Here is a 72089-nt window from a genome sequence, read left to right on the forward strand (position 1 = left end):
CTGCCATCACCCTGTATGGCGGTCAAGAAAAGGACATCCCTCTTGTCCTTGATCACCAGCAGGTGGTCGCTACATTGGGCTCTGGTCTCACCCCTTCTGAGCAGCTGCCCAATTAAGGTCTTTGGGAGGTCTCTCTGATTTTTGCGGTACCTCGCACTGAGAGGGACACTGATATAAAAGGAATCCACAAACAGGTGATAACCTTTATCCAGCAGTGGGTGCACCAAATCCCACACAATTTTCCCACTCACGCCCAGAACAGGGGGGGCTTTCAGGGGGTTCAATCCAGGAGTCCTTCCCTACGTAAACTCTAAACTTGTGAGTGCACCCTGAGGTACTCTCACAGTTTATACAGCTTGATTCCGTACCTGGCCCTCTTACTGCGCAGGTACTACCGGAATCCAAGCCGCCCCTTAAAAGCGATTAAGGACTCATCCACGCATATGTCCCTTTGGGGCACATAAACTTCAGCAAACTTGTTGAAGTGCTCGATGACCGACCGAACTTTGAAAAGACTATCAAAGTTCGGGTCATCGCGTGCAGGACACCTTGCATTATCGTTGTAATGCAAGAACTTGTGGATGGCCTCAAAAAGTCTCCGGGTTATGACAATTCGGAACACTGGAGTGTTATACAAAACATCAACACTCCAGTATTGCCGAACTTCTGGCTTCTTCAAGATCCCCATATGAAGCACCAGGCCCCAAAACTTCATAATTTCTACTGCGTCTACAGGAGACCAGTTAGAAAATGCTGAAGAAGTGTTTTGTTCCAAAAATTGATGAGCATACATTAGTTTGGCCCACCATGAGGTTTACAAAATCCTCAGAGAAAAAGACTTTGAAAAAGTCTCTTTCTGTGAGGCTGGTGGTGTCAAACTTGATTCCTGATTCTGCTACAAAATCAGAAATCAATGGCTCATAATTTTCAGGGGGCGAGGTCCATACGGGGTCAGTAGTGGGGGGGCGCTGGTTCATCTTCTCTTCTGGGGCGACTGCATGGCGGTCCAGCAGCACCTGAGCAGGAGGAAGACGACGAGGAGTCGGAAAAATAAAGAAATGTGGGATCCTCTCCCTCGATACAAAATTTCAACATAGAATTTAAAGCATACCCTTCAATTCAGGTAACTTAGGATGTCCTGTGTATACATGAGGAATAAAACAATTTGCGGCCATTGACTTGTATTTTTTTTTTTTTTTTTTTTCAAGGTTCTCCCTCTGTATGCTCGCCCTATAATTTTCTAGTTCTTACCGAGCTTTGAGCTAGTGAGTAGACACCACCCACTAGAAGGTTTGCCCTACACAGCACAACACAAAGAAATTGATTTCTGCTCCTCTTACTCTGAATGGAGCACAGACAATAGCAGCATGTTGGACATTATACAGCAGTACTGATCAATGTAGCTGTGAATCCAACACTGGAGTGAGAAATTATTTGCTAGAAAAGATGCAGCACAGATGTTTCTCCCGCTGTGTCACTACCCGTCTCTGCTCGTCACCTCTCCATAGTGTTGAATAGGCTCTGTAATCTGAAAAAAGCGCAAATTTACCTTGTCTACCAGCACAATAAGTTTTCAGAGTTGATGATGGGTGGAGAAAGAAGCAGATTTCTCTGCTAAGTTACAGTTGATTTTCAGTTTGTGGGTGCAATAGACAACACATAAGGCTACGTTCCCACGATGAATTTTTGGGGAGTTTTTTTATGCAGCTTTTTTTTTTTTTTTAAATGCAAGTAACCTATTTAACTTAAGGGACTCAGTAATGCTGTAGCAACAAAAAGTCACCAAAAGCTCATTGTGGGAACGTAGCCTAAAAAAGGAGCAGGGGTGAAGAGAAAAAACAAAAACAAACATGCACTAGTCTATAAGGGTAGGCAGCATCCGAATCCAGCCCCTGTGCAGATTAGCAGCGGCGTGTGCCTATCTTGGAAAGTTCAACACTCGTCTATCGCAAACTTTGTTGAAACAACAGTGACCATTTAATGCTATTTGAAATCCCACAAAGATGTGACAGACATTTCCATCAATACGTTCTATGCATTTGGATAAGTGGAGATTTCTTCATGGTTTATCATCTATGGCTCTAACTATACATGTTAATCAGCGATGGCTAGCTGTTTAAATGCCAATTACATTTACTAATTGTGCAACAATTTATCAAGTTTGTAAAGCATAAAATGTTTCTCATTTGCTAATCGATGCTTGAAAACTAGTAAAACATGACAAATGTTAACTGTACTTTTCTTTTTTCAATGATCAACAGTACAAGAGAAGATAAGAAACATCTTTAAGTAAAATACCTCCTTCCCCATATGAGGGGAAAAACAAAAAAACACCCCTCCAGCATATTTTTTTTATTGCAGCACCAGAGTGATGCTACCAATCCAAGTTCTCTGACTCTAGTCTCATACTTACCAGCTGCCATCTTCAGCTGTTCCCAGTGCCGCTCTGGTCAGTTTCCAGCAGTTTGTGACCTGCTAGCCCACTCCAGTGTTTGCTGGGCAATCCAGAAGTCAAAACTCAATGTAAGTCTATGTGAGCCAGAACAAGGCTTTCATAGACTTACAATGAGAGCTTACGACAGTTATCTTTGACTTTTGCTCAGTCAGAAGTTGCAGTCACAAGATGGCGGCGTGGGACCAGAGCAGTTCCAGGAAGAGCTGGAGATGGCAGCTGAGAAATATAATACTAGGGGCAAGGAACCGATTAGTAGCACCACGCTGGAGTGGGGCTTTAAGGCTAGACGGCAACATGTCACGCAACACATTACAACTTTGGATGTGATGATTTCCTATGGTGTATCATTGCAACCGGAAACTCAAGTCGCGATGGTTTTCCAAAAGCTATTGGATTTTATGTCGCTGGTTGTAAGTCACAAGCAACACTTCACTGAATTCAATGCAAATCGTTCCAGACTTATCTGCAATTTGGCTGTTTCATCTACAGCAAAATCACAGATCTAAAGTAGGCGTCTGACAGCAAGTCGCACAAATGTTTCTGCCACACAACTTTTCAGAAAATTGCTGTTGTGAGACACATGTTGCCATGTAACCTAGTTAAAGGACACTGCTGGATACCCAGATGAAATGTCAATATTGTAGAGCAGATACAAGATTCAAAGAGCAGCATCAGCAAGGTTTCCTTTTCTTCCTCGCTCTCTCCATATCAAAATACTACTGATGCATCTATGGCTCTTTAAGACTGACTAGGGTTCCTCCTGCACCTGGACACTTAGCAGATGCAACTGCAACCCTCTTCCTTCCCTGTGTGTGGGGCACATGCAATTATACATAAGGCAGGCCCTTGTTATTCCCAGTAGTGCAGAGCCTCCTCATCCAAAGCATATAACACAAGGCACCATCCTGTTTATTTTCTTCTCCAGACACGGTCTCCTTGCACTGTTTATTCTCAAAAATCTGTCTACAGTGTCTATAAAAGCCTATAGAAAGGAAGGGGAAAGAAGCAGGAAAGACACAAAAGCACCAGGAGAAACTGCTGATGCTTCTAATGGGGAGAAGAACTGCAAAAGATACAGGATACCACTTGTTTAATGGCCAGAAAGTGTTATTCCACATACACACAAGAAATCTTGTTTTGAAAGTGAATTGAATGTGCAGTTACACCTTAAAAGGGCTTATTCAGTGCCTCTTGCTTCTGAATTGGAAGATGAGAGGTGCTAATGACACGGGGTCTGTTGGCTGCTTGCTATAGCTCAAGCACCGCAGACAGGTATCTGCTCTATCTAAACTGCATTGGTCAGACAGAACGACGAAAACTGATCTGCGTTCTTCTGCGAGTGTGAATCCAGCCTTTGTATGGGCCACGACACATGCTCTGGTCACAGGTTTCCTAACCTGAACTTGACAGCCTCGTGTATGGCTCTGAAGCTGTTGTGTTTGGGTTAGGAGACACTGACACAAGAATGTATGAAGCAGCCTTATTGATTGACATTTTCTCTTCAGAAACCTTACTCAATTTTCTCAGCATTCTTAAATGAAGAACAGTGTCCATCCAAATTAACTCTACATTTACTTGTATGCATTTTTTTTTTGACACAGACAATGGGGAAGAGCCTCCACAGATGCAAGAATCAAGACTGTTTCGAGACTTGTTCTTGTAGGCCACATTCACATATTCAGTCAAAACCAGCCAGGAGTGGAACAATCAGAGGAAAAGTATAATAGAAACACGTCACCACTTCTGTATTTATCACCCGCTCCTGGTTTTGGCTTACACATACTGAGGTAAAATACATATCTAAACATAACATATGAGGGCCCCCCCACAAAAAAAGGCACCATGCTCCTGTTCCCCCAACACTCTGCTCTTTGCGCGTAGTGATGTCAGAGCATCTGAAGTCGCAAATACTGAATGGTGGAAGAAGGAGCTGGCGGCTGCCTCCTTTCACCATTGTATTCACCGCTACCTGCATCCTGATGGTGCAGATAGCAGTGAAATTGGAACACCGGGTTAGGGAAGGCAGCTGCATGGTGCGGCTCATGGGCCATACTGGAACATCCACAGGGCCAGATGTGGCCCGCAAAACACACTTTGCCCAGGTCTGGCCTATACCATAAATTCTGGATATGTCAGGTTCACACCTCTTAGGCCCTTACTTAATAGAAGAACAGGGGCCCATTGCCAAGGTCTACAAAGATGGTGGAAGCTTCAATAAAAAAAAACAAAGGCATGCTAACCACACATGAATGGAGGAAGCTGTGCACAAGTCTCTGACACTTAGGAAACAGACATGGCCCACGAGCGAAATGTGGCTATTAGTTGGAAGCTTAGCCAGCCACTAGAAGGCAGTGCTTTTAAATGTGTAACCTACTCATTCTAACCCTAGAGGTGACTACGTAAAGTTTGGTTTTATCTTGACACTTTTATTTGTAACTGCTGAATGAGACAACTAAACTAAAGCATAAAAATCTACCAAATAAATATACTGTACATCTGGCTCAAGCAAAGTTTTTTTTATTAAGAAATAAAAAAAGGCTGGTAAACATTAAAGTGACAACTTTGGCATATACTAATTCCAATATCTCAGCGAGTGGTAACTTTACTTTTTAGGGCCATATCAAAACCAGTTACCATTTTGTAATGCCAATAGGAAGTGCATTGTACGTCTTCGTAACCATTCTTTCTGTATTTTTCAGTAACCATGCAAACTACAGACGCAAGTCAAACTTCACTGCTGTGGAAGACATGAGCGATACGGATGCTAATTTTAGGAAATGGAACACAAAAGTTAAAATAATGGCTTTAATTTCAGTTAATGGCCAAGTAATAAAGAAGGTTTGGTTTATCATTAACCCTTGTGTGTCTCTGGACCAGCGCGGAGGATCAGCCCGGCTGCTTATGTCCTCTCATAATTTTAGGAAATGGAACACAAAAGTTAAAATAATGGCTTTAATTTCAGTTAAAGAATACAGTACGGGAAAATGTGCTTTAATTAAATATACATCAAACCAGTGATGCTGGCAAAGTCAAGGGAGGTTTTTTTTCTTCAATATTGAAAATGGCTATACAATTATGGACATAATTTTAAAAGAATATCCCTTTAAAACAAGTAAAAAAAAAAATCTTCACAGTGGTTTGTATAAACAATGAAACTTCTAGCAGTGACATTCCTCGTCTCACCAGCCATTGAGTGCCCTCTTTAAGTACTAAAGTAGTAAACGAGCATTTACAGTTAATATGAATTGTACAAAGCTACATGATTTAAAGATAAAGACCTGGAGTGTACAGTAACACTGGCATAAAGGAAACAATATTAGGAGCAAAACAGTATGTGCTTTTAGGCTATGTGCCCACGATGCAGAAAATTTCAGCAGCATTTCTGCATCTCCCTGGCAGAAAAAAAGCATGCAGATTGTGCATGCGTTTTTCCTGCCAAATACATGCGGATTTGAAGCGTTATACACATGCGTTTCTGCCTGCGGATTGACAAGCGCTTTCCAGGCGATTTTAGCATCACTTGGAAAGTGCTTGTGACAACTAGGTCACGCTATATAAATCCATGCAAACAGCATGGATTTATATAGCGTGACCCGAGAGAATGGTTAAAAATAAAAAAATAAACCTTGATACTTACCCTCCGATGGCCCAGCGTGTGTAGCTGCACGCGTTCCTGGCTGTCAGCTGATCGCGGGACACTGCACTGAAGGGCCTGCGGTCACATGACTGTGACGTCACCGCAGGTCCTTCAGTCCTACCCGCAAGCAGAGGGAAGGAGACCGGGGGCCGTCGGAAGGTGAATATAATCTTTTTTATTTTATTTTATTTATTTTTTTTTACAGGCACAATGGTACCCAGGTCTGGATGAGAGTCTCCTCTCCTCCAGAACTGGGTACCATCCGCACATTGAACCGCATATAATCCGTGAGTACAAATGTACTGACACGGATTATATGCGTCTCAATGCAAGTCAATGGTGGCGATTACGCCGCGCTTCCGCAAAATTAATGGACATGCTGCGGATTTTTGAGAGCAGCATAAACGCTGCGGAAAAATCCGCAGCATGGGCATAGAACTTGCGGAATCCCCTTGTAGACCATGGGGGGCGGATTACCTAGCGTTTAACAAGCGCTTATGCTGCGGAAATTCCGCAGCATATACGCTTGAAAAAAAAGCTACGTGGGCACTTAGCCTTAGACGGAAAAAGGAAAGAAAAATAGTGAGCGTAGTAGCAAATACAATTCAATAAAAAGGAAGCAGAACAAAAAAAAAGTAGAGAAAAGGAGCCACCAACATCTAGATGGATGGAGCGGACCAGTACACATTACACAATTTAAAATAAAAAAGTGATATACTATAATACAAGTCCAAGAAGAGAAGGACACTCATTTTATTTCTTTGCCTGCTTCGTTATTACGCCTCGAGGTGGTGTAACTGGTCTGCTTGCATTGTTCTTCTTTTTCTCTGCAGGTTTAAGAATCTGACAAAATATAAGAAATAAATATGATTGCACACCAAGTACCTAAACCAGTTCCACACATCACATCTTGAGAATATATTAAAAGGGGTGAATCTTGACTATTATACAAGTGACGGAGGTGCTGTGTCCTGGAAGCAGCCGAAAACTTCTGGCTGCCGCTAACAGCTGATTTGGAGGATAGCTGACGGCCTAAGGTTAGGCCATCAATAAAAAAAAAGAAGAAAAAAAGTAGAGGCCAAAACCTTTAAATGTCTAGCTGTAAACTATTGCATATACATCCTGTTCATTGGTCAGTATACATTTAGGCTATGTGCCCACGAAACAAATGTTCTGGATTTTTCCTGAGCGTTTCTGCATCTCCCTGGCAGAAAAAACGCGTGTGGATTTTACATGCTTTTTTCCCTGCCAGGTAGAAGCGTTTGTGTAGCGTTTTTGCATGCGGGTTGTCAAGCGCTTTTCCAAGCAATTTTAGCATCACTTGGAAAAGTAAAAAAAAATAAAATAAAAAAGAATAAAAACGTAAAAAAAAAAACGTTATATTCACCTTCCAATGGCCCCCGGTCTCCTCGGCGGCTCGCGGTGCTCTAAAAAGGACCTTCCATGACGTAATTTAGTCATGTGACAGGTTACGCGACTGCCAACGTCAGCGGTCGCGTGACCTGTCACATGACTAAATGACGTCATGGAAGGTCCTTTTACACCACCGCGAGCAGCCGAAGAGCCAGCAGCGCCGCTGGGAGCAGACAGGGGGCCATCAGAAGGTAAGTGTATGGTTTTTTTTTTTTAATTTTATTCTTTTTTAACTACAGGTACTATGGTACCCGGGTCTGGAGGAGAGTCTCCTCTTCTCCAGACCCGGGTACCATCGGCGCATTGAATCACATAACATCCGAATGCACACTTGTATGCATGCGGATGTTATGCGGCTCAATGATAGTCTATAAGCAAAATTAATGGACATGCTGCATATTTTTCCGCAGTGATAATCCGCAGCGGAAATTTCCGCAGCATGTGCACGGCACATGTGGGTCATTGGGGACCATTGGAGACCTATTAACAAGTGTTTTTTAAGCGTTTCCACGGCGGAAATTACACTGCGGAAATGCTTAAAAAAAAAGCATAGTGGGCACGCAGCCTTACTGTAAGCAACCAGGGCTGTGGAGTCTGTGTCCATTTTGGTGGAGTTGGAATAAAATGGACCGACAGACTCCTAAAATATATAATAAATTGGTACAGTAGTACAATGAAGGATGTGCTGTAAATGTTTTCATAAGAATTTGGGAAAGTTATGAAATGTCCTATAAATGTCTTTTCTATTCCTGATCTAAGGATCTCGGCTTTTAGTTGAGATGAATCTGTGCTGCACTTTATGTATGTACACGCTCAGTAGTGAGGCAAGGCTGTGGAGTCAGTCAGGGAAATTGAGGAGTTTGGCTTACTGACTCCACAGCCCTGTATGCAACTCCGCAATACTCATATGCACTTAGGCAGCTTTCATACTACATCCAGGAGATCAGCCCCAAATTTAATCTAAAGCAGGAATAGATTGTAGCACAAAAGGAGAAGGGAACCATTTAATATTCGCTACATACTAAAATCCCCCACAATCTAGACTTGTGAAATATCATTTTCTATGAAAGCAGTCAGATTTTTGTGTGTCAAATATATATCTATCCCAGAATGTTAGGTCCATATTCTGAGATGCTGTTGTGATTTTGTCAAAAATTATATTGTGCAGACTTGGTTTCATTTTGAATACTCATTTTTGGATGTAAAAAAGGTACTCTTTAAAGAGACATGACTTCTGTGTTTGTATATGTAAAGGTGGCCATAGAGATTAATAAATGTACACTGTCATTTTTCCAGATGACGATGGACCAATATCAGTCTACTAAAATCACTACACTAACAAGGCTTTGGAACAATCTCTGGTTATCAGAATTTTGTAGGTTGGAAGGTTTCTGCCAAGGAAAACAAGCAAAAGTAAATTTTGCTTCCAAAAGATGTACAGCGCATGGGTTAGCCAATTTTGAGGGATAAAACAAGGATATAGGTTGCTTAAAATGTACAGTTGCAACATATGACAGATTAAAGCCCTACTATACATCAACATATAGTCATTACCATAATTGAAAAGGTTTATCATGAGGTTAAAAAACATCTACACGTTTTCTTCAACTTTATTCCCTTTCCTATTTTATATCAAAGCAGTATTGACTCCATTAGTTAAGAAAATAAGGGTCACAAAAAAACAAACAAAACATACACGAGACAGCCTGCAAAATTAAATAGCTGTGAGGCTGATGGCTTATCTCGCATGTATTACATCAGATGGATCGTACTCCATTTTACACAGAATTGCCTAGGGAGTGACTATTTGTACAAGATGTCAGTGAGCAGGTAGACAACTCACATTAGCACTAGTTGTAGCAAACAGCTGTGAAAAGCATGCAGCCTGATGGTGGGGATGGACGTGGTAGTGGGCCAATAAATGTAGGCTGGAGATAGGATGATGCTGCCAATAAAAGGGGTGCTTGAAGCAAAAGTGTGGTGTGAGTGCTTGATCTGAATACAGAATGGGGTAAAGTGGGACCCCCTGGATATAAGTACCCTGACTAAGTGAGTGACGCACAAGGTTCTGTAGCGGAAGCTTTGGCTGTCATTATACTAGTAATGATATGGTGTGTCTTTCGACCATCTATCAGACTTGACTGACACACTCAAGGTAAGGAAAATTGGGGCCTGTCCTAGGGTAAAGAAATAGTGAAGTAACATTTTAGACTGGATAAGGTACATGACCTCATTTTAACTGTGACTTTATTTGTATAAGGCCATGTTTGATCTTCCTAGAAATAACAATATAAAATATCCCTCCCCTACCCAATCAGACTACCATACTTCAGACCTTATACTTGTTGAGGCAATAAAAACACCCGTAAAAGAAGTCCCCAAAGTAAATGTCGGATTAGCACTGGTGTAATGCTGTAGAAGAACGCCAGCTTACACTAGTGTAATGTACAGGCATGCTAGTGGCTCTCTGCTCTGGTTAGTACGAGGAATTCAAATGGCTTAAATCAGCCCCATTACAGAATCACAAAGATTTGCTGATGTGAGGAAAGAGTAACTCGTTTCTTTTGTTAAATAGGGATCTTATTGCCTCAGAAATGTCTAAGTGAAAGCACCATGTTCTATGGCAAGTCATTCAATGATGTCCAGGGTGTAAGTTTGCAGGCAATGGTGGAAGGAGGAAATGTTATAGTCGCACTGCTCAATCCTCAGGACAGGGCACAGAACTGAGCAGTCACACCTGTTCTCCACTTTGAAACAGTGGGCTTTTTTGGAAGAACAGAGGTAACGCTCAGTGCTGCCCAGATGATGGGACGGGAGAAGCACAACCATAACATTTTCTTTATTGACTGCTGCCAGCAAAATGAACTCTGGACAACACTGAAAAAGCATATGCCGTGCCTTTGCATTTCTGAGACAAGTCCTCTTCAAAACACTAATTGTGATGTTAAAGTTATACTGCCTAAGAGGGTCTTCTCAGATAGCAGCTTGACCATGCACAAGCTCTGAGGCACATTACTGTCCTATTAAATGTACATCACAAGAAGGTGCATGGAGACTGTTCAGCGTGAATGCTATGATTCAGCATAACATTAGTAACAAGTCTCTTCCATGTAAGGTATTGCGTGGGTATAGAATCTAGCCCAGATTAAGGCAGCTCACAGGAATCTGTTCACATACCTGGAAGGAGCACATTAAAGTTTCATCTACACTCATCATTGCTCCAGCATTGTCAAACTCGCCACAATAGTTTGGGGCAGAGAAAAGTGTTACCAATTGTCTTTTCGCAAAAAACTCATATCCATCTTCAACAACCTGCAGATAAAAATACATAAATTTAAAAGTGAACATAATTAAAAATACAGTAAATTTCGAGAAAATAATTTAATAAAGGGAACACTAAACTAGACATAAGGAAACACACTTCTCTCTGCTTCAAGAACATGCAGAAAATCGTGAAAACTGACAAGATTTTCACCATTTTCTTGAAACAGATTGCACAGTACTGATTAGGTGGTAACTAACAGTAAGGAGTTTTGGCTTTCTGGGCACTAAGGCCTTCACACAACTCTTCTAATTTTGGTATTTGAACAGATCATTTCATTAACAATCAGTCTGGCAACATGAAGCATTTCACAAGCTTTCAAAATCAAGTTCATTTTTCAATCAACAGCAAAGTCCTACCCTGGTAATAGATATGTAGGAAATGATTGAACTCCGGGTCTTTTAGACAACAGCACATTTTACCTCGTCTTCATCACAAACACAACATGCTATTAATTATACATGGGAACAAGAGAAGGCTTCTGCAAATTTGTTAGGATTATACAATCATTACATACTTGATGGGCTCGACAAATGAGATCCAAATCATGTTTGTGAAGAAATTTTGCCACAACTTCTGCTCCGAATGTAAAGGATACCCCTCTGTCATTTTCACCCCAACCTAAAACATCTTTATCAGGATCAGACCAAAGCAAGTCGCATAATAGACCCTGATCAGGAACATCGGTGGGGCGCATAATTCTCCTAATTTGCTCCATTGATTGAAGGTCTGGAGATAAACCTGTTCAAAGAGGAATTTGTTAGACACTTCAGACCAGCATAATTTCTGTCAGCACAGCAGATTAAACATGGACAGCAGATAGATTGCAGCGTACACTAGTCCCAAGCATTGTGCAAACTAGAGTGCTTTTTTCCAACTGAACGGAATGGCACACAGCATATACACCCGTCCGCACATGAATCTAAGATATACTTACCTTGTAATGTCTTCACATCCGGTTCCGTCCAGATCGCAGAATTCTAAGAGGTGGAAGTTCGTCGACCGCCATATTGGGACACCCAAGTGATGGGCGTCTCAATATAGAAACAGCTGGTGGTACCACTAGCAGAACACCGTCGCGAACACACCGCCGCCGGGATCAGCCGAATGATTCACCGCCATCTTTGTACAGGAGGACCGCATGCGCAGTTTTAATGTGACCGCTGCTATCTGCCTGCACAAAGATGGCGGCTGTCTGATTTACTGCGCCTGCGCAAATTCCGCGCTTAACACAGGGGGGGGGGGGGTGAGTGAACATAGGAAAGAGGACACACAGGGGGGAGACAGCTCAAACGAGATGAGAGAAGAAGACAGCACAGGGGTGGAGGGAGAGAACAGACAAGGGGGAGAGCACATGGGGCACACAGGTCAAAGAGGAGATCACATGAGAGAAGACAGCAGATGGGGGGGGGGGGGGGGGAAGCACACAGAGGGGAGACAGCTAAAACGGGACAGCACATGGGGGAGAACACAGCGCAGGAAGGAGAGAGACAGCAGACAAGGGGGATAGCACATGGGGTAGACAGGTCAAAGAAGAGAGCACAGGCGGGAGAAGTCAGCACATGGGGGAAAGAGAGTGGATAGGTGGGTGAACACATGGGTGGGTGGGGGTGCGGAGAGAGAGATTCTCAACGCTGCAAAGCCTGTCTCCACCATGACATTACCGCCCTCCCGTTGCGATAGCATCGGGCCTCCATCTAGTACAGTCATATTTGCACTAAATGGATATAACTGTCCAAAGCATTCACATTTGTGTGAACCCAGCCTAAGATCTCACTCAGACCTCAGACACTCCAAAGACATACTGGTTGGGAACTTGGATCGTGAGCCCCAATGGGGACAGCGATAACTATCTGTAAAATGATGTGGAATATGATGGAGCTATGCAAAATCAACATAAATAAATGTCTGTGCTCTTCGATATTTTCATGGACCCTCAGATTTGTATGGATAATTTTGATCCATGAATCAAAACAAATAAATAACAAAAAACTTTCCTCCGTTTTTTTGAAGACACCATTTGCAAACGCAAAAAAAAACAAAACACACCCCATAGACCATAGACATATGAACAGCTCCACAGATTACAATGGGTTTTGTGAAAATTACAGATGGAACACAAACATGAAAGACGGGCATCTGAATGAGGCCTAAAGCAGCATATAGTGTTTCAAAGTCACACACATTTTTCAGTGACTTGAAGTCGGTTTGGGGTTATTTTAGGTCAATACACATGTACACTGCTCAAAAAAATAAAGGAAACACTCAAATAACACATCCTAGATCTGAATGAATGAAATATTCTCATTGAATACTTTGTTCTGTACAAAGTTGAATGTGCTGACAACAAAATCATCAATGGAAAACAAATTTATTAACCAATGGAGGCCTGGATTTGGAGTCACCCCCAAAATTAAAGTGGAAAAACACACTACAGGCTGATCCAACTTTGATGTAATGTCCTTAAAATAAGTCAGAATGAGGCTCAGTATTGTGTATGGCCTCCACGTGCCTGTATGACCTCCCTACAACGCCTGGGCATGCTCCTGATGAGGTGGAGGATGGTCTCCTGTGGGATCTCCTCCCAGACTTGGACTAAAGCATTCGCCAACTCCTGGACAGTCTGTGGTGCAACGTGACGTTGGTGGATGGAGATAGACATGATGTCCCAGATGTGCTTAATCGGATTCAGGTCTGGGGAACGGGCGGGCCAGTCCATAGCTTCAATGCCTTCATCTTGCAAGAACTGCTGACACTCCAGCCACATGAGGTCTGGCATTGTCCTGCATTAGGAGGAACTCCGGGCCAACCGCACCAGCATATGGTCTCACAAGGGGTCTGAAGATCTCATCTCGGTACCTAATGGCAGTCAGGCTACCTCTGGCGAGCACATGGAGGGCTGTGCGGCCCTCCAAAGAAATGCCACCCCACACCATTACTAACCCACTGCCAAACCGGTCATGCTGAAAGATGTTGCAGGCAGCAGATCGCTCTCCAGGGCGTCTCCAGACTCTGTCACGTCTTTAACATGAGCTCAGTGTGAACCTGCTTTCATCTGTGAAGAGCACAGGGCGCCAGTGGCGACTTTGCCAATCCTGGTGTTCTGTGGCAAATGCCCAACGTCCTGCACGGTGTTGGGCTGTGAGCACAACCACCATCTGTGGACGTCGGGCCCTCATACCACCCTCATGGAGCCGGTTTCTAACAGTTTGTGCAGACACATGCACATTTGTGGCCTGCTGGAGGTCATTTTGCAGGGCTCTGGCAGTGCTCCTCCTGTTCCTCCTTGCAAAGGTGAAGGTAGCGGTCCTGCTGCTGGGTTGTTGCCCTCCTACGGCCCCCTTTACGTCTCCTGGTATACTGGCCTGTCTCCTGGTAGCGCCTGCAGCCTCTGGACACTACGCTGACAGACACAGCAAACCTTCTTGCCACAGCTTGCATTGATGTGCCATCCTAGATGAGCTGTACTACCTGAGCAACTTCTGTGGGTTGTAGAGTCCGTCTCATGCTACCACGAGTGTAAAAGCACAACCAACATTCAAAAGGGACCAAAACATCAGCCAGAAAGCATTGGTACTGAGATGTGGTCTGTGGTCCCCACCTGCAGAACCACTCCTTTATTGAGTGTGACTTGATAATTGCCAATCATTTCCATCTATTGTCTATTCCATTTGCACAAGAGCATGTGAAATTGATTGTCAATCAGTGTTGCTTCCTAAGTGGACAGTTTGATTTCACAGAAGTTTTATTTACTTTGAGTTATATTCTGTTGTTTAAGTGTTCCCTTTATTTTTTTGAGCAGTGTATTTTTGCCATGCAGTAACCAGCCATTCAGTACACTCCTGTTCATGTGAACCCCAGCCTTAGGGTGCTTTCACACTGCGTTCAGGCACCCTTTCAGTGGTTCAGTCATGGCTCCAATCCGTCTGAGTGTCCACCTCCAGCAGGCGTACATGTCCAAAAATGATGCACATCAGAGCACACGTTTGCTCTGTGGGCACCATTATAGTTTATGGTCTCGTCGGCGCATATGCCAAATCCTGTTTTGTGGAGGATTTGGACATAAGCCCAGATGGGCCACTGAACAGGGCACCTGAATGCAGTGTGAAAGCACCTTTAGTCTCATACAGGTTTGTGAGGGCACATATTTTACACCTCAATACTAAAAAGGAAACATTCAGGATGCTCTGAATCATACGATTGGGCCTTGTATAATGTGTAACAGTTTGTACTTCGCTCTATACAAAGCAGAGGATAGGTTACATTATACATTTGTCAAACAAGTTTAAAGAGGTATTCCTATGCTGGGTATTTAATAGTCTCAGATAGCCATCACATTTTCCATATACAGTACTGTGCAAACTGTTTAGGCAGGTGTGGAAAAACGCTGCAGAGTAAGAATGCTTTCAAAAATACAAGTGTTAGGGTATGTGCACACGATGCAGAAATGAAGCAGAAAATTTCTGCATCATTTCTGCATCTCCCTGGCAGAAAAAACGCAGGCAGATTGTGCATGCGTTTTTCCTGCGGAATACATGCGGATTCACATGCGTTTCCGCATGTGGATTGACAAGCGCTTTCCAGGCGATTTTAGCATCACTTGGAAAAGTGCTTGACAACTAGGTCACACTATATAAATCCATGCAAACAGCATGGATTTATATAGTGTGAGAAGAGAGTGTATATACTTACCTCCGATGGGCCGCACTGTCCTGCTCAATCCATTCTCCCTCGCCGGCAACTTTGAATTGAAAGACCTGCCGACGTCAGCGTCACGTGACCCGTCACATGACTCTGACATCAGCGCAGGTCCTACAACTCACTGCAAGTGCCAGGAACCAAGCAGGAGAGCTGCGCGGGCATGTATGTATGTACATTATATATATATATATATATATATATATATATATATATATATATATATATATATATATATATATATATATATATATATATATATATATATTTTTTTTTTTTAAATTCATTTTATTCTTTTTTTACAGCTTTTTTAATGGTACCTGGGTGTGGATGAGACTCTCCTCTCCTCCACACCCGGGTACCATCCGCACATTAGAACGCGCCAATAACGCAAGTACAAATGCAGTCTTGCGGAATTGGCGCGTTCTAATGCAAGTCAATGGCGGCGAAAACGCCGCGTTTACGCAAAATTAATTGAAATGCTGCGGATTTTTGAGCGCAGCGTTTACGCTGCGGAAAAATCCGCATCATGGGCATAGCTCATGCGGATTTCAATTGGGGATCATTGCTGCCCTTCTACCATGCGTTTTTAATGCGTTTCCGCGGCGTTTACGCAGCTGCAAAAACGCTGCAGAAACGCATTAAATACGCATCGTGTGAACTCAGCCTTAGTTTATTTTTTATCAATTACCAAAATGCACAGTGAGTGAACAAAATAAATCTAAATTGAATCAATATTTGGTGTGAACATTATTTGTCTTCAAATCTGCGTCAATTCTTCCAGTGAGGCCATGTGCCCACGATGCAGAAAATTTCTGCAGCGTTTCTGCATGGTTTTAGCAGTCAAAAATGCTTGCGGATTTTACACGCTTTTTTTGCAGCGTTTTTACATGCAGATTTGACTTGCGTTTTTCAAGTCCATTGGAACCTCAAATCCACATGCAGAAACGCACAAATAATGGACATGCTGCGGATTTTTCCGCTGTGGAAAAATCTGCAGCATGGGCACAGAACATGTAGATTTTCATTGGGGATTATGGGGCACGGATTACCAAGCGTTTTTAAAGCGTTTCTGCTGCAGAAATTCCGCATCAAAAACGCTTGAAAAACGCATAGTGGGCACACAGCCTTACATTGACATAGTTTTTCTCTGAATTTAGCAGAGAAGTTGTTCCAAACATTTTGGAGAACTAACCACATATCTGTGGATGTAGGATTGTGCAAATTCAGAATAAATTTTGAGGCAAACGCCTACCAAATATCTATCATGCAATTCTAAGTATCTGCCTGTAATTCTCAGTACTGAAGACACTACACTGTGTGCCGAATTATTAGGCAAATGAGTATTTTGATCACATGATACTTTTTATACATGTTGTCCTACTCCAAGCTGCATAGGCTTGAGAGCCAACTCCCAATTAAGTAAATCTGGTGATGTGCCTCTCTGTAATGAGGAGGGGTGTTGACTAATGACATCAACACCCTATATAAGGTGTGCTTAATTATTAGGCAACTTCCTTTCCTTTGGCAAAATGGGTCAGAAGAGAGATTTGACTGGCTCTGAAAAGTCCAAAATTGTGAGATGTCTTGCAGAGGGATGCAGCAGTCTTGAAATTTCCAAACTTTTGAAGCATGATCAATCAAGCGTTTCATGGCAAATAGCCAAAAGGGGTGCAAGAAGCGTGCTGGCCAAAAAAGACCGAAAATAACTGCCCATGAATTGAGGAAAATCAAGCGTGAAGCTGCCAAGATGCCATTTGCCACCAGTTTTACCATATTTCATATCTGCAACTTTACTGGCGTATCAAAAAGCACAAGGTGTGCGATACTCAGGGACATGGGCAAGGTAAGGAAGGCTGAAAAACGACCACCTTTGAACAAGAAACATAAGATAAAACATCAAGAATGGGTCAAGAAATATATTAAGACTGGTTTTCAAAGGTTTTATGGACTGATGAAATGAGAGTGACTCTTGATGGGCCAGATGGATGGGCCAGAGGCTGGATCAGTAAAGGGCAGAGAGCTCCACTCCGAGTCAGACGCCAGCAAGATGGAGGTGGGGTACTAGTATGGGTTGGTATCATCAAAGATGAACTTGTGGGACCTTTTCGGGTTGAGGACGGAGTGAAGCTCAACTCCCAAACCTACTGCCAGTTTCTAGAAGACAACTTCTTCAAGCAGTGGTACAGGAAGAAGTCGGTATCGTTCAAGAAAAAACATGATTTTCATGCAGGACAATGCTCCATCACATGCATCCAACTACTCCATAGCGTGGCTGGCCAGTAAAGGTCTAAAAGAAGAAAAAATAATGACATGGCCCCCTTGTTCACCTGATCTGAACCCCATAGAGAACCTGTGGTCCATCATAAAATGTGAGATCTACAGGGAGGGAAAACAGTACACCTCTCGGAACAGTGTCTGGGAGGCTGTGGTGGCTGCTGCACGCAATGTTGATCGAAAACAGATCAAGCAACTGACAGAATCTATGGATGGAAGGCTGTTGAGTGTCATCATAAAGAAAGGTGGCTATATTCATCACTAATTTTTTTGGTTTTGGTTTTTGCATGTCAGAAATGTTTATTTCTAAATTTTGTGCACTGATAATGGTTTACCTAGTGAAAATAAACAAGTGAGATGGGATTATATTTGGTTTTTATTAAGCTGCCTAATAATTCTGCACAGTAATAGTTACCTGCACAAACAGATATCCTCCTAAAATAGCCAAATCTAAAAAACAAACAAAAAAAAAAACACTCCAACTTCCAAAAATATTAAGCTTGGATAGTTATGAGTCTTTTGGGTTGATTGAGAATATAGTTGTTCATCAATAATAAAAATAATTCTCTAAAATACAACTTGCCTAATAATTCTGCACACAGTGTATTAATCTTAGCCAAATCCCAACTCCACTTGCTAAAATGTAGTCCAAAACTTGCAAGGATCTTCCACCATGATTCACTGTTTCCGGCAGACACTCATTGCTGTACAGCTCTGCAGCCGTTCAGCAAACAAACTGACTTTGTTACAAGTCAAAATATGAAATTTTTGCTGTAAGTCCAGAGCATCTGATGCAATTTTTTCCATCTCAGTTACTGTGTTTTAGTTTAAAGTTGAGTCACTTGAACTCGTTGCGTGTCAAGGTATGGATTTTTGGCCACAATTTTTCCATGAAGACCACTTCTGGCCAGACTGCTCCGAACAGTAGATGGGTGTAGCTAGGTCCTGCTGTTTGCGACTAGTTCTGAGCTGATGGCTCGGTTGAACATCTCCATATTTTGAACAGAAGTAAGAGTGATGTGTCTCATCTGCTGCACTACGTTTCCCTGGCCGACCACTGCGTTCATGGTCCTCCTCAATGTTGCTAATTTCTTTGTCCCCTCAATGCTCAGAAACACAGGCAGACATGATCCATCATGCAATGCCATCAAGGAGGATCTAATTGACTTTACATTTATTCTGCAGCAGGACAATCATCCAAAACATACAGCCAATGTCATTAAGAGCCATCTTCAGCGCAAAGAACAAGGAGCCCCGGAACTGACGAAATGGTCCCCACAGAGCCCTGATCTCAACATAGAGTCTGTATAAGTTAACAAAGAGAGAAGGATTTGTGCACGCCTACATCCACTTTAGATTTGTGGTTAGTTCTTCAATATGTTTTTAACAACCTCCCTGCAGAGTTGCTACAAAAACTGTGTGCACGTATACCTAGAAGAAATGATGCTTTTCTGAAGGCAATAGTTGGTGATAGCAAATATTGTTATGATTTAGATTTCTCTTAGGTCATTCACTTTACAGTTTGATAAAAATACACTATTAGACCCTTCTAATTTTGAAGGCACTTTGCAGCATTTTTTGACACCTGCCTAAAACTTTTGTACAGTAAATTATATTACACATTTGTATAGTCTTGTCCGTAAAAGTTGGATCAAAATTATAAAATTGTTTCTCATACTGTAAATGTCGTAAAAGGGAAGAAAAAAAAATAAAAATGCTAATGTTTTTTTAATTTTTTTTTTGCAAGTAAAAAATAAAAGCTCTAGGTCTCTGAAACCAGTGACCGACTCAATTTTTCTTTTAAAGACACTAACAGCAAAACAAAATAACAAATTAACCTATAAATGTATGGAATCACTTTAATCGTGCTGGAGAACAACATTTCCAGGTCATTTTTACAGTACAATTAACGCCGTAATAATAAAACTCAAAAATCAGTGAAGGAATTGTTTGTTTTTTTTCCTCTCTACCAATTCACCACATTTTAACCCCCCACCCTCATTTTCCTGTATAATAAAAATGGATTGCTTTTCAAAACTGTACCTAGTTCTGCAAAAAGCGAGCCATTATACATGCATGTTGGCAGAAAATGAAAGTTACTTGTCTTTGAAAAATTGGATGACAAAAACGCAAAAATGAAAATTAGCCTAGTCCTTAAAGGGGTATAACTGTAGTGTTTTTTTAATAATGTAAATTGTTGTAAATGTCCACGTGTACAGTGCTCAGCTATATTGGTAAGTCCCACAAACTATGAATGAAGCTCCAATGCACATATTGTAGACAAGGGACCCTTATTCTTAAAATTGGTGGGGTTATTACTCCCGGTGATCATAGTTTTATCCTCTATCCTGTAAGTGATATACTACAAGGAAACCATAAGGCAAGTATTATAAGCACATAAGGGCCTCTTATATAGAAGAGTTCAGACTTCATGTGCTGTTACACAGACTTAGAAACATGTATATGGCAAAGCAATGTGTACACTAAGGTTTTTGTTTTTTTTAAAACTTACCTCCATGACAGCAAAAAATCTTCTCATCAACTATTGCTGCTATTGGCAAGCAATTGAAGCAGTCTGTAAAGGTTTTCCATAACTTAATATTATACCTTCGTTTACCTAAAAAGAAAATGGACAAAATTGATATATTCATATAAGACCATTTGTATAAACATGATTTACTACCACACAATCTTATACTGGCGCAGCCTAAGCCAAACACACTAATTCAGCCATCTGTTCTTCAGGCAGGGAAGAGATCCAGACTTCAACCAAGCTAATGGCACCAAATCTCTATTACATTAATATTATAATCATGTCTACTGTATAGCGGCATTAAATGCCACAAACATCAAAAATATACTTACATTCATCATAAAATCCATAGATTCTGTTAATGCTGGCACACTCATGATTGCCTCGAAGGAGGAAGAAGTTTTCTGGATATTTTATTTTATATGCCAAAAGGAGACAAATAGTTTCCAAGGACTGTTTCCCTCGATCCACGTAGTCACCAAGAAATAGATAATTGCTTTCAGGAGGAAATCCACCATATTCAAATAGTCGAAGCAAATCATAGTATTGCCCATGTATATCACCTGCAAAAACAAATTTGTATAAATAAACACAAGCCTATCACTCTGTGTGGAGAAAAAGCAGAAACAGGAAAGCCAGGAAGTGGAGGCATTTACATTTTTTTGGGCACTTTATATAGTTTTCTATCACTGTAGACATATATGTTAGTCAAACAGAAGTGTAAATGGTGCCTGTCTACTTTAAACGCTTCCCGCAAAAGGACGTAGTTGTGCATCCAGATTGCAAGTAATTCACCGCACTCAGACATAATTACGTCACAGGGTGTTCGTGCCATCCACAGTGGGAGCTGGCAGTTATATACAGCCGAGTTCCTGCTGCATGTGCTGGGACTGGAGCTAGAGTCTATGCTGGCACTGTAGGGATAGCAGCCTGTGAAGAGTGTGACTGCTGAACAGTGTCTGCTATATCTCAGCCTGTCAGATACCACAAGATGCATGGGGGGGGCTAATAGGCTGAAAAATGCACAGAAGAGAAGTGCAGTGTATTATCAAAGTATCGCATGTTCCAATCCCCTTGTGATTAAAAAAAACACAACTAGAATTGCTATTTTTGATCACTTTGCCTAAAATAAATGGCAAGTATCAGAATGCATTAAAAATGAATTTATTTTTTTTATAAAATCAAAGTAGGAGTAGCTTCTCCCCCCCCCCCTCAAAGAGCATATTAGTGGGATCTGAAAGTCGCATGTAGCACATGATTGACCTATGAAAACTACAGCTTCTAAACACAAAAAAACAAGCCCTCACCCAGCTGCGTTCACTGAAGAATGTAGAACTTATAGCGCTGAGAAGATGGAGACACAAAAGCAAAATTTTTCTCTAACAGTATTTATTGCATAGAAATACATTTGTTACCACTAACACAACCGCAATAACATACAGAGTAAAGGTACAATGCATAAAAAAAGGGGAAGAATTGTTGCTATGTTTATATTCCTCCTTATAAAGAATTTGATAAGTTACATGTCTCCCAAAACAACGTCGCTGACAAATACTAGTTAAGAGGAAAAAGAAACCCCCAAACACTACGGCTCTAGGAGCAGGACAACAAAAGAAGGAAAAAAAAAAAAAAAGGAAATGATCTGTTTGCATCTTGTGGCGTTGCCAGCAATTAACAATGAGTCGGCTCAGCTTTATATAATCTATTAAACATAGAGGGGGAGCATCTCCATATTACTGCCTATGGAATTAGAATGGGATGTCATAGAAGCTCCTGTAGATGTAATGTGCAGGTGCCCAAATGCCTTTGCCCATATTGTGTTTAGTGTTGCTCAAATGTTTGACTAGCAGTGTTTCTCCTCACCCTCTGAGTCATCAGCTAATTTGCATAATGTGTGTGACAAAAGCAGGTAATACCGGGGAAGTAATGTATTTGTATAGAATTATGTAATTATCTCTATATAACCTAAATCAAACAGACATGTATATTAATATACATAAAAGTGCTTCTGAATTATGGGCAAAAAAAATTCCTAAATAGTGATTAAAGGGAACCTGTCATCAGAAAAAAAAAATGCTATTACCAGTAGATAGGGGGTTAATCTGCAGGTTAATAGCGTTAACCTGCCGGTGCCCTCATTTAGCCAAACGCTGTGGGGAGAAAATTAAATTTATACATCCCCCCACCCCGGCAGCGTTTTGGTATCAGTCACAGGGGCAGAGCTGGCGCTGGTTCAGTTATAGCTCTGTATAGGCGGCTGTAACTGTGCCCCCAGCCCTGACTGACACTCCCTCTGCATTGGTGCCAGCTGTCAGTCAAGGCTGGGACCACGGTTAGAGAGGCCACTCTGTATACTCAGAACAGTGACTGAACCCACGCCGGCGGCGCCCCTGTGACTACAACCAGGACGCTGCCAGGGGAATAAGGCTGTGTGCCCACGATGCGTTATTGGTGCGTATTTGCAGTGCGTAAACGCTCCAAAAACGCATTGCATACCTTATCCCATGACATTCTGCAAGTTCTGTGCACATGGTCAGGATTTTTTCTGCGTAGATTTTATTCGCAGAAAATATAAAGGACATGACCAATTCTTGTGCGTTTCTGCATGCGTATTTGCCTATACAATGTACTGGAAAAACGCATGGCAAATACGCATGCAAATACGCGTCAAAAACGCATGCATTTTTCTGCCAAGGAGATGCAGAAATGCTCAGGAAAATTTCTGCATCGTGGGCACTAAGCCTAAGGGTAATTTTCTCCCCAGTGTTCGGCTAAGTGCAGGCACCGGACAGGTTAGTAACACTGTTAACCTGCAGATTAACCCCATATCAGCAGGTTAATAGCGTTTTATCTGGTGACAGGCTCTCTTAACTAAAAACCGAGAGATCCGCTGGAAACATACTCTGTAAAATGAAACATGTACTCACCACAGATTTTAAGAGGTGCTTCGAGTTCAAGCAAAATTGGTTGACTGAGGAAGATTTCACGAGACTTCAAGCACAACCCTCTAATTTCATTTTCTTGGAGCTGCACATTTTTTCCAGGCTTTGATCCTCTTACTAAAAATAAATAAAAATTTATTGAGACAGCACTTAGTATGCTAAAGAAGGTAACTCAAATCGATCTATGCATGCAATACCTTGCAGGATTGGTTGTAGTTTTTAATACTGTTTTGGGGGAACATAGTTTCTTGGGAAGTTATCTAGCATTGCCTAATCTTTATGTAAAAATCAATTTTTGTTGTCTGACTTAATGCACAGCCAAACAACTGGACCAACCTGCACATTAGGTAAATTAGTCAATATGGAAGGTTTTACACCACTTTTCACCTCTGTAGGACCTATATAAATCAGACTAAAAATGTCTGACTGGTATCCACAAACATAAAATGAACAGAAAAATAACCTTATCAAGTCATAAGTATCAAGATAGACTTGGTTGACGCCGGTCTTGGTGAGGAGATGGGCTGAAGTCAGACGCTCCTGCTTCATGAAGAGGTGTACGCCTCTTCATGAATCCGAAGCGTCGGGTAAGTACCTTTCCAAAACTTTAATCTTTGCTGGAGCACGATTTGCCATGCCCCAGCTCTGCACGCCATGTGTGAGTTGAGTGGAAATGTCATGAGAAGCTAGTTGCGCTTTTTATGCCAGAATACTGGCATAAAATTTTTGATGAATTGAATAAGGCCCATACTAATTAGATATGCCTTACAAAAGGAATCTGTCACCACATTTGACCTATAAACTATTAACATGGGCATACAGGATGTAGACTGCTGAAAAAAGTCCTACTTGTAAGCCTCATATCAGATGTCTTGTTGAGAAATCATTTTTTATCACTTTATCTAAACGGCCTCTTCAATACTATGGGGAGGATGCTGCCTGGAGGATAACTCAGCCTCCAGAGCTTATTATACATGAAGGGGAGTTACCAGTGTGATGTGTAATGGCCGTTCTCTACTCTCCTGATCTCACTGCAGAGCTGTGTGTGACTATAACTGACACCTGCAGGTTCCTCTCCGCACCAGCTTCATCTCACAGGCAGACAGGGCTGCAATATTCTTACAGCACAGCAGAGCTCGGAGACAAGCAAAAAATGTGTTTGCAAGACAACGAATTTCAGTTCACCTGTTCTGTGTTAGGCTGTGTGCCCACAATGCGTTTAAGCGTTTTTACAGCGGCAATTCCGCTGCAGAAACGCTTAAAAAACGCTTGTAGAAGGTCTGCCATGTTCCCCAATGATAATCCGCATGTGCTGTGCACATGCTGCGGAAATTTCCGCTGCAGATTATCATTGCGGAAAAAAATGCAGCACTACCAATTATTTCGCGGAAGTGCTGCGTTTTCGCCGCCATTGACTTGCATTGGAACGCATGGAATCCGCATCACTGCATCTGTTCATGCGGAATCCACGCGTTTCAATGTGCGGAAGGTACTCGGGTCTGGAGGAAAGGAGACTCTCCTCCGGACCCGGGTACCATAAAACTAGTAATAAAAAGCATAAAATAAAAAATAAATATTATATTTACCTTCTGATGGCCCGCTGAGCGCTTTTCTTCGCTTGCCGGCAGATCGCGGTGGACTGAAGGACCTGCGCTGACGTCATTTAGTCATGTGACGGCAGGTCCTTCAGTGTACAGCGAGCTGCCGGCAAGCCGAGACGCATCGAATCAAGACTACGGGGGCCATCAGAAGGCAAGTATAGATTTATTTTTTTACCATTCTTTCGGTCAAACGATATAAATCCATGCCGTTTTGCATGGATTTATATAGTGTGACCAAGTTGTAAAGCACTTTCCAAGTGATGCTAAAATCGCTTGGAAAGAACTTGTCAACCCGCTTGCGGAAATGCATGTGAAGAACGCGCAACATCCACTTGTCCCTGGCAGGAAAAACGCATTTACAATCCGCATGCGTTTTTTCTGCCAGGGAGATGCAGAAACGCTCAGGAAAAAATCTCACACTAGTAACTTCCCCTTTTATTTAAAGTAATCCATCTGCAGCAGAGTTATCTTTGAGCAGTGTCCTCCCCATAGCCTGGAAGAGGTCATTTACATAAAGTCATAAAAGACGATTTTTCAACAAGGCATCTGATATGAGGCATACAGGTATCACTCTTTTCAGAAGTCATAGTTCAGATAGGTCAAATGTGGTGACAGATTCCCTTTAAGCTTCTAAGCACACAGAGGAGAAAAATATACAAGGATAAATATAACTAAGGAAGTATCCTAGAAATTACTATTTTTTATTTAATAAGTTCCTTATAATGGGGGATCAGAAGTTCAGCAAAGAAGGGAGGGGCCTTGTGACACCTTGCAATAATCAGTAATCCGAAGTCAGAATGTGCAAGTAACAAATGTCACATGGGGCTTCAATGGGACAAGAGAAATCTATATATACACTACCGTTCAAAAGTTTGGGGTCACCCAGACAATTTTGTGTTTTCCATGAACACTCATACTTTTATTTATCAAATGAGTTGCAAAATGAATCGAAAGTATAGTCCAGACATTGACAAGGTTAGAAATAATGATTTTTATTAGAAAGAATAATTTTCTCCTTCACACTTTGCTTTGGTCACAGAATGCTCCCTTTGCAGCAATTCCAGCATTGCAGATCTTTGGCATTCTAGCTGTTAATTTGCTGAGGTAATCTTGAGAAATTCCCCCCCCATGCTTCCTGAAGCCCCTCCACAAGCTGGATTGGCTTGATGGGCACTTTTTGCGTACCATACGGTCAAGCTGCTCCCACAACAGCTCAATGGGGTTGAGATCTGGTGACTGCGCTGGCCACTCCATTACACATAGAATACCAGCTGCCTGCTTCTTCCCTAAATAGTTCATGCATAATTTGGAGGTGTGCTTTGGGTCATTGTCCTGTTGTAGGATGAATTTGGCTCCAATCAAGTGCTGTCCACAGGGTATGGCATGGCGTTGCAAAATGGAGTGACAGCCTTCCTTATTCAAAATCCCATTTACCTTGTACAAATCTCCCACTTTACCAGCACCAACGCAACCCCAGACCATCACATTACCTCCAACATGCTTGACAGATGGCGTCAGGCACTCTTCCAGCATCTTTTCAGTTGTTCTGCGTCTCACAAATGTTCTTCTGTGTGATCCAAACACCTCAAACTTTGATTAGTCTGTCCATAAAACTTTTTTTCCAATCTTCCTCTGTCCAATGTCTGTGTTCTTTTTCCCATATTAATCTTTTCCTTTTATTAGCCAGTCTCAGATATGGCTTTTTCTTTGCCACTTTGCCCTGAAGGCCAGCATCCCGGAGTCGCCTCTTCACTGTAGACGTTGACACTGGCGTTTTGCGTGTTCTATTTAATGAAGCTGTCAGTTGAGGAGCTGTGAGGCGTCGATTTCTCAAACTAGAGACTCCAATGTACTTGTCGCTCAGTTGTGCAGCGGGGCCTCCCACTTCTCTTTCTACTCTGGTTTGAGCCTGTTTGTGCTCTCCTCTGAAGGGAGTAGTACACACCGTTGTAGGAAATCTTCAGTTTCTTGGCAATTTCTCGCATGGAATAGCCTTCATTTCTAAGAACAAGAATAGACTGTCGAGTTTCACATGAAAGTTCTCTTTTTCTGGCCATTTTGAGAGTTTCATAGAACAAACAAATGTAATGCTCCAGATTCTCAACTAGCTCAAAAGGAAGGTCAATTTTATAGCTTCTCAAATCAGCCAAACCGTTTTCAGCTGAGCTAACATACTTGTGCAAGGGTTTTCTAAACATCCATTAGCCTTCTTACACAGCAAACACAATGTACCATTAAAACACTGGAGTGGTGGTTGTTGGAAATGGGCCACTATACACTTATGTAGATATTGCAAAAAAACAAGACGTTTGCAGCTAGAATAGTCATTTACTACATTAACAATGTATAGAGTGTATTTCTGATTGATTTAATGTTGGCTTCATTGAAAAAAAATGTGCTTTTCTTTCAAAAATAATGAAATTTCTAAATGACCCCAAACTTTTGAACGGTAGTGTATGTTGGTTATACACAAGTTATATACCATGACATGCCGGATCAGAATATATGTCAATTGTACACAGGCAAGGCCTTGATCTATCTCACTGTAAGTAGATACACAGATCCATACGAGTCAGTCTTCTGTATTACTATTACGCTTTATTCACACATCAGTATTTGTATGTCAAAACAGGGAGCGTCTCCAAAAAACAGAAGTTGTCAGTTTTTAATTATAGTTTTTATCTGCAAGTTCCAGCTCGGGCATACAAACACTGATGCAAAATACTGACGTGTGAATAACCCCTCTCATAGGATAGGCCTCTACTATGTCAAAGCTGTACAAATCCTTAAAAAAAACTTAATATACCCTACTAATCTAGGTCCCTGCCTTGCTGCAATAGTTGGTAACCTAAGATTTATTTACTATGCTTGCTTATATAGCACCATCATATTCCACAGCACTTTGCAGACATCATTATCAATGATGTCTCACAATCTAAATTCCGTATCAGTAAGTCTTTGGAGTGTGGGAGGAAACCCACGCAAACGCAGGGAGAACATACATACTCCTTGCAGATGTAAGGTAAACTTAAAATGGTGCCCTGCTCACTGTCAGCTGGCCCTAATATGCCCCTACTGGCCCTTCAAAGATAAATTCCACATGTATATTGCGGACCTCTTACCACAGGTCCAACATATGACTAGCCTGAATGACCGAAGCCAGTGTCCATACTGAGTCAGGGTATCCCTAATCACAGTATAAATATTCAGATTTGTACACTTATCTTGACTAGCCTGAATGACAGGAGTCAGCTCTTATACCGAGTCAAGGCATTCCTAGCTACAGTATACACATTATAGAACAATTCTGAGACAGGAGAATGCGCAGTACAAGTCAGCAGTCAGTCACTGAAGAAGTACTCCTTATCAGTTCTTGATGATAGTACAGACAGCAGCATAGAACGCTGTCTTCCCTCAAATAAAGATGCAGATTTGCTTTATGAGGAGTTTGAGAGTTCCTCGGTCTTCGCACACATAACCCATTATTCTTCTTAGTGTGGCTTTGCTCTTTGTGTTTAGAGTAGGGCTCGTAAGCATGAGGACCCTTGTCACAGGTTACAAGCTTACGCATTTTGGCCAAAATATCGACTAATACCTCATATAATTAATATACATACACATATCTATCTATCTATCTATCTATATTTTTGCACTTTTTTAATTCTAGGGTCCAGCCAGGCCCATCAGTGCAGGCATTGTAAACTGGGGTGTCTGTTCCCATGGGGTGCACTTAGATGGTGCCGGGCAGCCCGCCTAGTCTAATAGTATGGGCGTAACAAATAGGCTGTAAACCGGATACTGTGCAATACCCTAGTGTGAACAGCACCCTATACAAGCCTTTTTGTGTGCAATTCAAATACTAAGCCGTCATCCCCTCCATGAAATGGTAGGTTGTGAGTAGTTTTCTCATCAGTATTTTGCACCCGTGTAGCCGCCATCTTTATGTGGGTTTGCTGCACCCCTGGTAGTGCATTTAGTTCTGAAGATCTGGACAGGTAAACACTGCTGCCCTTTTTTTTTCCTTTCTTTGTTGCTGTGTTTTTTCTTGAATTTTTGGGCGAATTTTAATTCTTCTCAGTGTGGCTTTGCTTTTTGTGATTATAACCCATTTATTACATCCAAAAAAAAAAATCTGCAATTGCTCGATCAGAGCAGGAGATGTCCGCTATTGGACGAGCCATATTGTTATCAGGTTGTAATAGAAAAATGAATTGTATTTGAAAAGTTAATTGTTTTTCTAAAATCTTTTAAAACAGAAAGTGTTTACTATGATGGAAAATCCCCTTTAACTTTCCCATTGCAGCCAACAGGAAAAAGATCTGCAGCAAATCAGCAAAACTTTGACATTTTGTCAAAAAGGATTATAGATTCATTTTTTTACAATATCCTTTCACGGTTTTTGTGTATGTACCTTACAGGTGCCCACTTTGCGTTTTTCAAGAGTTTTTGCAGTTGAATTTCCGCAGCGAAAACGCTTAAAAAACGCTTGGTAATACGTGCCCCATGGTCCACTATGATGTGCTGTGCACATGCTGCGGAAATTTCAGCTGCGGATTATCATTGCGAAAAAATCTGCAGCATGTCCATTAATTTTGCAGACACGCATCGTAATTGCCGTCATTGACTTGCATTGAATCACTTAATATCCACATGACTACATGTGCACATGTGGATATTAAGCGATTCAATGTGCGGATGGTACCCGAGTCTGGAAAAAAGGAGACTCTCATCCAGACCCAGGTACCATAGTACCTGTAAAAAAAAAAATAAAAAAAAAAAGAATTTAAAATAAAAAAAATATACATTATACTCATCTTCTGATGTCCCCCGGTCTCCTGTACGATGCGTCCTGGCTCCCAGGCGGCTCGCGATGGTAGAAAAGGACTTTCCATGACGTTATTTAGTCATGTGACAGGTCACGTGACCGCCGACGTCATGGAATAATAATAATAATCTTTATTTTTATATAGCGCTAACATATTCCGCAGCGCTTTACATACATTATCGTCGCTGTCCCCATCGGGGCTCACAATCTAAATTCCCTATCAGTATGTCTTTGGAGTGTGGGAGGAAACCGGAGAACCCGGAGGAAACCCACGCAAACACAGGGAGAACATACAAACTCCTTGCAGATGTGGTCCTTGGTGGGATTTGAACCCAGGACCACAGCGCTGCAAGGCTGCAGTGCTAACCACTGAGCCACCGTGCCGCCCAGGAATGTCCTTTTACACCACCGCGAGCCGCCGGGGAGCCAGGACGCATCGTACAGGAGCCCGGAGGACATCGGAAGGTGAGTATAATGTTGTTTTGTTTACCATTTTTATTCTTTTTTTTAACTATTAACTTGGTCACACTATATAAATCCATGCCTGTTGCATGGATTTATATAGTGTGACCAAGTTGTCAAGCACTTTTCCAAGTGATGCTAAAAGCGCTTGATAACCCGCATGCAAAAACGCTTCACAAACGCTTCTACCTAGCAGGAAAACCGCATGTAAAATCCGCATGCGTTTTTCCTGCCAGGGAGAAGCGGAAAAAAAATATGCAGCATTTCTGCATCATGGGCACTTAGCCTTATAGTCTGAAGTTACTTTTACAAACATACCATTTCTGCTTTGTCCTTCTACAGGGGAGTACTGGATGAGTTGTATACAATATAGGTGATTTACAGCATTCCTGGGTCGTTGCGCTCCCGCTGGGCAGTGTGCATCGCTGTATTTGACACCTTATCAACGACCTCGTTAGCGATTCAGAACTGAGACACGTAGGCGTGCATAAATTGGACTTTTCCGCGCCCCTCGTCCCCGAGTGGTGGTCGCTACAGCGTTCTCATTTTACGCCGTGCATAAAGAAGGGAACAGAATAGCAATTCAATCCTTAGTTTCTGACCTCGTGCTGGATTGCAGATCTTAGCAGAATTCTCCGGGCTGTTGATATCAGTTCATTCGACTGAGTCCTGATTTTGCGGATCGTTGTAGCGTTCTCCGGCTGTGACTGGCCGTACATCTGGTCTTGTTCCTGACTGCGTGGGGCGCGGAAAAGTAATTTTATGCATGCCTTTGTGACACAGTACAGTCCCTATCAAGGTGTGGATCGTTGAAATAGCTGCTGTGTGAAAGCGTCCCAACGACCGCCGAGATCGTTAGTTAGATCGCTGGGGTGGCCGAAATCGTTGGGAAGTTCTGCATGTTTGACAGCTCCCCATCGATCATGAAACGACTCTCCAGCGATCCCAAAACCGTGACGTAATAACGATCTAGCTAGCGATCTCGTTATGTGTGACGGGGCCCTAAGAGAGCTCTTATCTGTCTCTTATCAGGTCACAGTCAGCTGCAGCTCCTTCTTTCTTCCAGCAGCAAAGAGGCAGGGGAAGAAGTACCAGGAACAATTGCTGCCATGCCTTGGAGTGAGATGAGTGCCTGCATGAGCGTTCTATTTATCTCACATGGCTGTCAGTGGTGAGAGACTGTGGATGGAGGGTCCGGAGGGATACTCTAGGATGCAGCATTTGCTTGTGTCCTGCTCTCAGACTGTGCGGTTACAAAAGCTTAATGTAGTGGAGTTAGAAAGAGGCTCTGCTTTGTCAAAACACCTTTCATTGTTCTGCCCCACTACTTTAATAGGTAAGCCTGCTTTTCTATAGAACAATAATAATAATAATCTTTTTATTTATATAGCGCCAACATATTCCGCAGCGCTTTACAATTCAGACAATTTACGGACATTATCGGCACTGTCCCCATTGTGGCTCACAATCTACATTCCCTATAGTATGTCTTTGGAGTGTGGGAGGAAACCCACGCAAACACGGGGAGAACATACAAACTCCTTGCAGATGTTGTCCTTGGTGGGATTTGAACCCAGGACCCCAGCGCTGCAATGGTAACCACTGAGCCACCGTGCTGCCCTGACAATGGGAAACCCCATTACTGTCATTATTATATTATTGTTATTATACAGGCAAGCTACATAACAGAAGAACAAAGGAGGCTTATATTAAAGTACACATACTCAATCCCCTCATTAATATCAATATACAATCTTAACTTGGTCAGCCACAGATATGCCTACAACAGGGTCATCTATAGACCTCAGCCCCCATTACAGTACAGCATCCACAGATACTCCCATAATAGTGCATCATCCATACATCCTCCCTATGACACAGCATCACAGGCATGTATGTTTGTTTCTGAAATGCATTGGCGTTTCAGAGAAAGACATTCTCTTTAAAAGTATCTGTCACCACTTTAGAGTTATCAGACCTCTACTATGGCTATACAGGGTATAGAAAAATAAATCTATACATACCTGTATGGCCCATAGTAGAGGTCTGATTGCAGACAAAAGCGCTTTAATCAATCCTATTTTGTACAGGATTAGCGTCCGGGGGACGCCAAGCCATCCCCGCCTATGTGCTTATTATTCCTCAAAATTCCCGCCTTAATTATCATATTCCCCCCTCTCTTGCATGTCACAGGGCAATGAGTAACTGCAAAAAAAAAGCAGCAAGAAAAAAACATTGCAATCAGTTTTTGCAGCGTTTTTTGTGATTTTCCCCAAGTTTAAACCAAAATGTCTTGGTAAGAATCAGCTTTTAATTTGCATAAACAAAGCAGCAAAAAAAAAAAAAAAACAAACAAAAAAAAAAAACACACAGCGAAAGCGCAACGCGTCGACAAAAACTAAGGTACGTGCACACCACGAGTATTTGCAGCACACTTTTCTGCAGATAAAAAAAAAGCGCTGGCAAGAAAAATACTGCATAAAATATGTACATTTCTCCTCCCCAATTCTTTTATAATGATATAAATCGCAGTAAAAACACTAGAGTTGACTTGCTGCAGATTTGAAGCAATGCTTTGATGGTTAAAATCCACAAGAAAAATAAGCAGCATGTGCATGAGATTTCAGAAATCTGTCATTTTGCTGGTACTGTAAAACATGCATTTTTCCCCACAGTAAAAACACTGTGTATAAACAAGCCCTAAGGGCTCGTCAATACTACGTTTTTATTTCCAGGAAGCAAACCTGCAGTTTTTTTTCAAGAGGAAGATACTTCTGGGAAATAATAATAATAATAATAATAATAAAAAAAAGCTGTTTTCTGAACTGAAGCATCCACCTCTAGAAAAACTTGCCGGGCTTCCTTTTCTGGAAAAGATATTGTGTGTGAGCACATTTTTAATAGTTCCATGAGAGCTTTTTCAAAGTTCTTAGTCACCAGCATATTTTCTTTACCGTTTTCTAGACGTTTTTTCTAACACTATTCAACAATGAAGAAACTACAAGCAGGATTTCCAAGCAAAAAGAAAAAAAAGGGGGCAAAAATGCTCAAAGCAAAAAAAAAAAAAAAAACAATGTCTTAAGAGCCTTCCCTTTGACTTGTACTGTAAGGCTGTGTGCCCACGATGCGTTTTTCAAGCGTTTCCGCAGCGGCAAAAACGCTGCAGAAACGCTTAAAAAACGCATGGTAGAAGGCTTGCCATGTTCCCCAATGATAATCCGCATGTGCTGTGCACATGCTGCGGAAATTTCCACTGCGGATTATCATTTCAGAAAAAAACGCAGCACTACCAGTTATTTTGCGGAACTGCTGCGTTTTCGCCGCCATTGACTTGCATTAGACCGCATGGATTACGCATCACTGCATATGTAGATGAGCAATCCACGCGTTCCAATGTGCAGATGGTACCCAGGTCTAGAGGAGACTCTCCTCCGGACACGGGTACCATAGAAAACTGTAAAAAAATAAAAAAAATGAATAAAATAAAAAATAAATATATATACTTACCTTCTGGCGGCCCGCAGTGCGCTCCTCCTCTCATGCCGGCAGATCGCGATGGACTGAAGGTCCGGCGCTGACGTCATAGTCATGTGATGGGTCACGCGACGCTGACGTCGGCAGGTCCTTCAGTGTACCGCGATCTGCCGGAAGCCGGGACCGAGCGAAGCAAGACACCGGGGGCCATCGGAAGGTAAGTATAGATTTATTTTTTGACATTCTCTCGGGTCACACTATATAAATCCATGCTGGTTGCATGGATTTATATAGTGTGACCAAGTTGTCAAGCACTTTGCAAGTGATGCTAAAATCGCTTGGAAAGCGCTTGACAACCCGCATGCGGAAATGCATGTGAAGAAAGCTTCACTTCTGCATGTCCCTGGCAGGAAAAACGCATGTACTACAATCCGCATGCGTTTTTTTCTGCCAGGGAGATAACGCAGGAAAAATCCGGAGCATTTCTGCATCGTGGGCACATAGCCTAAGTATAAAGCCTCTTCGAGGATTAAAGAATGGACCCTGTTCGCTTCTATTAACCGCACAGCATCTTTGGAAACATGAAGCAGTTAATAGATGCTGAAAAGACTTAGGCTGCGTGCCCACAATGCGTTTTTCATGCGTTTCCGCAGCGGAAAATCATCAAAAACGCATGGTAATCCGCACCCCATGGTCCCCAATGGCATTCCGCAATGTCAATGCACATGCTGCGAATTTTTCCGCAGCGTTTCTGCAGCGCTCATAAATCCGCAGCATGTTCATTAATTTTGCGGAAGCGCCGCCATTGACTTGCATTGAGACGCATTTAATGCGCGTCTGTACATTTGTACACGCGGATTATATGCGATTCAATGTGCGGATGGTACCCAGGTCTGGAGGAGAGAAGACTCTCCTCCAGACCTGGGTACCATTGTACCTGTTACAAAAAGAATAAAATAACAAATAAAGTTTATAGTCACCTTTCCGACGGCTTCTCTCTGCATGCCGGCAGCGCTGAAGGACCTTTGGTGACGTCACAGAGATGTGACCGCAGGCCATTCACCGCTGTGTCTCGCAATATGACGGTAGCCGGGAACCAGACAGGAACGAGCGCTGCAGCACACGCCGGGGCATCGGGGGTGAGTATAGCTTTATTTTAAGCATTGTTTTACGGTCACACTATAAATCCATGCAAACAGCATGGATTTATATATAGTGTGACCTAGTTGTCAAGCACTTTCCAAGTGATGCTATCGCCTGGAAAGCGCTTGTCAATCTGCATGCGGAAGCGCATGTGAATTCGCATGTATTATGCAGGAAAAACGCATGCACAATCTGCATGCGTATTTTCTGCCAGGGAGATGCAGAAATGCTGCAGAAATTTTCTGCTTCATTTCTGCATCGTGGGCACATAGCCTTAGGCTATATTCCCACACGTTGTGTTTTGCAGCGTATTTTGCTGCAGATTTTTATGCAAATTTTCAGCTGTGTTTTGCAGTACCAGCAAAGTCTATGAGAAACCAGAATTTTCTGCTCCCACATCTTGTGTTTTTGCTGCGTATTTTCTGCCTTGGTTGTGTGCTTGGAAAATAGAGCATGTCTCTTTTTTCAGCGTTTTTTTCACCCATAGGAAGTAATGGGTAGTGAAAAAAAAAATGCACCAAAAAACGCAGGTAAATTTTTTCAGCGTTTTTGATGGCAAAATAGAATAGGGTTCTTTTTTTCACAGAACTTTATGTGCATGCATAAATAGAGATAGAAGGACAGTGAAAAAAAGCTGGAAAAAAAAAAGGCAGCAAAACCTGCAGATTTGACGCAGCCGATTTCCTGAAAGATCAGTTTTGCTACAGATTTCTGACTGAAAAAAAAAAAAAAAAGCAACATGTGGGAACATATCGTGAGCCTAAGGCTGGGTTTTGGACGCTGCTTATTTTTGCAAAAAACAACGTCTTGCAACTCTAGAAAGATGGATCGGATTTATAGAAATCTCATGTCCTCTGGGATTTTTTTTATTTGTTTTTTACTCAGTATAAACGGACCTACGGTGCGTGTTTCAAATCTGTAACATCAATATCTCTTATGGGTACGCTGAGTTTTACATGCAGATGTTCCCCATAAACTTGTATTCGATGCAGAAAAAGCATGTGTTTTTAAGTGCGATACCACAGTGGAAACCAGGGCTGTGGAGTCGGTGTCCATTTTGGTGGCGTTGGACTGACTCCGACTCCTAAAATATATAATAAATTGGGTACACTAGTACACAGCAGAATGTGCTGTAAATGTTTTAAGAATTTGGGAAAGTTATGAAATGTCCTATAAATGTCTGTTACCGACTCCACAGCCCTGCTGAAAACGCATCAAAACCACATGTTAGCTGCACATGATTATATCAATAAAGTTTTGTTAACCCCTTTACAACCCAAGGTGGTTTGCACGTTAATGACCAGGACAATTTTTACAATTCTGACCACTGTCACTTTATGACGTAATTACTCTGGAACGCTTCAACGGATCCCCCTGATTCTGAGATTGTTTTTTCGTGACATATTGTACTTCATGATTGTGGTAAAATTTCTTCGATATCACGCGTTTATTTGTGAAAAAAACTGAAATTTGGCGAAAATTTAGCAATTTTCAAAATGTGAATTTTTATGCCCTTAAATCAGAGACATATGTCAGACAAAATACTTACTAAATAACATTTCCCACATGTTTACTTTACATCAGCACAATTTTGGAACCCACATTTTTTTTTTTTTTTTTTATGGAGCTATAAGGGTTAAAAGTTGACCAGCATTTCTCATTTTCCCAACAAAATTTACAAAACCATTTTTTTAGGGACCACATCACATTTGAAGTCACTTTGAGAGGTCTTTATGACAGAAAATACCCAAAAGTGACACCATTCTAAAAACTGCACCCCTCAAGGTGCTCAAAACCACATTCAAGAACTTTATTAACCCTTCAGGTGCTTCACAGGAATTTTTGGAATGTGGAAGAAAAAAATGAACATTTAACTTTTTTCACAAAAATGTTACTTTAGACCCAATTTTTTTTATTTTCGCAGGGGTAAGAGGAAAAAAATGGACCCCAAAATTTGTTGTGCAATTTCCCCTGGGTACGCAGATACCCCATATGTGGGGAAAAACCACTGTTTGGGCGCACAGCAGGGCTCAGAAGGGAAGGAGTGCCATTTGAATTTTCGATTGTAAAATTTGCTTGAATAATTAGCAGACACCATGTTGTGTTTGGAGAGCCCCTGATGTGCCTAAACAGTGGAAACCCCCCACAAGTGACCCCATTTTGGAAACTAGACCCCCTGGGAACTTATCTAGATGGGTGGTGAGCATTTTAAACCCCAGGTGCTTCACAAATTAATCCGTAAAAATGAAAAAGTATTTTTTTTTCCACTTTTTCATTTTTACGAATCAATTTGTGAAGAACCTGGGGGTTCCAAGTGCTCACTATGCATCTAGATAGGTGCCTTTGGGGGTCTAGTTTCCAAAATGGGGTCACTTGTGGGGGAGCTCCAATGTTTAGGCACACAGGGGATCTCAAAACGCAACATGGTGTCCGCTAACAATTAGAGCCGATTTTCCATTCAATTTGTTAGCGGACACCATGTCGCGTTTGGAGGGCCCCTGTGTGCCTAAACAGTGGAAACACCCACAAGTGACCCCATTTTGGAAACTAGACCCCTCAAGGATTTTATCAAGGGGTATAGTGAACATTTTGAACCCAGAGGTACAACAGAGAATTTGATAACATTAGGTCATCATATTGAATAAGTTGTCATTAGTCTTGAGCGCAAGTGCTCGCTAATCGAGTTTGCATTGGGTACTCAGGTATGCACCATGTATCACGGGTGCTCAAGTGAAATGCTCGAGTCCCCGCCCGCATGTTTCACGGTTATTAGACACCCCAAAAATAAAACATGCGGGGATCGCTCGTGCATGGCAGGCAATCCCCGCAAAGTATTTTTGGCCGCGAAGCATATGGGGCGGAGACTCGAGCATGTCACTCAAATACCCACGATACTCAATGCATACCCGAGCACCCGATGCAAACTCAAGTAGCGAGCACTTGCGCTCAACACTAGCCGCCATATCGTCATCTTTTTTTCTTACTTTTGAAAAAAATCACAACCCTAACCCCAACCCTAACCCGAGAGTTTATTTTTTATGCCGTTCCTCGTGCGGTATAAGTGATTAGAAAACTTTATTCTTCGGGTCGGTGCGATTACAGCGATACCAGAATCATATGAGGTTTTTATGATTGACAGCTGTCACACACTAAAAGACGCATCTTTTGTAAAATCTAGTTTTTGCATCGCCATATTTTGAGAGCTATAATTTATCCATATTTTGGCAGACAGAGTCATGTGACGACTTGTTTTTTTGCGGGATGAGTTGACGTTTTTATTGGTACCATTTTCAGGCACGTGACATTTTTTGATCGCTTTCTATTCCGATTTTTGGGAGGCAGAATAAACAAAAACCACCAATTAAGGAATTGTTTTTTTTGTTTGTTTTTTTTATTCTGTTCCGCGTGTGGTAAAAGTGATAAGGCAGCTTTATTCTTCAGGTCAGTACGTTTACAGCGGTACCACATTTATATAGTTTTTCTATGTTTTGGCGCTTTTACACAATAAAAGCCATTTTATAGAAAAAATTATTTTTTGCATCGCTTTATTCTGAGAGCTATAACTTTTTGATTTTTCGGATGATGGAGCTGTATGGCGGCTTGTTTTTTGCGGGACAAGATGACGTTTTCAGCGGTACCATTTTTATTTATATTCGTCTTTTTGATTGTGTGTTATTCCATTTTTTGTTTGGCAGTATGATAAAGCATTGTTTTTTGCTTCGTTTTTTATTATTTTTTTTTACCGTGTTCACTGAAGGGGTTAACTAGTGGAACAGTTTTATAGGCCAGGTCGTTACGGACGCGGCGATACCAAATATGTGTACTTTTATTGTTTGTTTTTTTCATAATATTTATTGATGGGTACATTATATTTTTATTTTTGGTGGATTATTTTTTTTATTTTTTTTTTTTTTTTCCACTTTCTGGGAGTTTTTAAATTTTTTTACTTTGTTCCACTCTGGGACTTTCACTTTTTTTATTCTGATCGCCTGCATAGCATAGGGATGGAGCACCATTCCTGTGCCATGCAGGCAGTCAGCGCTGCACAGTGAGAACATTGTTTGGTCGTGCACTGCGCATGACCAAACAATGTTCCTGCTGCCTGGTGACCCGGATGTTGTCATGACGACATTGGGTCGTCATGGCAACACCCGGGAAGCCGCGGCAGACAGAAATGGAGGCCGGAAGAGGAGGTGAGTATACCGATCACCTCCCCTTGCCACCGCAATGCTGCGATCGACTTTGATCGCAACATTGCGGGGGTTAATGTGCCGGGAGCGGTGCGGGACCGCTCCCTGCACATAGTACCGGGTGTCAGCTGTGACAATCAGCTTGTGTGCTAATACGGGTCAGGCTCTTAAAGCCCAGGACACAGACGCGTATTAGTACGTCATGGGCTTTAAAGGGGTTAAAGCCAAATACCAGGAAGTATCAAAAACAAAGCAGCTTTATTTAAAACATGACATACCAACAAGAGACAAAAACGCAGCGTCAAAAATGTATTGAAAAAAAAAACACCGCACACACCAGGGCTGTGGAGTCAGTAAGCCAAACCTCCAACTCTTCAATTTCCATGACACCGACTCCCCCATACATGGCTCATGTTTAAGTGATAAATTTACTGTAGCACAGATTCATCTCAGCTAAAAGTCTAGACCCTTAGATCAGGAATAGGACATTTCATAACTTTCCCAAATTCTTATGAAAAAAATATTCCCCATAAACTGCATTGAACTATTGGACCCAATTTATTATATATTTTAGGAGTTGGAGTCAGTCCATTTTATACCGACTCCACCAAAATGGGCACCGACTCCAACTCCACAGCCCTGGCACACACAATGAAAAAAACCCTCAAGTAACCTAATATGTGCAGAAAATCTGCATCATCAAAAACTTGCTAAACGTTGATTGTGGGAACGCGGCCTTACAAGGAACCTGTTACCATGAAAATGTAGGCCAATCTGCAGGCACCGTGTTAGTGTAGTTTCGCACGTCCGGAAATAATGTAAAAGCCCATGCCGGAGATATCCGTGTCCCATGTTTGGCACACGTGTGGCAAACGTGTGTCGCATCAGGATCAGACGTACTGGCGCCTGGGAATCAGTGTACAGTTAGCGCTGTTCCCAAGTGCCGGGTGCTGCCCTAATCACTGTTCCCTGCCGGCGCTGTGATCAGCACGAGCAAGAGACGATGTTGGGAGTAGTAGTCTGCTCCCGCAGTGTCCCTGTATAAAAATAAGAATAAAATCCTTATACTCACCTGTAAGGAGATGCCCCCCGCTGTAATCCTCTGACCGCTGACGCCGGGGAGAATGAGCCGCTCCAGCGAGTGGGCCCCGGAGCTGCGCTGAGCTCAGGAGCGGTGTCCTGTCACTCAGTGAGCTCAGCGCAGCTCCAAGGCCCACTCGCTGAAGCGGCTCATCCTCCCCGGCGTCAGCGGATTACAGCAGGGGGTATAAGGATTTTATTATTTTATTCTTATTTTTACACACAGACACTACGGGAGCAGACTACTACTCCCAACATTGTCTCGTGCTGATCACAGCGCAAGCAAGGAACAATGATAAAGGCAGCGTTCAGCACCGGTGCTTGGGAACGGAACTAACTGTACATTGATTCCCAGGCGCCGGTACTTGCCACACTGACGGACATGTCAGCGCGTGGAGCACACGGACACACGGCCCGTGGAAAAACAATGATATGTGCGCAGACCCATAGATTTGAATGGGTCTGTGTGTGTCAGTGTCTCCAGTACATGTGGAAACTGTCACCATGCGTACCGGACACACTGAAGTGTGAAAGATGCCTTATAGATCAAGGGAAAGTATAGCTTGTGTTTTAAACCTCTGCTCTTTCTGGGACTTTTGGTACAGTTGGTGGTCCTAGCAGTGACTGACCGGTATCTCTTTTTATACAAACATATGCAAAGAAGGATGTCAGTCACTGATCGGACCACCCACTGGACCAAGAAGAGCAGAGGACTAAAGAAGCACTCCCACCAAGTTTTAAATTCATTAAATGTGTGTGTCTATGCATGTAATGTGTGAGTGTATTAAAGGGGTTGTCCACTACTTGGAAAACCTCTTCTTGATCTAAATGTTTGGGCCCGATAAAATAAAAAAGCCTATATTCACCTCCCGTGCCGGGGCTCTCTTGTGACATGTGACCCTGGTGCCCAATCAGCGCTGATGTCACAGTCACCCGCCTTCAGACAAATTGAACATGAAGAGGAAGTCCGGGCTGCAGCTGATCTTTGACTTCCTCTTCATGTTCAATTCGACATAAAGCGATGACAGTGACGCCAGCACTGATTGGGTCCCGGCGTTAGAACAACATTGCAGCCCTGCAGAGAAAGTGCCTACACCGTGGGAACAGTGCCAGCACAGGAGGTGAGTATAAGCTTTTTTATTTTATCAGGGTCAAGCGTGGGGGATGACAAGTAGTTGTTCAAGTAGTGAAAAACTTCTTTAATATACTTATCTACTGCCACTCTCTCCGGTGTCCAGCACCGTTATTCTCCACTTCTCAGTGACATCACCAATTTGCCGACTGGCCGGGTCACACTGCGCTCTGCATGACACGGAAGTGACTTTTACGATGTAAGTCTATGGAGGCGTAAGAACGAGGCCTTCACGGTAAAAGACTTTCCACTCACGCATAGAGCATAGTGACCAGGACAGTCTGCAGCGCGGCGACATCACTGAGAAGTGGAGAATAAAGGCCCTGGACATGGTAGAACGCAGCGGTAGGTGAGGAGTGCTTCTTACATAAAACAAGTTATACTGGAAGTTTTTTCTCACAAAACTTTATTTCAAACTGCTGAGTGTATGTATGTATATATATATATATATATATATATATATATATATATATATATATATATATATATATATATATATATATATATATATATATCTATCTATCTATCTATCTTATCCCGTCTGTCCAGGAAATCTCGGCCAATCAGCGACGCCGGATTTCAGAAAAAAAGATTGCGGCCGTTAGTGGCTCATCTGCCGCACGGAGGTCAGCGGCGATGCAGCCGGGAGCTGACCGGAGCCAGCCGGTCATCTCCCGGCTGATCGCAGCAGAACTACCCCGACCGGCGGTGCCGCTGACCTCCATGCGGCTACCATCGGGAGATCAGCGGCTAGGAACGCTGATCTCCCGACGGTAAGTGTCAAGGGAGGACCGGGGAGCAGCGCCACCGGTCGGGATGCCTCTGCTGCAAGCAGCCGCTCATCTCCCAGTTGCTCGCAGCGGAAGTACCCGCACAAGCAGTGCCGCTCCCGGGCCCACACTAATACGACGCTGATTGGTCGCGGCCGACGACTACCTCTTGAAGCTCATCAAGAGAATGCCATGAGTGTGCAAAGCAGTCATCAAAGCAAAAGGTGGCTACTTTGAAGAACCTAGAATATAAGACATATGTTCAGTTGTTTCACACTTTTTTGTTAAGTATATAATTCCACATGTGTTAATTCATAGTTTTGACGCCTTCAGTGTGAATGTACAATTTTCATAGTAATGAAAATACAGAAAAATCTTTAAATGAGAAGGTGTGTCCAAACCTTTGGTCTGTAAAATATATATATATACATACACATACATACATTTTCATGGTGACAGCTCTTTTACATAAAAGTGCAGATGTTTGTTCTTCTCAGGAAATAGTGCTTTTTCAACTAGATGCAGTGCCGACCCGCCTGAAAAAAAAACATCATGGGCACATACCCTAAGGATATGTGCACACAATGTCTTTAAGACACTGGCAAATGCACCAACCAAGATTATTTTAAGGCAAAGAGGCTACAAAAAAAAAAAAAAGTCAGTCTTTTTCCTGATGTGGCATCGCTGGCGGTTTTGCTGTGTCTTTTCCATACACTTTAAACCATAAAAAGCGGGCAGTTTCCTTTGGAAGAATGAATGTTACGTGTTTTAACCTTTTCACGGTTTTCGAACCCTGAAGTGGTTACATGCAGTAACAAACGACAACGTAACAGCAATATCAGTTTTTGCATTGCTGTGCATTATGTAAGTTTTTAGGTGGTTTTTCAGGCAGAATCCAACTGAATAAATCCATCTGGAGCCACATACCCCAAGGGTCATCTGCACAGAGTTTTATGTGCTGAATTTTCTAAGCAGAAACTCTCCCATCACACCGGCCTTGTCGTGATTGGGATATTTTTATTACACACGACAGGTCGCCTGCGAGTGTTAATTTTAGGTCTGGTTACCATTTTTCTCCAGGACATTGGGACAATAAAACCCTTCCCTTCTATGACTGTGGTGGTAACAGCTATAATTACAGGACAGCGCTGTCATTATGACAAATCCCAGTCAGTGGTCTCCTCTATAGGAAATACAGCCCCCACCTGCTACAGCATCACCCCAATACCGTGCTAGGGCCCCCCGGCGGCCCGTGTGCCTGCAGCAGGGGCCAGCACTAGCAGGGGCGCAGGTAATGACCTCCCTATTGGAGAACCTTTGACAGTCCTGATACTGACAGGATAAGCCGAGCAGGGGACGGTTCCACCTCGCAACGGAAAACCAACAGCTGTGAGGGTACTACAGGTCCCAGCGTGTCCTGGATCGCAGACAGGAGCTGGGACTCCTCGTTCACAATCACAATAAAGGAGCGGATTACATGGCGGCTCCTGGGGAGAATCTATACTGGGGCCCGGGCAGTTCTGCCTCACCTCCCCCTCACATCGACCCTCTGCAGGGCGGCGGACCCGAAGCACAGACGCAGGCCTCCCCGGGACGCCTCACCTTCTAGCAGCCGCTGGATGATGCTGTCGATATTCAGTTTGTCGACATCTGCCATGACCTCGAAAAAACGAACCAAAAACGAGTGCCCGGGTCCGCAGGGAACACCAGCAAAAGATGAGGCAGACTAGATAAAGAGGAAGAAGCTGGTGACTCGGTGCCTGGTAGAGAGCTTCTTCCTCGCTTCCGTTACAAGCTGCGAGAACAGCACAAAATGGCGCCGCCTCCTCCTCCTCTGCCGGCCGCGGAAGGATCCCTCTAATGTGACAGAAACTGGTTAATGCTGAGGCGAGAGCACGTAAAAGTCAAATCACAGCTCACGTCACAAGTTACTCCGCGGAATGTTTAGCAACTTCAGCTGAATTGTGAGAACTACTTTGTGTTATAATATTCCATTGTACCAGAGGTTCCTGCAGTCTACATGTATATAGCTATGTATGTCTGTGTATAATATATGTATGTGTGTATATGTGTTTATACAGCTATGTATGTCTGTGTATAACCCCTTAAGCCCCGGAGCATTTTCCGTTTTTGCATTTTCGTTTTCTGTTCCCAGAGCTATAGCGTTTTTATTTTTGGTCAATATGGCTGTGTGAGGGCTTATTTTTTGCGGGACGAGTTGTACTTTTCAACGCCATTACTAGTTTTACCATATCGTGTACGGGAAAACGGGAAAAAAAATCCAAGTGCGGTAAAATTGCAAAAAAAGTGCAATACCACAGTTGTTTTTTATTTATTTTTTTTACCACGTTCACTGAATGCTAAAACTGAGCTGCCATTCTTATTCTACAGGTCATTACGAGTTCGTAGACACCAAACATGTATAGGTTCTTTTATATTTAAGTGGTGAAAAAAATTCCAAAATTTGGTAAAAAAAAAAAAATGGTGCCATTTTCCGAGACCAGTAGCGTCTCCATTTTTCGTGATCTGGGGCTGGGTGAGGGCTTATTTTTTGCGCGACGGGCTGACGTTTTTATTGATAATATTTTGGGGTAGATCCGATGTTTTGATCGCCGGTTATTGCATTTTATTGCAATTTTGCAGCGACCAAAAAACGTAATTCTGGCGTTTAGAATTTTTTTCTCGTTACGCCGTTTACCGATCGGATTAATTCTTTTTTTATATTGATAGATCGGGCGATTCTGAACGCGGCGATACCAAATATGTCTATGTAGGGTTTTTTTATATATATTTTATTTTGAATGGGGGGTGATTTAAACTTTTATATTTTTTTATTTTTTTTTTATATTTTTAAAAACTTTTTTTTTTCACTTACTGCATGCTTCAATAGTCTCCATAGGAGACTAGAAGCAGCAACTGTCCGATCGGCTCTGCTACATACAGGGGACCAGCAGATCCCCTGCATGCTGCAGAAATGGTCCTGTGCTATGAGCGTCGACCACTAGGTGGCGCTCATAGTGACCAGATCATGACAACCACAGGCGTCTGCTGCAGACCCTGGGTTGTCATGCCCACCCATTGGTGACCCGCGATCACGTAACGGGGTCGCCTATGGCGGGGCTTATGACGCGCTACCCGGAAGCGCGCGTTAAATGCCGCTGTCGGAGATTGGCACGGCAATTAACATGTTAACAGCCATGGGTGGATCGCGATGCCACCCGCGGCTGTTGCAGGCACATGTCAGCTGTAAGAATCAGCTGACATGTGCTCGGTTCAGTGAGGGCTCAGCGCAGCAGCCCTCACTGAACGGGGGGTACGCAAATGCAGTATTAGTACGCACAAGGGTTGTTAAAGGGATAATATATGTATGTGTGTATACTGCTATGTAGGCCTGGACAGAAATGATGGTACCCTTGAAAATAATGCGACAAAATGGACATGTTAAATGAAGTTGTGTCCACTAATTATTATCACAGGTGTCTACAATCTTGTAATCAGTCAGTGGGCCTGTATATAGGGTTACAGATACTCACTGTGCTGTTTGGTGACATGGTGTGTACCACACTCAACATGGACAGAGGAAGCAAAGGAAAGAGTTGTCTCAGGAGATTAGAAGGAAAATTATAGACAAGCATGTTAAAGGTAAAGGTTATAAGACCATCTCCAAGCAGCTTGATGTTCCTGTGACTACAGTTACACATATTATTCAGAAATGTAAGATCCATGGGACTGTAGCCAACTTACCTGGACGTGGCCGCAGGAGGAAAATTGATGACAAATCAAAGAGACGGATGATACGAATGGTAACAAAAGAGCCCAAGAAAACTTCTAAAGAGATTAAAGGTGAACTTCAAGCTCAATGAACAGCAGTGTCAGATCGGAACATCAGTGTCAGATCACACCATCCGTCATTGTTTAATCCAAAGTGGACTTCATGGGAGACGACCAAAGAGAACACCATTGTTGAAAAAAAATCCAAAAAAGCCAGACTGGAATTTGCCAAACTACATGTTGACAAGCCACAAAGCTTCTGGGAGAATGTCCTGTGGACAGATGAGACAAAAATGGAAGTTGCTGGCAAGGCACATCAGCTCTATGTTCACAGACGGAAAAATGAAGCACATCAAGAAAAGAACACTGTTCCTACTGTGAAACATGGTGGAGGCTCTGTTATGTTCTGGGGCTGCTTTGCTGCATCTGGCACAGGATGTCTTGAATCTGTGCAGGGTACAATGGAATCTCAAGCCTATCAAGGGATTCTAGAGAGAAATGTGCTGCCCAGTGTCAGAAAGCTTGATCTCAGTCCCAGGTCATGGGTCTTGCAACAGGTTAATGACCCAAAACACACAGCTAAAACACCCAAGAATAGCTAAGAGGAAAACATTGGATTATTCTTAAGTGGCCTTCTATGGGCCCTGACCTAAATCCTATTGAACATCTTTGGAAAGAGCTGAAACATGCCGTCTGGAAAAGGCAACCTTCAAACACGAGACAACTGGAGCAGTTTGCTCATGAGCAGTGGGCCAAAATACCTGTCGAGAGGTGCAGAAGTCTCATTGACAGTTACAGGAATCGTTTGATTGCAGTGATTGCCTCAAAACGTTGTTCAACAAAATATTAAGTTAAGGGTACCATCATTTCTGTCCTGGCCTATTTCATGAGTTTAATTTTTTTTTTAAATTCTGTGGAATTAGGGTTGAAAAGCAATGTCTGACTTTCATTTGTTCAGTTTCATAGATTTTTAATTTATTATTACTTTTGTCAGATTCAAGTTATTTCTGTGACCATTGTGGGTTTTTCTTTCATTAAGTGAGGGGTACCAACAATTTTGACCACGTGTGTATGTCTGTGTATAATATACACTGTGTGCAGAATTATTAGGCAAGTTGTATTTTAGAGGATTATTTTTATTATTGATCAACAACTATGTTCTCAATCAACCGAAAAGACTCCTAAATATCCAAGCTTAATATTTTTGGAAGTTGGAGTGGGTTTTTTTTTAGATTTGGCTATCTTAGGAGGATATCTGTTTGTGCAGGTAACTATTACTGTGCAGAATTATTAGGCAACTTAATAAAAACCAAATATAATCCCACCTCACTTATTTATTTTCACCAGGTAAACCAATATCAGCGCACAAAATGTAGAAATAAACATTTCTCACATGCAAAAACAAAAACCAAAAAAATTAGTGATGAATATAGCCACCTTTCTTTATGATGACACTCAACAGCCTTCCATCCATAGATTCTGTCAGTTACTTGATCTGTTTTCGATCAACATTGTGTGCAGCAGCCACCACAGCCTCCCAGACACTGTTCCGAGAGGTGTACGGTTTTCCCTCCCTGTCGATCTCACATTTTATGATGGACCACAGGTTCTCTATGGGGTTCAGATCAGGTGAACAAGGGGGCCATGTCATTATTTTTTCTTCTTTTAGACCTTTACTGGCCAGCCACGCTGTGGAGTAGTTGGATGCATGTGATGGAGCATTGTCCTGCATGAAAATCATGTTTTTCTTGAATGATACTGACTTCTTCCTGTACCACTGCTTGAAGAAGTTGTCTTCCAGAAACTGGCAGTAGGTCTGGGAGTTGAGCTTCACTCCATCCTCAACCCGAAAAGGTCCCACAAGTTCATCTTTGATGATACAAGCCCATACCAGTACCCCACCACCACCTTGCTGGCGTCTGAGTCGGAGTGGAGCTCTCTGCCCTTTACTGATCCAGCCTCTGGGCCATGCATCTGGCCCATCAAGAGCCACTCTCATTTCATCAGTCCATAAAACCTTTGAAAAATCAGTCTTAAGATATTTCTTGACCCATTCTTGACATTTTAGCTTATGTTTCTTGTTCAAAGGTGGTCGTTTTTCAGCCTTCCTTACCTTGGCCATGTCTCTGAGTATCGCACACCTTGTGCTTTTTGATACTCCAGTAACGTTGCAGCTCTGAAATATGGCAAAACTGGTGGCGAATGGCATCTTGGCAGCTTCATGCTTGATTTTCCTCAATTCATGGGCAGTTATTTTGCGCCTTTTTTGGCCAACACGCTTCTTGTGACCCTGTTGTCTATTTGCTATGAAATGCTTGATTGTTCGGTGATCACGCTTCAAAAGTTTGGAAATTTCAAGACTGCTGCATCCCTCTGCAAGACATCTCACAATTTTGGACTTTTCAGAGCCCGTCAACTCTCTCTTCTGACCCATTTTTCCAAAGGAAAGGAAGTTGCCTAATAATTAAGCACACCTTATATAGGGTGTTGATGTCATTAGTCAACACCCCTCCTCATTACAGAGATGCACATCACCAGATTTACTTAATTGGGAGTTGGCTCTCAAGCCTATGCAACTTGGAGTAGGACGACATGTATAAAAAGCATCAAAGTGATCAAAATACGCATTTACCTAAAAATTCTGCACGCGGTGTATGTATATGTGTATGTATACAGCTATGTATGTCTGTGTATAATATATGTATATGTGCATATGTATATGTATACAGCTATGTACAGGTGCATCTCACTAAATTAGGATATCATCAAAAAGTTTATTTAAGTTTAACCCCTTTAAAGCCCATGACATACTAATACGCGTCTGTGCCCTGGGCTTTAAGAGCCTGACCCGTATTAGCACGTCATCGCGATCGCACGCGCACACAGGCTGTGCGGGCGCGATCACCGCCGGGTGTCAACTGATTGTCACAGCTGACACCCGGTACTATGTGCAGGGAGCGGTCCCGCACTGCTCCCAGCACATTAACCCCTGCAATGCTGCGATCGAAGTCGATCGCAGCATTGCGGTGGCAAGGGGAGGTGATCGCAATACTCACCTCCTCTTCCGGCCTCCAGCGCTGTCTGCCGCGGCTTCCCGGGTGTTGCCATGACGACCCGATGTCATCATGACAACATCCGGGTCACCAGACAGCAGTAAGATTGTTTGGACATGCGCTGTGCATCTCCAAACTATCTTCTCCCTGTCCAGCGCTGACAGCCTGCATGGCACAGGGATGGTGCTGCATTCCTGTGCCATGCAGGCGATCAGAATAAAAAAAGTGAAAGTCCCATAGTGGGACAAAGTAAAAAAGTAAAAAAAATCCCAGAAAGTGAAAAAAAAAAAAAAAAAAAAATTGTAAAAATATTTAAAAAAAAATAATCCACTAAAAATAAAAATATAATGTACCCATCAATAAATCTTATTATGAAAAAAAAAACAACAAACAATAAAAGTACACATATTTGGTATCGCCGTGTCCATAACGACCTGGCCTATAAAACTGTCCCACTAGTTAACCCCTTCAGTGAACACGGTTAAAAAAAAAAAAAAAAAAAAAAAAGCAAAAAACAATGCTTTATCGTCATACCGCCAAACAAAAAATGGAATAACACGCGATCAAAAAGACGAATATAAATAAATATGGTACCGCTGAAAACGTCATCTCGTCCCGCAAAAAACAAGCCGCCATACAGCTCCATCATCCGAAAAATCAAAAAGTTACAGCTCTCAGAATAAAGCGATGCAAAAAAATAATTTTTTCTATAAAATAGCTTTTATTGTGTAAAAGCGCCAAAACATAAAAAACTATATAAATGTGGTACCGCTGTAAACGTACTGACCCGAAGAATAAAGCTACCTTATCAATTTTACCACACCCGGAGTAGAATAAAAAAATGTAAAAAAAACACAATTCCTGAATTGTTGGTTTTTGTTTATTCTGCCTCCCAAAAGCTGTAATAGAAAACGATCAAAAAATGTCACGTGCCTGAAAATGGTACCAATAAAAACATCAACTCATCCCGCAAAAAAAAAGCCGTCACATGACTCTGTCGGCCAAAATATCGCGATGCAAAAACTAGATTTTACAAAATATGTGTCTTTTAGTGTGTGACAGCTGTCAATCATAAAAACCTCATATGATTCTGGTATCACTGTAATCGCACCGACCCGAAGTATAAAGTCGTCTAATCACTTATACCGCACGAGGAACGGCGTAAAAAATAAACGCTAGGGCTGGGGTTGGGGTTGTGCTAATGTTAGGGTTGGGGTTGTTTTTTTTTTCAAAAGTAAAAAAAAAAAATGACGATATGGCAACTAGTGTTGAACGCAAGTGCTCGCTACTTGAGTTTGCATCGGGTGCTCGGGTATGCACTGAGTATCGCGGGTGCTCGAGTCTCCGCCCCATATGCTTCGCTTCCAAAAAAACCTCGCGGGGATTGTCTGCCATGCACGAGCGATCCCCGCATGTTTTTTTGGGGGTGTCTAATAACCGTGAAACATGCGGGCGGGGACTCGAGCATTTCACTTGAGAACCCGTGATACATGGTGCATACCTGAGTACCCGATGCAAACTCAAGTAGCGAGCACTTGCGCTCAAGAGTAATGACAACTTATTCAATATGATGACCTAATGTTATCAAATTCTGTGTCGTACCTCTGGGTTCAAAATGTTCACTATACCCCTTAATAAAATCCTTGAGGGGTCTAGTTTCCAAAATGGGGTCACTTGTGGGGGAGCTCCACTGTTTAGGCACATCAGGGGCTCTCCAAACGCGACATGGTGTCCGCTAACAAATTGAATGGAAAATCGGCTCAAATTGTTAGCGGACACCATGTTGCGTTTGGAGAGCCCCTGTGTGCCTAAACATTGGAGCTCCCCCACAAGTGACCCCATTTTGGAAACTAGACCACCCAAGGCACATATCTAGATGCATAGTGAGCACTTGGAACCTCCAGGTGCTTCACAAATTTATTCATAAAAATGAAAAAGTGTATTTTTTTCCACTTTTTCATTTCTACGAAATGAAAAAAAAAAAAATGGGCCCCTTTAACGCACACCACGATTCATGATGCACAGATACCGCAGAGAAATATATATATATTACAATGCCAAAGATTTCACTTCTTACATTACATGAGCGATATCAATTGTAAATTCTACAATAGCTCAGAAACCGGCGAATTCTCTCAACGCACAGTGCAGACCGGACAGTATAGTCCTCCATACAGTATTATGGGCCCCAAATATTGCTCCATGCAGAATACTGGTCCCCATATAATGCTCCATACAGGATACTGGTTCCCATATAACGCTCCATAGAGGATACTGGTCCCCATATAACGCTCCATAGAGGATACTGGTCCCCATATAGCGCTCCATACAGGATACTGGTCCCCATATAATGCTCCATACAGGATACTGGTCCCCATATATCGGTCCATACAGGAAACTGGTCCTTATGTAATGCTCCATACGGGATACTGGCCCCTATATAACGCTCCATAGAGGATACTGGCCCCCTTATAACGCTCCATACAGAATACTGGCTCCCACATAATGCCCCATGCAGGATGTCACCCCCCTTATAATGCTCCATGCAGGATGTCACCTCTCCCCCCCCATATAATGCCCCATGCAGGATGTCACCTCTCCCCCCATATAATGCCCCATGCAGGATGTCACCTCCCCCCCCATATAATGCCCCATGCAAGATGTCACCTCTCCCCCTCCCATATAATGCCCCAAGCAGGATGTCACCCCCCCCCATATAATGCCCCATGCAGGATGTCACCCCCCATATAATGCCTCATGCAGGATGTCACATCTCCCCCCCATATAATGCCCCATGCAGGATGTCACCTATCCCCCCCATATAATGCCCCATGCAGGATGTCACCTCCTCCCCATATAATGCCCCATGCAGGATGTCACTTGTCCCCCCCATATAATGCACCATGCAGGATGTCACTTGTTCCCCCCCCACCATATAATGCCCCATGCCTCCATACATATAAAAAAAAAAATCAAATACTCACCTCAATTCTCACCTGCTGCCGCTGCTCCTCACCCGTGCCGGCGTCTTCCCGCTCTGCTCTGCCTGAGACGACTCAGGAGAGAGCGCGGTGTAAAGACGTCACCGCACCCTCTGACCTGAGACTTCACAGTGCGGCAGCCGCGGAAGAGACCGGAGCTGCTGCGAAGGCACGGGGAGAGGTAAGTATTGTGCCGGGGCCCTGAACAAGCGGGGGGGAAAACGGGCGCTGACACCGGCACCGCACCGCTCATGGGTCCCATAGCGCGCCGGGGTGCCCGACGGAGAGTGGGCCCCCCCGCCTGTTCAGGGCCCCGTCACTTGCCGTGGTGCGCCGGGTGCTGACGCCGGCCCTGTCCCAGAGTTCCAACTTTCATTTGGAAATCAAGGTCCCAGAGTCTGGAGGAAGAGTGGAGAGGCACACAATCCAAGCTGATTGAGGTCTAGTGTGAAGTTTCCACAATCATTGATGGTTTGAGGAGCCATGTCACCTGCTGGTGTAGGTCCACTGTGTTTTATCAAGACCAAAGTCAGCGCAGCCGTCTACCAGGAAATTTTAGAGCACTTCATGCTTCCCTCTGCCAACAAGCTTTTTGGAGATTGAGGACCTGGATGGGAGACCATGTCTGCAATGTGGGGGACCTGGATGGGAGACCATGTCTGCAATATGGGGGACCAGGATGGGAGACCATGTCTGCAATATGGGGGACCTAGATGGGAGACCATGTCTGCAATATGGGGGACCTGGATGGGAGACCATGTCTGCAATATGAAGGACCTGGATGGGAGACCATGTCTGCAAGATGAGGACCAGTTCAAAAGGTGTATAGAAAATAAAATGGTATCACTAAAAATGTCACTTTGTCATGCAAGTAATGCGGCCCCCCAAATTAAATGTTTTTCTGTGTGCGGCCCATATGCCCAGCTGAGTTTGAGACCCCTGACTTACAGTAACAAATAAACAATGATAGACTGTTACAGAGGGAAGAGGACCCTACCCTTGCGGGCTTACTTTCTACAGGATGGTGGGGAAGGAGACAGTAGGTTGGGGGGTTGCAGCAGCGTGGTCTTTGCAGGCTGTAAGCTTTCTTGAAGAGATGGGTGTTCGTGTTCCATCTGAAGGATCCGAATGTGGTGGATAGTCGGACTTGTTGGGGCACAGAATTCCAGAGGATGGGGGATATTCGGCAGAAGTCATGGAGGCGATTGGATGAGAAACAATAAGTGTGGAGGAGAGGAGGTGGTCTTGGGAGGACCGGAGATTACGTAAGGGAATATATCGGGAGATTAGTTCAGAGATGTATGGAGGAGAAAGGTTATGGATTGCTTTGTAGGTCAGTGTTAGTAGTTTTAACTGGATATGCTGGGGAAATGGGAGCCAGTGAAGGGTGGAAAGAGCTTGGATGTGTGGTTTGAAGGACAGGGCAGAGCCAAGGGTTACTCCGAGGCAGCAGATGCTCGGTACAGGGGAAAGAGTGACGTTGTTTATTGTGATAGATAGATCAGGTAGAGAAGATACGTGAATATGTATATGTGTATGTATACAGCTATGTATGTTTGTGTATAATATATGTATATGTGTATGTGATGCACCCCTGGGCCTTCGTCGCGCGGCGTCGCGCGCACGGGAGCTTACCCGGAGCCGGATCTGTTGAGGGTCGTAGTCTCGTGGCGGTGACCCGGTCCGTGCCCAGGGAGTCAAACTGAGCGGCGATGTATTAGCGGTAGATGTTGGACGACTACGCCACCCGTTGAGTACAGCTAAGGAGCTGCTGCTGCAGGGCAGACCGCTGAGGCCGGTGGTAGGATTGTGCAGCGTGATAGTATAACCCCCAACGGGAGGGGTATGGCCTCAGGGCAGCCGACGTGGATGATGGGGGTAGCAGGAACCACTCGGAGACGGTACGGTGTAGTTCAGGGTCTTTACTGGTGACAAAGATAGACCCTCCCGGAGTACTGGCTAGCGATTGGGGCCTGGTCAGTCCTTGAGCAGATGGGATCTCCCCTGGCCAGGCGGAGTTGTAGGCCTCCCAAACTAACGATACTCTTCCGGCTACCTTGCTAGAGGCGGGTATAAGTAGCCCACGTCCCTGAGTGTACCGTGTGGTGCTCACCCGTATGGCCGGTGACTCGGGGCCTTCTAGTAGCTTCCGCTCCACGACGGCGGTGCTGGTCCCACGCGTGTGACCGTGCCTTCGGGTTTCTGGGCCAGAGGACCTGCAATCCCCTGCCGGTCGGTTTCTGCTGCTGGATAGGAGTTAGTCCCCACAGCCTCGGACTCCGGGTCCGGTGATAACTTCTCAGTCAGGGCGAGCTCTGCAGCTGCCAGCCCCTGACTCCTTGTAGCGCTGCTCCCACAGAGCTCCTGATGTTCTTTTCCTATATCTGCTTCTCTGTCTCTACTTCTTCTCTACTCCTAACCCTGCCTCAGCCCTAGGTTTATATAGGGGAAGTTCTTCCCCTCCCAGGACTGGGCAGGAGGTGTGGCATGCATAGGATCCCTGACCAAGAGACCTCCCACATGCTCTCAGACGTAATATCTCTATCACTGTGGCAACCAGACCCCTGGGGTGTCACATATGTATATAAGCAGCTATGTATGTCTGTGTATAATATATGTATATTTGTATGAATACAGCTATGTATGTCTGTGTATAATATATGTATGTATGTATACAGCTATGTATGTCTGTGTATAATATATCTGTATGTATTATTATTATTATTATTTATTATTATGGCGCCATTCATTCCATGCGTCTTTACGTGTGAAAGGAATATACATAGCACAAACAATTACAATAAATTTTGAACAATACAAGTCAGTGACTGGTACAGGAGGATGGGTAAGGATACAGTAGGTGAGGGTAGAGCTGGTTGTGCAGCAGTATGATGGAGCGGTGGTTACTGCAGGTTGTAGGCTTGTCGGAAGAGGTGGGTCTTCAGATTTCTTTTGAAGGTTTCCATTGTAGGCGAGAGTCTAATATGTTGGGTTAGAGAGTTCCAGAGTAGGGGGATGCACAGGAGAAATCTTGTATACGATTGTGGGAAGAGGAGATAAGAGGGGAGTAGAGAAGGAGATCTTGTGAGGATCGGAGGTTGCTTGCCGGTAAGTACTGGGAGACTAGGTCACAGATGTATGGGGGAGACAGATTGTGGTTGGCTTTGTATGCCATGGTTATTGTTTTGAACTGGAGTCTCTGGGCAATGGGGAACCAGTGAAGGGATTGACAGAGAGGAGAGGCCGGGGAATAGCGGGGTACAGGTGGATTAGTTAGGCAGCAGAGTTTAGGATAGATTGGAGGGGTGCGAGAGTGTTAGAAAGGAGGCCACAGATCAAAAGGTTGCAGTAGTCGACATGGGAGATGATGAGAGCATGCACTAGTGCTTTTGCAGATTCATGGTTGAGGAAAGTGCGGATCTGGGAAATATTTTTGAGTTGGAGTCGGCAGAAAGTGGAAAGGGCTTGGATATGTGCTTTAACCCCTTTCTGACCCAGGGCATATTTGTACGTGTCTGTGCCATGGGCCTTATGGGCCTGATATGTATTAATACGCCCTGGCGATTTCGCCCGCACACAAGCGGTGCGGGCGAGATCGCCGCCGGGTGTCAGCTGATTGTCACAGCTGACACCCGGTGCTATGTGCAGGATGCGGTCTCGCACCTCTCCTGGCACATTAACCCCCGAAATTCTGCGATCAAAATCGATCACAGCATTCCGGTGGCAAGAGGAGGTAAGCGCGATACTTACCTTCTCTGCCGGCGTCCAGCGGCGTCTGAATCCGGTCCCGGATGTTGCCATGGTGACCCGACGTCATCATGACAACATCCGGGTCACCAGGAGGCAGGAAGTTGCTTTGGTCATGCGCAGTGCACGACCAAAGTAACTTCTCCCTGTGCAGCGCTGACAGGCTGCATGGCATAGGGAGCTGCTGCTCAGGCTGCAAAAAGTGAAAGTCCCATAGTGGGACAATGTGAACAAGTAATAAAAACGTCAGAAAATGAAAAAAAAAAAAAAAAATTGTAAAAATATTTAAAAAAGAAATGAAAAAAATAATAATAAAAAAATATATATTGTACCCATAAATAAATAATCTTATGAAAGAAAAAAAAAATAAACCAATTAAAGTACACATATTTGGTATCGCCGCGTCCGGAACGACCTGACCTATAAAACTGTCCTACTAGTTAACCCCTTTAGTGAACACGGTAAAAAAAAACGAAACATAAAACAATGTTTTATCATCGTACCGCCAAACAAAAAATGGAATAAAACGTGATCAAAAAGACAATTGTAAATAAAAATGGTACCGCTGAAAACATCATCTTGTCCCGGAAAAAGCAAGCCACAATACAGCTCCAACAACAGAAACATAAAAAAGTTATAGCTCTCAGAATAAAGCGATGCAAAATAAATTTTTTTGTAGAATAGTTTTTATAGTGTATAGCACCAAAATATAAAAAAAAAAAAACAATGCGGTACCGCTGTAAACATACTGACCCGAAGAACAAAGCTGCCTTATCAATTTTACCACACTCAGAACGGCATAAAAAAAAATCCATAAAAACAATTCCTGAATTGTTGGCTTTTGTTTATTCTGCCTCCCAAAAATCGGAATAGAAAGCGATCAAAAAATGTCATTTGCCCGAAAATGATACCGATAAAAACGTCAACTTGTCCCGCAAAAAACAAGCAATCACATGACTCTGTCAGCCGAAATATGGAAAAATTAGAGCTCTCAAAATATGGCGATGCAAAAACTAGTCTTTGCAAAAAAGTGCGTCGTTTAGTGTGTGACAGCTGTCAATCATAAAAACCCGATATGAATCTGGCATCGCTGTAATTGCACCGACCCGAAGAATAACGTCGTCTAATCACTTATACCACACGAGGAACGGCGTAAAAAATAAACTTCAGGGTTAGGGTTGTGCTAGGGTTAGGGTTGTGCTAGGGTTTGGGTTAACGTTGGGCTAGGGTTAGGGTTGGGCTAGGGTTGGGGTTAGGGTTGGGCTAGGGTTAGGGTTGGGCTAGGGTTAGGGTTGGGCTAGGGTTAGGCTAAGGTTAGGGTTAGGCTAAGGTTAGAGTTAGGGTTGGGCTAAGGTTCAGGTTGGGGTTGGGATTTTTTCAGAAGTAAAGAAAAAAAAATGACGATATGGTGACTAGTGAGCGCAAGTACTCGCTACTTGAGTTTGCATCGGGTGCTTGGGTATGCACTGAGTATGGCGGGTGCTCGAGTGACATGCTCGAGTATCCTCCCCAAATGTTCTGCAGCTGTTATACAGCCAAATAAACCTTGCAGGGATTGCCTGCCATGCACGAGCGATCCCCGCATGTTTTTTTTTGGGTGTCTAATTAAAAAAACATGCGGGGCAGGGACTCAAGCATGTCACTTGAGCACCCGCGATACTTGGTGCATACCCTAGTACCTGATGCAAACTCAAATAGCGAGCACTTGCACTCAAGACTTATGACAACTTATTCAATATGATGACCTAATGTTATCAAATTCTGTGTCGTACCTCTGGGTTCAAAATGTTCACTCTAGCCCTTGATAAAATCCTGGAGGGGTGTAGCTTCCAAATGGAGTCACTGGGGGGAGGGTGGGGTGGTTTCCACTATTTAGGCACATCAGGGACTCCCCAAACGCAACCTGTTACCCTTGTGAAAATGCAAAATTGGGGGCTGAAAATCATTTTTGTTGAAAAAATGTGAAAATGTTATTTTTACGGTTCAATGTTATAAACTTCTGTGAAGCACCTGGGCTCAGGGTGCTCACCACACATCTAGATAAGTTCCCTAAGGGGTCTAGTTTCCAAAATGGTGTCACTTGTGGGGGGTTTCCACTGTTTAGGCACATCAGGGGCTCCCCAAATGCAACATGGTGTCCGTTAATTATTCAAGCAAATTTTACATTCAAAAAGTCAAATGGCGCTCCTTCCTTTCCGAACCCTGCCGTGTGCCCAAACAGTGGTTTTCCCCCACATATGGGGTATCGGCTTACTCAGGAGAAATTGCACAACAAATTGCATGGTGCAATTTCTCCTGTTACCCTTATGAAAATGCAAAATTGGGGGCTGAAAAACATTTTTGTTGGAAAAATGTGAAAATTTTATTTTTACGGCTAAATGTTATAAACTTCTGTGAAGCACCTGGGGGTTCAAGGTGCTCACCACACATCTATATAAGTTCCCTAAGGGGTCTAGTTTCCTAAATGGGGTCACTTGTGGGGGGTTTCCACTGTTTAGGCACATCAGGGTCTCCCCAAACACAGCATGGTGTCTGCTAATTATTCAAGAAAATTTTACATTCAAAAAGTCAAATGGCTCTCCTTCCCTTCCAAACCCTGCCGTGCACCCAAACAGTGTTTTTTCCTCACATATAGGGTATCTGCGTGCTCAGGGGAAATTGCACAGCAAATTTTGGGGTCCATTTTTTCCTGTTACCCTTGCGAAAATTAAAAAAAATTGGGTCTAAAGTAACATTTTTGTGAAAAAAGTTAAATGTTCATTTTTTTCTTACACATTCCAAAAATTCCTGTGAAGCACCTGAAGGGTTAATAAACTTCTTGAATATGGTTTTGAGCATCTTGAGGGGTGCAGTTTTTAGAATGGTGTCACTTTTGGGTATTTCTGTCATAAAGACCACTCAAAGTCACGTCAAATGTGATGTGGTCTCTAAAAAAATGGTTTTGTAAATTTTGTTGTTAAAATGAGAAATCGCTGGTTAACTTTTAACCCTTATAGCTCCCTACTAAAAAAAAAATTTTGTTCCAAAATTGTGCTGATGTAAAGTAGACATGTGGGAAATGTTATTTATTAACTATTTTGTGTGTCATACAGTACAGACCAAAAGTTTGGACACACCTTCTCATTTAAAGATTTTTCTGTATTTTCATGACTATGAAAATTGTGCATTCACACTGAAGGCATCAGAACTATGATTTAACACATGTGGAATTATTTACTTAACAAAAAAGTGTGAAACAACTTAAAATATGTCTTACATTCTAGGTTCTTCAAAGTAGCCACCTTTTGCTTTGATGACTGCTTTGCACACTCTTGGCATTCTCTTGATGAGCTTCAAGAGGTCGTCACCGGAAATGGTTTTCACTTCACAGGTGTGCCCTGTCAGGTTTAATAAGTGGGATTTCTTGCCTTATAAATGGAGTTGGGACCATCAGTTGTGTTGTGCAGAAGGCTGGTGGATACACAGCTGATAGTCCTACTGAATAGACTGTTAGAATTTGTATTATGGCAAGAAAAAAGCAGCTAAGTAAAGAAAAACGAGTGCCCATCATTACTTTAAGAAATGAAGGTCAGTCAGTGCGAAAAATTGGGAAAACTTTGAAAGTGTCCCCAAGTGCAGTTGCAAAAACCATCAAGCGCTACAAAGAAACTGTCTCACATGAGGACTGCCCCAGGAAAGGAAGACCAAGAGTCACCTCTGCTTCTGAGGATAAGTTTATCCGAGTAACCAGCGTCAGAAATCGCAGGTTAACAGCTGCTCAGATTAGAGACCAGGTCAATGCCACACAGAGTTCTAGCAGCAGACACATCTCTTCAACAACTGTTAAGAGGAGACTTTGTGCAGCAGGCCTGCATGGTAAAATAGCTGCTAGGAAACTACTGCTAAGGACAAGCAACAAGCAGAAGAGACTTGTTTGGGCTAAAGAACACAAGGAATGGACATTAGACCAGTGGAAATCTGTGCTTTGGTCTGATGAGTCCAAATTTGAGATCTTTGTTTCCAACCACCGTGTCTTTGTGCGACGCAGAAAAGGTGAACGGATGGACTCTACATGCCTGGTTCCCACCGTGAAGCATGGAGGAGGAGGTGTGATGGTATGAGGGTGCTTTTCTGGTGACACTGTTGGGGATTTATTCAAAATTGAAAGCATACTGAACCAGCATGGCTACCACAGCATCTTGCAGCGGTATGCTATTCCATCCGGTTTGCGTTTAGTTGGACCATCATTTATTTTTCAACAGGACAATGACCCCAAACACACCTCTAGGCTGTGCAAGGGCTATTTGACCAAGAAGGAGAGTGATGGGGTGCTACGCCTGATGACCTGGCCTCCACAGTCACCAGACCTGAACCCAATCGAGATGGTTTGGGGTGAGCTGGACCGCAGAGTGAAGGCAAAAAGGCCATCAAGTGCTAAGCATCTCTGGGAACTCCTTCAAGATTGTTGGAAGACCATTTCCGGTGACTACCTCTTGAAGCTCATCAAGAGAATGCCAAGAGTGTGCAAAGCAGTCATCAAAGCAAAAGGTAGGTACTTTGAAGAACCTAGAATATGACATATTTTCAGTTGTTTCACACTTTTTTGTTAAGTATATAATTCCATATGTGTTAATTCATAGTTTTGATGCCTTCAGTGTGAATGTACAATTTTCATAGTTATGAAAATACAGAAAAATCTTTAAATGAGAAGGTGTGTCCAAACTTTTGGTCTGTACTGTATATACAGCTCCGGCAAAAATTAAGAGACCACTGAACAGTTTTCTATTGGAAAGCATGGAAAGACTGGTGGAAAGCATGCAAAGACGCATGAAAGCTGTGATTAAAAATCATGGTTAGTCCACCAAATATTGATTTATTGATTTCTGAACTGTTCCTGAGTTAAAACATGAGTAATTTGAGGTCTGAAAGCAGTGTTTCTTTTTTAGTATTTTGACGCTTTATCATTTGCTGCAAATAAATACAAAATGTTTAGCTTTGAATTTCGGAGACATGTTGTCAGTAGTTTATAGACTAAAACTACAATGTACATTTTACTCAAAAATATACCTATAAAGAGAAAAATCAGAGAAATTGAAAATTTTGCAGTGGTCTCTTAATTTTTGCCAGAGCTGTATATGTGTATATCTGTATATATACAGGCAGCTATGTACACACGTGGTCAAAATTATTGGTACTCCTCATTTAATTAAAGATAAACCCATAATGGTCACAGAAATAACTTGAATCTGACAAAAGTAATAATAAATTAAAAATCTATGAAAATGAACATATGAAAATCAGACATTGCTTTTCAACCCTGCTTTCACCGAATTTTTAAAAAAATGTAACTCATGAAATAGGCCTGGACAGAAATGATGGTACTCTTAACTTAATATTTTGTTGAACAACCTTTTGAGGCAATCACTGCAATCAAACGATTCCTGTAACTGTCAATGAGACTTCTGCACCTCTCGACAGGTATTTTGGCCCACTCCTTATGAGCAAACTGTTCCAGTTGTCTCGTGTTTGAAGGTTGCCTTTTCCAGTCGTCATGTTTGAGCTCTTTCCAAAGATGCTCAATAGGATTTTGGCCAGGGCTCATAGAAGGCCACTTCAGAATAGTCCAATGTTTTCTTGTTGTTGATGACGTCATCATGCAGCGCGTGCCTGGGTCAGGGAGAAAGTTGCCGGCAACGAGGATGCTGCAGGGGAGCGGGCTGAGAGGTAAGTTGTTTTTTTCTTCTTTTTTTTTCCTAAAACGCTGGGGAGAGGAACAGGAGACTGAGGGGAGGTGGGGGAGAGCAATAATATGGATGGGGAGAGCAATGATGGGGATGGTGGCAATGGGGAGAGCAATGGTGGGGATGGTGGAGTTGGGGAGAGCAATGATGGGACTGATGGGGCTTGGGAGAGCAATGATGGGGATAGGGAGAACAATTATGGGGCTGAGGAGAGCAATGATAGAGCTGGGGAGAGCAATGACGGGGCTGGGGTGAGCGTGAGCAATGATTGGGAGAGCAATGATGAGGCTGGGGAGAGCAATGATGGGGCTGGGGAGAGCAATGATGCGGATGGGGAGGGCAATGATGGGGAGAGCAATGATGGGGATGGGGAGAGCAATGATGGGGCTGGGGATAACAATGATGGGGATGGGGAGAGCAATGATGGGGATGGGGAAAGCAATGATGAGGGTGGGGAGAGCAATGATGGAGATGGTGGGGATGGGGAGAGCAATGATGGGGCTGGGGAGAGCAATGACGGGTTGCTGGGAGAGAGCAATGATGGGGGTGCTGGGAGAGTGCAATGATGGGGGTGCTGGGACAGAGCAATGATAGAGGTGCTGGGAGAGACCAATGACGGGGGTTGCTGGGAGAGAGCAATGATGGGGGTTTCACTTTGCTTATACTGTAAAGCCTTGTATATTTTCCATGTGCACATAGCCTTACAGTTAATTGGGGAGAGTCACAGAGACTGAATAATTTATATTATTGGCCGGTGGAGATTATAGTTAATGAGGGGCACAATGATACTTATCACTTTATATTTTGATTACTAAGTGGCTAATAGTATATTATTGGGGGGGGGGTACATATCTGTAGTGAGGGGCGCAGTGTGGGGGAGACACATGTATATATACAATATATGTGACCTTGTTATTTTCGAAGCTGGAGATCATCGTGACAAGACAAGTCGTGACTGGGAGATGTCGACATGAAGGTCTGACCAGATGGAGAAGAAGCAGCAGAAACCATCTCTGATCAGATGAGACGTCAGAGTTAAGTGCCTGGATGTAAATACAGTATTGTTCTGTATCTGCACTGTGTGACTTGGAGTGATAATGTTGTCTTTAAAATCCCTTAGGCTGCATTCTCACATTTGTGTGAAATGTCTGTGTGCTGCCAGATCTTTTTATCGGGTCATCCACGGACTCGTAGAGTTTTATAGATCCATTCACACATCCATGAAAATCACGGATCTGAGAATGAGATCCGTGAGGATAAGAGAATGTCCTGTTCTGATCCGATTTGAGAATTAGAATAGGACATGCTCAATGCGTCTGTAAAACAGGGCAGCACACCGACATTGCACACAGATTCAGGAATGTAGCCTTATTATGAATAGCACCATCCTTAGCTATATAGTTTCATCTTTTATTATGTATAACACCCTCCTTTATTACCTACCATCCTCTCTAGCTATATATGGTGCCGTCTCTTATTATATAGCTTCCTCTGCTGTTTTGTACAGTGCTGTCCCTTCCATAGCATATTCTTGTTATTTTTGTCAGTCACAGCACCCTCTTTTCTTACATAGTCTTCTCTTGTTAGATATAAAATGACTGCTGATGGAGCAGCCGGTGTCCAGAAGACCAGTCCATCAGCTCCTCCATCAGAAAAGAAACTTTCCCTTGCTCCATCAGCCATCATTGCATTATATATCTAACAAGAGAAGACGGTATGTAATAAAGAACAGGGCGCTATAGATAATCCAATATTTAAGGGACTTTGCTGTACATAACAAGGGAGGGCACTGTGTAATAAGGGACGGCAATATACATAATAAAGGAGGCTATGTAAGAGGTATATATGTGTGTATGGCTATATATATCTGTAGCTTTGTCGCCGTAAAAGGTAGGGGGCCCAGACACATTTCTTGCACAGGGGCCCCAAGCAGTCAGTGTCCGCCCCTGTGGGAGACCAAACTAGGAATGCATGATAAATGCAGAATGGGTGACTTGTTTCTATTATACCTTTTCTCTGATTGTTCCTCACCTGGTTTTGACTCCCACTCCTGGGAAAAATACTGACCGAATACTGACCAGATACTGATAGTGGGGCCATGGCAATACACAGATGCTCAGTCAACTTTTATTTAATGTGTATGGGGGGTCTTTAGTTGAGTCTTTACAAAAATAGGTTTTATCCAAACTAGACAAACATAGCTATAAAACATGTCCAAACAGGAGACTCAGTCCCATCTAGCACATTTTAAGCACAACAGAACCAGATAGAAAATCAACTTATAGGATAAGCTGCCTCTTTCTACTATTACTGTCCATCCACTTTTAAGGTTCACCTTTATTGCCGATTCACATGCCTGCCTGGGAAGGAAGCCATGTAGAATTATTGTCATTTGCTTAGTAATCTCTAGGTCTATCTCTGTGCACTTATTCTTCTCTATCTAATGAGGGTGTGCTGCATACCTATTAGAGGACTAAAATAGCCTAATTGGTGTAGAGTTGGAGCAAACAGGAGGTTTTTCATTATATGAGTAACATACTACAATCTAAAATTGTTGTTAAATAAACAAACTGTTGTATGTACAATCTTCATCCTCCTTTTCAGCTGTTTTATTGCCTTTTTAATTTCATACTTTAGGATATATTCACATGCAGCAGATTTAGTTTTAGAAGATTCTGCAATTGGAAATCAGCCTCAGTGCATTGTTTATCCAGAAGAAAGAAATCTCTACAGTTGCAATCAAAATATTAACCCTCAAGGCAAATTATGTTTATTAACAAAGTTTACAAACTTTCTGTTGTTTGCATTAAACCAATCAAACAAGAACAATGTAAATAGCTCAACACATCTAATCTAGCAAGTGGTTTATCCAAATCCCACACTAAATGCCACTTCTACCGTCTACTGCAGTCTCAGAATTATTCCATCTGTTCATGATAAGCATCTGTATTATTGAGTAGAGCCCCTTTAGCTGTTATAACCTGCTGCAAACGTGATGCATAGCTAGACACCAGCCTCTGGTAGCGTTCTTGAGGAATCTTAGCTCATTCCTCATAGGCAATGGCCTCCAGGTCACTCATTTTCTTGGGTTTGCGTGCTGAAACTTCTTTTTTCAAATCCAAACAAAGATGTTTTTTGGAGTTTCAGTCAGGTGACTGTGGTGGCCACTCCAGAATCTTCCAGGGCTTCTAACACCAATCTTTGCTGGACTTTGATGTATGTGACTCGCCCCCTGGGCCGTGGGGTACTCAAGACGGGGTCTCTGGGTCGCGTGGTGCCGATGGGGGTAGTAGTGGCAATCCGGTCCCGTGCTCAGGGTGTCAGGCTAAAATGGTGGCAGTCTCTCTATATATAAATATACATGTGAAAGTCCGACTATGCCACCCGTGGATTGCGGTCAGGGATAACCGCCGCTGCAGGACAGACCGCTGGGGCTGGTGTTGGTGAGCAGCACAGTAATGGTATAACTCCCCACGGGAGGAGTGTAGCCCCAGGGCAAGGTAGGTGGATGTTGGGGGTGATAGTTCCAGCCACGATGGTCAGAATGCAGAGTCCGCTTAAACAGTTCAGGGTCTTTATTGTAACAGATGGTAATTACCCAACAACAGTACCGGCTAGAAGGGGCCTAGATGTCTGAGAACACTCGGGAAGCCCCTCTGGTCAGGGTAAGGGTGTAGGCCTACCGTACTCTCTATGCTCTTTCTGACTATTTCCCCCTTTAGTGGTAAAATAGCCCACGTCCCTGAGCGTGCCGTGTATTCTCACCAGTATGGCTTTCAACTTGGGCTCCTTTTACCTCTGGCCTCTCTTAGCTTTGCTGGTCCCTTCTGTTGTGGCGGAGCCTCCGGGCTTCTTAGGCCAAAGGACATGAAATCCCCCGCAGATTTGTTCTCTGCTGCTGGACTTAGAGTCTTTACAGCCTCGGACCCCAATGTCCGGTTAGATTAATTCTTTGCCAGGACTGGCTCTCGTCGCCTCTGTCCCTGGCCTGCAGTTCCTCCTCTGCCTCACGGACTCCTCAGCTGCTGCTGACCTGTCCCTTCCTCTAAGGAACCCTTCTGGTCACTTCAGAAGTGGGTTCTGGTCTCTCTAACCCTGCCCCAGTTCCAGCTTTTATAGGGCAGCCTGCTCCCCCTACTGGCCTGGGACAGGAGGTGCTGCATGCTAATTGTCCCTAACCAGGGAACCTCCCTCCTGCTCTCAGACACAGCCTTTAATATTTGTGGCATCCAAGCCTGGGGTGACACATATGCTTGTAATCATTTTCCTGTTGAAAGCTCCAATGATGCCCTAGCTTCAGTTTCCTCACTTTTTCTCCTGATACTTTATTGACTGCATCTTGTCATCCACACATTGCAGGTTGCCACATCCTGAAGAAGCAAAATAGCCCCAGACCATCTTCCTCTTCCAGACATAAACACAAAACAGAATCCCAAAGTCTCTGTGGCTTATTTCTATGATTTTGAGCATATTGAAGCAGCCTCTTCTTGTGCTTTTGGGCCAGTAGAAGTAAGTGTATGTCTTGGAGTATGGTCATGAAGACCATTAGTGTTTTTTATGCACCTTAGGCTTTATTCAGTCGTTTGTTTTTCACTCACATGTTTTATCTGTGTTTTTCACAGATAAAACACATACCTATTAGGCTATGTGCCCACTCTGCGTTTTTTAAGCGTTTCCGCAGCGGCAATTCCGCTGCAGAAACGCTTAAAACACACTTGGTAGAAGGTCTGCCATGTTCCCCAATGACAATCCGCATGTGCACAGGAAATTTCTGCTGCGGATTATCATTGCGGAAAAATACGCAGCACTACCAATTGACTTGCATTGCGCCGCATAGAATCCGCATCACTGCATCTACAGATGCGGATTCCATGCATTTCAATGTGCGGAAGGTACCCGGGTCTGGAGAAGAGGAGACTCTCCTCCGGACCCGGGTACCATAGTACCTGTAAAAAAAAGAATAAAATAAAAAATATACATTATACTTACCTTCTGATGGCCTCCGGTCTTCATAGCGATGCGTCCTGGCTTGCCGGCAGCTCGCGATGGTCTGAAAAGGACCTGCCATGACATCATTTATCATGTGATGGGTCAAACGACCGCTGACGTCGGCAGGTTCTATAGTCCAACACGAGCAGCCGGCAAGCCGAGACAAGGACGCCGGGGGCCATCAGAAGGTAAGTATATATTTATTTTTTATTTTTTACCATTCTTTCGATCACACTATATAAATCCATGCCGGTTGCATGGATTTATATGGTGTGACCAAGTTGTCAAGCACTTTCCAAGTGATGCTAAAATCGCTTGGAAAGCATTTGCCAACCCGCATGCGAAAATGTATGTGAAGAACGCTTCATATCCGCTTGTCCCTGGCAGGAAAAACGCATGTACAATCCGCATGTACAATCCGCATGCGTTTTTTCTGCCAGGGAGATGCAGAAACGCTCAGGAAAAAGTCCTGAGCACTTCTGCATCGTGGGCACATAGCCTTATAGTCTATGGGTTGTGCACATGTTCGTGTTTTTTTGTGGACCGTGTGTTTACAAAAAATCACAGGAACATGTCTGGGATTAAAATCGCCTATATATATATTTCCTAAGGGGTTGGAAAATTGCCATCCCGATGCAATCCTTTAGCTGCCCATATTTCTCATTGTACTTTATAGGAGAAGCTTTGCAATTTTTTTGTTTTAGTAAACTGGAAAACCATTGATGAAACACTGATCTTAAAAATGGACATACTTACCAAACACCGATGAAAATCTGATCCAAAACACTATGGAAATCAGTCTGTTTTTTTTCATGTGTGAGTGAAAAAGGACATCTGAATGAGGCCTTACTGTGCAAACTGAAACCTCTGTGCCTGCTGTCATCAAATCTTGCTGCAGGCATTCTGCAGTCACTTGAGGGTTTTTGACCACCTGCCTCCACAGGATTCTGGTGGCAGCCGGTGACAGCTTCCTCTTTCTGCCATGTCCTGGTGGTGTAGCCAGTGTTCCTTTAACTATTAACTTGTGAACTATTCTACCAACTGTATCTCTAGGAACAATCAACGCATTTACTATCTTTGTATCGTTTTACTTGTTTGTGCAGGGTAGGATCACTTATATTTTTTGCCACTCATTTGACGACCCAAGAATAATAGTGAACTGGAGGCCATTGCCCATGAGGAATGGGCTAAGATGCCATCTGACTGCTGTCCGATCTTTTCGTGGACCCATGGACTTGCATTGCCGATTTTGATCCGACCCGTGCCATGTCCGAATACATCGAAGAGAATCTTGCTAGGGGATTTATTCAGAAATCCACCTCTCCGGCTGGAGCGGTATTCTTCTTCGTCAAGAAGAAGGATGGCTCTCTTCGCCCTTGTATCGAATATAGAGGTCTAAATCAGATTACCATCAAAAACAAGTATCCTTCAAGGATCGCTTCAAGGGCGCCAAGGTCTTTACTAAGCTCGATCTCCGTGGCGCATACAATCTGATCCGGATTCGCCAAGGTGAGGAGTGGAAGACGGTATTCCAGTCTTCCAGGAACTGGTGAATGACATCTTCCGAGATCTTCTATATTTGACGCGCCCCCAGGGCAGTGGGGTACTCGGTGCCGGGCCGGTGGACGCTGAGAAAAGGGATATGTCACGGCGGCTGGCCCGGTCCTTGACCCAGGGCGGTCAACAAAAAGGGGAATGTCATTTATATGGGGTTTGTAGTTTTAGGAAGTGTTTGTGACGCCACCTGTGGTACCTGGTAAGGATTACCAGCGCTGCTGCAGTCCTCTGGGGGTGATGGGATGGCAGCTGGGATGTTTCTGCTCTCCACAGGCGGAGCGGGCCCCCGGGGCAGTGTAGGTGCAGATGGTGGTGATGATGGGCGTTGTAATGCAGAGGGAGAGATGGCACAGCTGAAATAACTGACGGAGGCAGTGCAGTGCAGTCATCCGAGTTTTTACTCACAGTTCTCATGTAAGTTCCACAGGTACACTGCGTGGGTGCCAGCCTCCCACGTCGCGCTGCGTCTACCAGAACGGGGGTTCAGCTCTTCCTCAGGTAGGTCAGTAGCACTTGACGGAACCCAGCTTTCTTATGCTCCTCACTAGACCGACTTCTCACGCTGGGTCTTCTCCCTCCTGCCCTGCGCTTCCCCATACACAGTCCCGCTTGGGTGCTCTGAAGTCCCTTTGGACAACCTGGAGTTCCCGGACCTACTTGACCCTCACGGTGACTAGGATGAGGCTGTGGCAACTGAACTATAAAAGTCAGAAGCCTCCGGTTTTTCCAGCCGAGACCTGGAGTAACATGGCTGGTCCAGGGGCCGGTCCCCTTCTTGCGACCTGATCCCTCTGACACCTGGCAGATTCGGGGCGTACGGGTGCCGTCCTGCACTCGCCGTACCCCCTGGGATCCCTTCTATAGAACGGAGCCTTACTCCTCTGCTCCCCTCCTGGGCCTCTATCACTAGGCCCCACGTGTGGAGCAGAGCTCCTAACGAGACTCTGCTCCCTGACTGACTGTCCTCACTCCTCTTACTGACTGACCTGCCACCCTAAGATGGCCTCCCTTTAAATACCTCCTACTATGGTGCTCCCCTACTCTACTTCCTCCACCCACACCCACTACTGGTTCCCCCTACCTTTGGTTCCCCCCACTCTAGCCAGGGACAGGGCTCAGCAGGAAACACAGTGCATCTTGCCCTTCCAGCCGGCCTGGAGCAGTGTAGTGTTGAATGTGGGTGTTGGGGTTCCGGGCAGCACTCCCTCCTTACCTGAGAGAAGGAGACACCACACCTCTGGGTGAGATGCAGTACCTCTGTGGCGACTGAACCCTCAGGGGTGCCACATATTCATGCATGGTAATGTACCTGGACCATATCCTGGTGTACTCTTCGGATCTGCCCTCACATCGAAGAGACGTTCGACAGGTATTGCCGAGGCTCAGGAGGAATCTTCTGTATGCCAAATCAAAGAAATGTGTTTTCGATCAGACTTCTCTTCTTTTCCTGGGATAAGGCAGGGCTCATGATGGATCCCGAGAAGGTGTCTGCTGTCCTAAAGTGGCCCCGACCTGAGGGGTTGAAGGCTATGCAGTGGTTTCTGGGATTTGATAATTATTATCATCTGTTCATTCCTCATTTTTCCTCCCGGACTGCTCCCATCTCTGCTCTGACCCGCAAAGGGGTCAATTCCAAGGAATGGACTCTAGAGGCGGAAGAAGCCTTCGTGTCCTTGAAACAAGCCTTCTATTCTGCTCCGGTGCTTCATCGTCCTGACTATAACAAGCAGTTCTTTCTGGAGGTTGAGACCTCTTCCTCAGGGGCCGGAGCAGTTCTCACCCAGAAATCCTCGTCTGGACAAATGGTGACCTGCGGTTTCTTTTCCAAGCTTTTCTCGCCCTCGGAACGCAACTATTCCATTGGAGATCGGGAACTGCTAGCCATCAAACTGGCGCTGGTAGAGTGGCGGTTCCTACTGGAGGGGGCCCTGTGTCCAGTGGTCATCTACACGGACCACAAGAATCTCGCCTACTTGCAGTCCGCTCAGCGACTTAATCCTCGTCAGGCCAGATGGTCCCTATTTTTTGCCCGCTTCAATTTCATTCTCCACTTCTGGCTGGTAGATAAGAATATCAAGGCAGACTCGCTCTCCAGATCGTTTTTGTCGACTGACCAAGAGGAAAAGCCTCAACACATCATTCAGTCCTCCAAAATAATTACTGTTGCTCCGTTTGATCTGTTTCATATTCCCCCAGGTAAGACTTTCATGGCGGCTCCGGATAGGAAGAGAATCCTATTCTGGGGTCATTCGTCTAAACCTGCAGGCTATGCCGGACAGAGGAAAACGTCTCTGCTTATTTCCCGACATTATTGGTGGCCGACCCTACACAAGAATTTTGCTGATTTTGTCTCTGACTGCTATTCCTGTGCCCGAAACAAGACTCCTAGGCAACTTCCGACGGGTCGACTGCTTCCTTTACCCATGCCTTCCGCTCCGTGGCAGCATATTGCGATGGATTTTATCATGGCTTTCCTGTATCAGCCGGGTGTACTGTCATTTGGGTGGTTGCTGACTGCTTCTCCAAGATGGCTAACTTCATTCCTCTTGCTGGTCTACCCTCTGCACCAGAGCTTGCTAAAGAGTTCTTTCTGCACATCTTCCGTCTCCACAGCCTACCTCTTCATATTGTCTCGGATAGAGGGGTCCAGTTTACTTCACGCTTCTGGAGAGCCATGTGCAAGCTGCTAAATGTTGCATTAGACTTCTCTTCGGCTTATCATCCACAGTCTAATGGCCAGGTTGAGCGTATCAATCAGATCCTCACTAGCTTCCTTCGGCACTTTGTCAACGTCCACCATAGCAACTGGGTGGAACTCCTGCCTTGGGCTGAATTTTCCTACAATAATCATGTGAGTGAATCCTCTGCCAAGTCTCCATTTTTTGTGGTATACGGTCAGCATCCCAATATTCCATTTCCTGTTTCCACTTCTGTTGATAATCCCACCGCGGAATCTCTTGTTAAAGACTTTTCTGTGATCTGGGAGGACACAAAGTCTTCATTGCTACAGTCTTCTGAGCGGAGGAAGAGACATGCAGACAAAAGACGTCTGGATCCGCCGGTACTCCATCCAGGGGACAAGGTCTGGTTATCATCCAAGTATGTTCGCCTCAAGATACCTTCATACAAGTTGGGTTCGCGGTTCATCAGTCCTTACGAAATTTTGAGTTGAATCAATCCGGTGGCGTACAAGTTGAAACTCCCTGTCTCATTACAGATCCCCAATTCCTTTCATTTGTCTCTCCTCAAGCCTGTTGTTCTCAATTCCTTCTCTGATGATTCAGGTACCACTCCTGCTCCAGTCTCCACTGAGGACATTTTTGAGGTAGAGAACATTCTGGCTACCAAAAGAGTAAGAGGAAAGATTTTCTTGTGGATTGGAAGGGGTTTGGTCCTGAGGAGAGATCTTGGGAGCTTAGGGAGAACATTCATGCGCCGCTCCCCGTACTGCCGCGGCCCTGGTCTGGCATCCTCCATTCCTCCCTCCTGCTTCTACACTGGGACTGCCCGGGGTGTGCGTACCGTGCGCAGATCCCCGGGCACTGTTCTTAGGGCACGCGCGAGCGATTCCTGTTTCTTAAAGGGGCCGTGCACGCCGTCCTAAAATGTCCCCGGCCAATGGCCGGAGGACACCTGCTATATAAGGCACCTCCTCCAAAATGGAGGTGCCTGTGCAATGTTGTAGTTTGTTTTGTCTAAACACGCTCTCCAGTCCTCAGGTTCCAGTGCTGCCGGCCAGCATGTCTATCAGCCGTGCTCGCCAGTCTGTCTATCAGCCATGCCCCCCAGCCTGTCTATCAGCCGTGCCCGTCTGCCAGTCCAGCAAGCCGTACCCCCCTACCTGCCTGCCAGCCGAGCCTGCCTACCTGCTTACCAATCAAGCCCATCTACGAGCCTATCTGCTGTGCCTGTCAGCGTCAACTGTCAGTCCCGTGGGAGTCGCCTGCTCTCACACGAGGTCGGTCCCAGAGTAGCACCTGGTCCACCTTCCCGGTCCCTCCTTGGTTCACGGAGTCAACTAAGCCGTCATATAGCCAAGGTCGGTTTGTTCTGGTCCCTAGTTACGCCCATCTGGTCCCTCCTTGTACCATGGCACAGTGGTTCCACCACCCGAACCCGTAACAGAATGCTATCCGTGAAAAACATGGATTGCACTCGTACGTGAAAATCGGACGTCTGAATGAGCTCTAACTGATTTGAGTAATTTAATTGTCAGCTCTGTTCTGATAAGTATAAAGCCTTTTACACATTTAGGGCCTAATCCATCAAGCAGTTTGTGCCAGAATTCAGTTCCGCAAAAAAAATTGTGACTTGATG

The 72089-nt window shown here is 43.7% G+C and overlaps 1 protein-coding gene across 1 annotated transcript; it reads right to left on the reverse strand.

Annotated features, from left to right (window-relative positions):
• Nucleotides 1-4956: 4956 nt before the first annotated feature.
• PPP1CC (protein phosphatase 1 catalytic subunit gamma) lies at nt 4957-43828 on the reverse strand. Its single transcript, XM_073676316.1, has 7 exons — nt 43557-43828; nt 23263-23394; nt 20668-20898; nt 20315-20419; nt 11345-11568; nt 10683-10817; nt 4957-6935 (listed from the first exon to the last, which is right to left on the reverse strand). The coding sequence occupies exons 1-7, from the start codon at nt 43609-43611 to the stop codon at nt 6846-6848; spliced, it is 972 nt and encodes a 323-aa protein (XP_073532417.1). The 5' UTR covers nt 43612-43828; the 3' UTR covers nt 4957-6845.
• Between the last annotated feature and the right edge of the window lie 28261 nt (nt 43829-72089).

Source organism: Phyllobates terribilis, unplaced genomic scaffold (assembly GCF_046119375.1).
Source record: "Phyllobates terribilis strain yellow unplaced genomic scaffold, ASM4611937v1 Scaffold_1__5_contigs__length_1240528914, whole genome shotgun sequence".
Lineage (NCBI taxonomy): Eukaryota > Metazoa > Chordata > Amphibia > Anura > Dendrobatidae > Phyllobates > Phyllobates terribilis.

Excerpts from the sequence above, each read along its gene's own strand:
- PPP1CC (XM_073676316.1), bottom strand. The coding sequence starts at position 43,611 with ATGGCAGATGTCGACAAACTGAATATCGACAGCATCATCCAGCGGCTG. Across the intron at positions 20,420-20,667 it reads CTATGGATTTTATGATGAAT|GTAAACGAAGGTATAATATT; the intron begins GTAAGTATATTT and ends TTTTCTTTTTAG. Across the intron at positions 10,818-11,344 it reads TCATTTGTCGAGCCCATCAA|GTTGTTGAAGATGGATATGA; the intron begins GTATGTAATGAT and ends TTTTATCTGCAG.